General features: G+C 42.5%; 1 protein-coding gene and 1 long non-coding RNA gene across 6 annotated transcripts; one reads left to right on the top strand and one right to left on the bottom strand.

The window, feature by feature from the left end:
- The first annotated feature begins 32598 nt into the window (after window positions 1-32598).
- Window positions 32599-69972, top strand: LHX2 (LIM homeobox 2). 4 transcript variants are annotated; one of them, XM_054007034.1, is made up of 5 exons: window positions 32599-32666; window positions 47621-47826; window positions 48997-49379; window positions 58466-58671; window positions 66775-69972. In XM_054007034.1, exons 2-5 carry the CDS (start codon window positions 47627-47629, stop codon window positions 67060-67062), a joined length of 1077 nt encoding a protein of 358 aa, XP_053863009.1. In that variant the 5' UTR covers window positions 32599-32666; window positions 47621-47626; the 3' UTR covers window positions 67063-69972. The 4 variants fall into 4 exon arrangements, with proteins under 4 accessions (XP_053863009.1, XP_053863008.1, XP_053863007.1 ...); XM_054007033.1 differs by lacking the exon at window positions 32599-32666 and adding an exon at window positions 32864-32950; XM_054007032.1 differs by lacking the exon at window positions 32599-32666 and adding an exon at window positions 44281-44778 and having other exon boundaries at window positions 47624-47826.
- LOC128825029 (uncharacterized) lies at window positions 39784-43747 on the bottom strand. 2 transcript variants are annotated; one of them, XR_008442575.1, is made up of 5 exons: window positions 43606-43747; window positions 43338-43500; window positions 42156-42191; window positions 41038-41363; window positions 39784-40518 (listed from the first exon to the last, which is right to left on the bottom strand). It is a non-coding gene; the product is annotated as an uncharacterized LOC128825029 (long non-coding RNA). The 2 variants fall into 2 exon arrangements; XR_008442574.1 differs by lacking the exon at window positions 43606-43747 and having other exon boundaries at window positions 43338-43577.
- Window positions 69973-72089: the final 2117 nt, after the last annotated feature.

Raw genomic sequence — 72089 nt, 5'->3', positions numbered from 1 at the left:
TATTGTTGATTTTTCCCATTGTCTCCCATTTTTATTTCTGCTCTTTTTTTACATAATTATTTTTCATGGCAAACTTTGTTTCCTATTAAATGGTAGCATTCTCTCTTGCAGATGAAATTTGTTTAATGTTGATATTCCATTGACCACATTTTGCTATTCTCCTCAGACTGTGAACCTCACAGAAATACTTCTGGTCTCAGTTATGAAATCACTACTCATTGATACCATTTTTATAGTATTAGGTCTAGTTTTTCAGTGTGCATAGTATTCTGTGGGATGCCGTCAAATGATATCATGTGGGTGTGTAGACAACTTTTTTTATCTGGGTTGGGGGTTAGTTTCTGTCCCAAACTCAATGTTTCCTTTATTTATTAATGCAATTCCTAATTTTGGGGGGGTTGAGGCCTAAATCCTCCCCAAGATCTAATTTGTCTATGCCCATCGACATACAGCAGTGTAGTGTGGCACTACCTTGCCTCTCAGTGCACCACAAGTTTAACCAAGCATATCTGGCCACCATGAGTTAGCAAACTCCTGGGCTGTAATATTTGCTTTTTAAGTAAATTAATTTTGGGTCAGGGCCGGTGCTACCATTTAGGCAAACTAGGAGGTTGCCTAGGGCGCCAAGATTTGGGGGTGCCAAAAAGTGGTGCCCCCAATTTTTTTACAGCGTTCCTACGCCCCCTCCCCGAGCGCGTGGTCGCCGCTCCACTTCTCCCGCCTCCCAGGCTTGCAGTGCCAATCAGCTGTTTGGCGCTGCAACCCTGGGAGGGGAGGAGAATTAGAGCGGGGGCGGTGTGCTCAGGGAGGAGGCGGAGCAGAAGGGAGCTGGGGTGGGGAGCTGCCGCACGGCTCCCCGGGGGGGGGAGCCTCAGGGCAGGGGGGTGGAGCTGCCACAGGGCTGGAGGGGGGCGCAAGGTGGACGTTTCGCCTAGGGCGTGAAACTTCCTTGTACAGGCCCTGTTTTGGGTACACTACTTTGGTACAGCTCCGTCCCAGAAACCTCATTTAGAATCATTCTTGCTAGTCCGCATACCCATCCAAGCTGAATGCTACAGTGTGTAGACAGCCTGCCTGACAGGACTTTAGAATCAAGAAGTCTGGTTCCCTGGACTACATCACTAAACTCAGGTACTAGAATACATAAATCCAGACAACAGAATCTCTCTTTTCCTCTCACTCTATAGAGGAAAGTGTATTACTAAAATACTTTCAAATGGGTCTGATTCATATGTGCCTTCTTATGCACCTTATTGGTCTGGATTTAGATATTCAGTTGACTTCTGTTGGATAAATATATATAACACCTTCTACGCAGTCACTACCAATTATCAATGTGTTGCCATTTAAATGCTCCATAGACAGTTGTGGATGTTTTTGTTAAAATGTACAAGTTAAATTACATAGAAGTCTTTGAATTGGTAATAAAATACCCTATAATAATTAATGGTGAATCACCAACCAGAAAATGATCATACATGTTACTATAATTCCTAGATTAGGCCTTCCAGGAAATTAACTTGTCAAAGAAGGACCAAAATCCAGGCAATTTGCTTCTCTTGTGAACTCTCTCTCATTTCTGGTTCTGACAAAGATGGATTCATTATTTTGTATGGGCAGATATTGTATAAAGTACATACACAAAGATACAAAACCTTCCCTGTTACATTGCACATCTGAAGAGAAGGGTTACCACATTGTCAGGAGACTTCTTTTTTAAAGATGTTGTTCATTATTGCAAATCTGCTGTCTGCCGCATGCTGTTTTTAAACGACCCAATATCTGTGATTAACTTTTTATTATTATAAAAAACAAAACAAGCCCCTTTCCTCCCAATTCTGCATAGCAGTGCAGCAATATTATGCATACTTCCTGTATAGTAAATAACCTGTAAGTAAGTGGTAAAATATATTTCCTTTTGCAGTGTTTGAAGTACCATACACTGAATGACCTTTTCATGCCCCACTCACAAAGGAGTAAGAAATAACTACTTTTATTTCTAAAACCTATGATTATACCAATAGCTATAACTCAAGTTCACAAAATCCCTTCATATAAATAGCCATGCTGGAGACTCATTCCCCTAAAGAGCACAGGATGATTGACCTGAAATGAACCCTCCGCTTTATAGTGAAAGGAGATCTAAATATGGTGAACATTTCCTAGGGTTACTGTCTCTCAACAGACCACTTCTTCCCCATCTATAGAATCCTTTATTAACAATAACCAGTGGCTTATTTATATGGGGAAGCTAGGAAAATGTCTCCTTCTAAACTCTTTGTTTTCTGGCTCAAATGTACAGTAGCATTTCAGTGAGGAAATACATTTTTCTCCCCTCTTCTCTATTATTTCTGTAGTTTACATCATCATTTACTTAAAATATTATTAAAATTCCCTATTTGTCCATATCTGCAGCTTCAAGATCTTTAGGCAGCTTCTTTCATCCATGACTTAAATAAATCAACAACTGCAACTATTGTTACCTGTATTGCCAACCCTAAAAATTAAAAAAACATAAGTCAGGCCTCTCCCACCTCCCTGAAGAATCATGAGACTGGCTTAAAATACATGTTCTTTTTTTAAATATTAAATTTTGGTTTATTTTTATTTGCTTGATGGTTTTTGAGCTTTTAGGGTTCATTTTTTTTCAAGTGTTTCTCCATAATCATGAGGATTAGAAACTTACTTTTTAAAATGAAAGCTGAGATTTTTCACATAATCACATGACTCCAAGACTACCAAAAATTAGGCTTGCCAGCCCTCCAGGATTGCCCTGGAGGCTCCTGGAATTAAAAAATATGTCATGTGATGAAACCTCCAGGAATACATCCAACCAAAACTGGCAACCTTACAAAAATTGTGAGAGTTGACAACACATAATGATTTTAAGAAAAAATACACCTCAATATATACAAAAGTATTTGGTATCAGCCAAAAGAACATATTCTGGACATATGGATAGGGCCCTACCAAATTCACGGCCATGAAAAACACATCATGGACTGTGAAATCTGGTCTCCTCCCATGAAATCTGGTCTTTTGTATGCTTTTACGCTATACTATACAGATTTCATGGGGGAGACCAGCGTTTCTCAAATCTGGGGTCGTGACCCAAAAGAGAATTGCAGGGGGGTCACAAGGTTATTTTAGTGGGGGGGGGGTCATGGTATTGCCACCATTATTACTGTGCTGCCTTCAGAGCTGGGTGGCCGGAGAGCAGCTGCTGCTGACTGGGCCAAGCTTTGCAGGTAGCAGTGCAGAAGTAAGGATGGCAATACCATACCATGCCCTCCTTACTCCTGCGCTGAGCTGGCGGTGACTCTGCCGTCAAAGCTGAGTTCCTGGCGAGCAGCCCCCACTCTCTAGCTGCCCAGCTCTGAAGGCAGCACCGCCGCCAGCAGCAGCGCAGAAATAATGGTAGCAGTACTGCAATCCCCTGACAATAATCTTGCGACCCATCCCCCACAACTCCTTTATATGTCAGGACCCCTACGTTTACAACACCGTGAAATTTCAGATTTAAATAGCTGAAATCATGAACTTTACTATTTTAAAAATCCTATGACCGTGAAATTGACCAAACTGGACTGTGAATTTGGTAGGGCTCAACATATGGATGATTTATATGTTTTCCTTACTCAAAGGGCAACCATGTACTTTCAGACTAAAGTGGCTTTTATTTTAGATTAAGGAAAACACAACAATAAGAACAAAAGGAAAGTTTTCGTGAAAGAGCACAATATGTGTGTTTTGTCTGTAACAGCCTGCAATGACTCGGAGAATAAAATGGCTGCTATGTCTTCCCTCACAGACAGAATTCTTTGAAATGTAGAGGTACATGGAAAACAAAGGCAGCACAGTTTTATATCTACTTATACCACAAGGTCTATGTGGTATTGCATTTCAGTACTTTTGTGCAGCAATAAGAGAAGCATAAGGACCCTTTTTTAATAGGCTGAAGAATGAGTTGGAGAATAATTCAAGCCAGACCATAACAAATAAACAGCATTTATTGCTCTTCTGGATTACCTCCTCCTGTTCATAAACATGGGAAGCACATCCATGTTTACCCTACTGGATCTTTCTGTGGCATTTGATATTGCAGGTCACCAGATGCTCTTGTTCCACATCCAAAAGGCTGCTGGATTCACACAAACACACTGAAATGGTTTGCGGTCTTCCTTCCTGTAAACGTCCGGTGCGGGGGTCGGGCCCTCTCAGGGGCCGTCGGGGGCCAGGCCGCCTCACTACACGGCCTGGATCGGTCTCAGGGTTCCGCCCCTCTGGCAGGGACTAGGCCAAAGGTACACGGCCTCTGCAATGAGCTCCTGCTCTCCGTCAGGGTCCGGCAGTAACTCAGGCCCGGGCTCCGGTCCTCACTGCCGGAGCTGGGGATTACAAAGTCAGTCAAGCCCCCGCGCTAGCTCAGGGCGGGGCAATAAACAATAGTTCGGGCGCTCAGCTCCGTGGATCCGGAGCTGCGCCCTGACAAACTCAGGACGTCCCAGGCCCTTATTCAGGGGAGGGCAACCCTCAATAGTCCAGGGCGCTCAGAACCTTCCTTCAGGCTGAGCAGTAAAGTCAGGGGTTCAGGCCCGGCCCTCAATCAGGGCGGGGCAACAAACAATAGTCCAGGGGGCTCAGGACCTTCCTTCAGGCTGAGCAGTAAAGTCAGGGGTTCAGGCCCGGCCCTCAATCAGGGCGGGGCAGCACACAATAGTCCAGGGGGCTCAGAACCTTCCTTCAGGCTGAGCCCAGACAAAGTTAGTAGGCCCAGGCCCTCAGTCAGGGCGGGGCAACAAACGATAGTTCAGGGGTTCGGGTTCAGGTCTGGGTATCAGGAGCTGAGCACGGACAAACTCGGGACGCCCCAGACCCTCAGTCAGGGTGGGGCAACAAGCACTCGTTCAGGGCAGCAAGCAATAGCTCAGTGGCGGTGCCAGAGCGCTGGCTGGAGGGGGAGACTGCCACCCGTTAAGTGGGGTGGCAGGGGGGACACAGGCCCACCCACTCCACTGTGTCCCAGCCCGGGGCCCTAAGAGCGGCAGTCAGTCTGCCGCTGTGTTGGTGGGGTCCTGACCGCAACACACCAACATGGGTTCGCTCTCTGTTGTAGCTAGACTGGGGTCAGCTACCCCCGGGCTGATTTCCATTTCCTCCTCCATTTGTACCTGCTCCCCGCTGGGCTCGGCAACGGGGTCCCACACCATGGGTTCCTCACTTCGCAGAGGGTCGTCCGGGTCGGGTTGCTCCTCCGGTCTCCGGTCAGGGGGGCGCTCGGGCCCCCCCTCGGGGTACCGTGCTCGGGGCAAGGGTGGCCAGTCTACCTCGGGGTACCTTGCTTGGGGAAGGCTTGGCCAATCCGCGTCGGGGTACCTGGCTCTGGGGAGGTCCGGTCGGTCGGTGTCCGGGTATCTGGCTCTGGGGCAGCTCGGTCCGTCCGTGTCCGGGTACCTGGCTCTGGGAAGCCTTGGTCTCGCCGGAGCTCGCACCGGCACGTCTGGCCTCTCCGGCTGCTGGGCTCTAACTGAGGGCTGGGGCCTGGCTCTTATACTTCCTGTCCCGCCCCTTGACTTCCGGGGGGCGGGAACAGGTGGCGGTGGCTCCGCCCACTTGGGTGCCAATTCAGGCTCCTCTCCCTCAGGGGCCGTCGGGGCCCAGGCCGCCTCACTACACGACCCCCCCCCCAAGGCTGGTTCCCGTGCAGCGGGGCCAGCCCATTCCACACCCCCCAACCGGGAAAGGAAATCCGCGTTTGCGTGCTCCTTACCAGCCCGATGGCGGACCGTGAAAGCAAACGGCTGGAGCGCCAGGTACCATCGTTGCAGCCGCATGTTGTGGTCCTTCATGCGGCCTAACCACTGAAGGGCGGAGTGGTCGGTGACTAGGGTGAAGGGGACTCCCAGGATGTAATAGCGGAGAGCTTCACAAGCCCACTTCACGGCTAGGGCCTCTTTCTCGACCACCGCATAGTTCTTTTCGCGTGGGAACAGTTTCCGGCTAATGTATAGGACGGGATGTTCCTCGCCCCCTACGTCTTGGGATAAGACCGCCCCGAGTCCCACTTCCGAGGCGTCTGTCTGCAAGACAAATGGCAGGTTAAAATCGGGGCTATACAAGACCGGCTCGCTGCAGAGGCACTTCTTAAGAGTCCGAAAGGCCCTGTCGCACTCGGTAGTCCAGATCACCTGCCGTGGGCTGTCCTTTGTTAGGAGCCCCGTTAAGGGGGCTGCGATTGCCGCGAACTGGGGGATGAACCGCCGATAATATCCGGCCAAGCCTAGGAATTGCCGCACCTGGCGCTTTGTGGTTGGCGGGGGGCAGTTTGCAATTGCCTGGACCTTCCCGATCAGGGGTTTTACCTGCCCATGCCCGATAGCATACCCCAGGTACTTAGTCTCTTGCCAGCCGATGCGGCATTTTTTTGGATTGGCGGTTAAGCCGGCCTCCCGCAGGGATCTCAGGACGGCTGCGACTCTCTCCAGGTGGGTCTCCCATTGCGGACTATAGATGACAACGTCGTCTAAATACGCGGCCGCGTATTCTTGATGGGGCTGGAGGAGGCGGTCCATCAGGCGCTGAAAGGTGGCCGGGGCCCCGTGGAGGCCGAAGGGCATCCTGGTGAACTGATAGAGACCTGTGGGGGTGGCAAAGGCAGTCTTCTCACGGGAGGCGGGCTCTAGGGGGATCTGCCAGTAGCCCTTACTCAGGTCCAGGGTGGTGATGTAGCGGGCCCCTCCCAGGCGGGCCAACAGCTCATCTATCCGAGGCATGGGATAGGCATCAAATTTGGAGATGGCGTTGACGCGGCGGAAGTCAATGCAGAACCGCTGTGACCCGTCGGGTTTAGGCACCAACACCACGGGGCTACGCCACTCGCTCTGGGATGGCTCTATCACCCCTAGATCCAACATCGCCCGCACCTCCTTCTCCACGACCTGTCTCCTATGGTAGGGCAGGGGCCGGGTCGTCCCCCGTATCACCACCCCGGGTTCTGTTTGGATCCGATGGTGTACGAGGGAGGTGTGTCCCGGCTGGTCCGTGAAAGTGTGGGAGAAGGCTTGGAGGAGGCACCGAGTCTGGCGGAGCTGTTCCTCGGTTAAGTTCTCCCCGAGCTGGGGTTCCTCGGTGTCCCCGGAAAGGGGAACCTGGGGTCCCAGTTCCGGTTCGGGCGGGTAGGGGTTGATCAACAGCCCTTCTCGCTCTTTCCAGGGCTTCAGGAGGTTGACGTGGTAGCGTTGGTTCTTCTTCCTCCGGTCCGGCTGATTTATTTCATACGTGACCGGGCCCACTTTCCTGACTACCTCATAGGGCCCCTGCCACCGGGCCAGGATCTTCGACTCACTGGACGGGAGGAGGAGTAATACCCGGTCACCCGGTTGGAAGTCCCGAGTCTGTGCCCCTCGATTATACGTCTGGGCTTGTGTGTCCTGGGCGGCTTTTAAATTTTCCCGTGCCAGATCCCCCGCCTGCCTTAGACGCTCCTGTAGTTGCAGCACATACTGCAGGAGACCCTGGGCCGGGGAAGGAGCCTGTTCCCAGGTCTCCCTCATGAGATCCAGCAGGCCCCGGGGTCGTCGCCCATATAACAATTCAAAAGGGGAGAACTTAGTCGATGCCTGGGGAACCTCTCGTATTGCCAGAAGCAAGGGTGGAAGGAGCTGGTCCCACTGGCGAAGGTCTTCCGGGGGAAACCGACGCAGCATCCCTTTCAGCGTCCGGTTGAACCTTTCCACTAGTCCATCGGTCTGGGGGTGATAGATGGAGGTGCGGAGTTGCTTGACCCCTAGGATCTCACAGACTTGCTTGAGCAGCCGGGATGTAAAATTGGTCCCTTGATCCGTGAGTAGCTCCCGGGGCAGTCCGACGCGGGCGAAGATCTTGACCAGTTCCATAGCAATGGTGCGGGCCGAGATGTTCCGGAGAGGAACGGCTTCAGGGAACCTGGTGGCATAGTCCATCATTACTAAGATGTATTGGAACCCTGCGCTGCTCTTCGGGAGGGGCCCCACCAGGTCCACGGCCACGCGTTCGAAGGGGGTTTCCATAAGAGGCATCGGCACCAAGGGTGCCTTAGGGGTCTGGGCAGGGGCGGCCAACTGGCACTCTGGACATGACTTGCAATAGTCCTTTACGTCTTGATATACCCCGGGCCAGAAGAAACGCCCCAAAATCCTGGCCAGCGTTTTGTCATGCCCGAGGTGCCCCGCCGCCGGGACGTCGTGGGCCAGTTTCATGACCGCCCGGCGGTGACACCGCGGCACGAGAAGCTGTGTCCGGATGTCCCCCGTACGGGGGTCCTTCTCCACGCGGTACAGGCGTTCTTGTCGTAACTCAAAATGCGGCCACTGCGCCGCACGCTGGGGGTCAAGAATAGTCCCGTCTACGGAGGCCAGCTGTTCGTAGGCCCGTCTGAGGGTGGGGTCGGCCCGTTGGTCCCGGCAGAAATCTGTGGGCGCCGAGGAGTCCCCCCCCCGAGGAGGGTCTTCTCGCCCCCCCGGGGGATTGGCGGGGACGGGGTTGTCTATCTCGTCGTCCTCAGTCCCCGGGGACTCCCCTCCCAACGCTGGCGTGGCCTGCGGGTTACCCTCGAGCCGGCGGCGTAAAACGGCGTTAAAGGTGGGCCAGTCCCGCCCCAGGATCACCGGGTATGCCAACCGGGGCGCCAGCCCCACCGTCATCTGCCGGGTGACCCCATCGATGGTTAGTTGGGCCCGCGTGCTGGGGTAGCGTCGCACATCCCCGTGTATACACTGCAGGGGAATCTTCGCCAGGTGGTCGTCCGCTGGTGGGCCGAGGGCCTGGCAGACCAGCGTTTGGCCACAGCCTGAGTCGAGGAGGGCCATCGCTTGGCGGCCGTCAACAGCCACGGGCACGGTGATCTTGGTCCCCTGTGGACGTCGGGCACGGCCTTCTCCTGAATAGACTTGGCCAAATGCACACCCCCGTTCCGGGCACTCCCGCTGCAAATGGCCATACCTTCCGCAGGAGAAGCAGGGTCCCACCGTGGCTCGCTCTAGCTGCGGCCGAGCCCCGGGGTCATCCACGGGGGGGGTCCGACGGTATCCCCCGGCGGGGCCTGCCGGGGTCCGTGTGAGCCTCCCGGAGGGTGCGGCCACCCGAGCCCGGCCCTCCATGCTACGGGCGGGAGCACTCGGGGCTGCCCGGGAGGGCGGCCCCCTCTTTTCTGGGTTGGGGTGCTCCGTGCGAACCGGGACCGCCCGACCAGCGGCCCCCGCCGGGACCTCCGCCGCAAGGAAGTCTTCCATTAACGTGACGGCCGCAGAGACCGTCGTCGGCCGGTGGCGGAGGACCCAGGATCTTCCCCTTGGCGGGAGTACCTGCGTAAATTGCTCCAGAACCACCTGCTCCATCAGTTCCTCCGCTGTCCGGCGCTCAGGTTGTAGCCACTTTCGACAGGTCTCTCGTAGCTCCTGAGCCACCATCCGCGGGCGGGCCCCCGGGGAGTAGGCCAGGCCCCTGAACCGTCGTCGGTAGGTCTCGGGGCTTACGTCCAGGGCGTCCAGAATAGCGGCCTTCACTAGGTTGTAGTCCCTGGCCGCCTCTACCGACAGGCCTCGGTAGACCGTCTGGGCAGTCCCCGTTAGGTAGGGGGCCAGGATGGTGGCCCACTGCTCCGGGACCCAGCCGGCCACAATAGCCACCCTCTCAAAGGTCACGAGGAAAGCCTCGGGGTCATCCTCGGGTCCCATCTTCGTCAACCGTACTGGGGGGCTGGGTCGCGGGGCCCCTGGGGCGACCCCGGACAGGGGTTCCCCCGGGCGGACTAGGGCCGCGGCAAGCTGCTGGATACACTTCTGCTGGAAATCCTGCTGTTGGGTAACCAGGTCCGCGATCAGCTGCCGTTGTTGGGCCCCCAGCTGCTCTATGAGTTGCTGCTGCTGCTGCAGGTGGGCGGCCTGGTACTCCTGCTGGTATCGCACCGGGGCCGCCTGTTGTTGCTCCTGACTCTCGGTCATGCGGGTCAGGAGCTGGGGTAAATCCCCCTCCCTTGCGGGAGGTCTCTCCCCCATTGCCCCCTTCTCACCGGTGTCTAGGGCTCGTGCCCACATGCTAGGCAGGAGGCCCCACGTTGGGCGCCACGTGTAAACGTCCGGTGCGGGGGTCGGGCCCTCTCAGGGGCCGTCGGGGGCCAGGCCGCCTCACTACACGGCCTGGATCGGTCTCAGGGTTCCGCCCCTCTGGCAGGGACTAGGCCAAAGGTACACGGCCTCTGCAATGAGCTCCTGCTCTCCGTCAGGGTCCGGCAGTAACTCAGGCCCGGGCTCCGGTCCTCACTGCCGGAGCTGGGGATTACAAAGTCAGTCAAGCCCCCGCGCTAGCTCAGGGCGGGGCAATAAACAATAGTTCGGGCGCTCAGCTCCGTGGATCCGGAGCTGCGCCCTGACAAACTCAGGACGTCCCAGGCCCTTATTCAGGGGAGGGCAACCCTCAATAGTCCAGGGCGCTCAGAACCTTCCTTCAGGCTGAGCAGTAAAGTCAGGGGTTCAGGCCCGGCCCTCAATCAGGGCGGGGCAACAAACAATAGTCCAGGGGGCTCAGGACCTTCCTTCAGGCTGAGCAGTAAAGTCAGGGGTTCAGGCCCGGCCCTCAATCAGGGCGGGGCAGCACACAATAGTCCAGGGGGCTCAGAACCTTCCTTCAGGCTGAGCCCAGACAAAGTTAGTAGGCCCAGGCCCTCAGTCAGGGCGGGGCAACAAACGATAGTTCAGGGGTTCGGGTTCAGGTCTGGGTATCAGGAGCTGAGCACGGACAAACTCGGGACGCCCCAGACCCTCAGTCAGGGTGGGGCAACAAGCACTCGTTCAGGGCAGCAAGCAATAGCTCAGTGGCGGTGCCAGAGCGCTGGCTGGAGGGGGAGACTGCCACCCGTTAAGTGGGGTGGCAGGGGGGACACAGGCCCACCCACTCCACTGTGTCCCAGCCCGGGGCCCTAAGAGCGGCAGTCAGTCTGCCGCTGTGTTGGTGGGGTCCTGACCGCAACACACCAACATGGGTTCGCTCTCTGTTGTAGCTAGACTGGGGTCAGCTACCCCCGGGCTGATTTCCATTTCCTCCTCCATTTGTACCTGCTCCCCGCTGGGCTCGGCAACGGGGTCCCACACCATGGGTTCCTCACTTCGCAGAGGGTCGTCCGGGTCGGGTTGCTCCTCCGGTCTCCGGTCAGGGGGGCGCTCGGGCCCCCCCTCGGGGTACCGTGCTCGGGGCAAGGGTGGCCAGTCTACCTCGGGGTACCTTGCTTGGGGAAGGCTTGGCCAATCCGCGTCGGGGTACCTGGCTCTGGGGAGGTCCGGTCGGTCGGTGTCCGGGTATCTGGCTCTGGGGCAGCTCGGTCCGTCCGTGTCCGGGTACCTGGCTCTGGGAAGCCTTGGTCTCGCCGGAGCTCGCACCGGCACGTCTGGCCTCTCCGGCTGCTGGGCTCTAACTGAGGGCTGGGGCCTGGCTCTTATACTTCCTGTCCCGCCCCTTGACTTCCGGGGGGCGGGAACAGGTGGCGGTGGCTCCGCCCACTTGGGTGCCAATTCAGGCTCCTCTCCCTCAGGGGCCGTCGGGGCCCAGGCCGCCTCACTACACTTCCATACCAAATCTAGAAGGTGAATCTCAAACTGTTCCTCCAGTCCCAGACCCTCATCAGTGCAGTCCTACAATGCACAGTCCTCTCCCCTGTATCATTCAATAGCTAAACAATCCTGTTGGGAGAGCTGGTGAGACAATGCAGGTTGAAGTGTCTGCAGTATGCAGATCTTGCCCACTTCTACATCTTTTACATCAAACATAAACAGCAGTACCATCTCCCACTTATCACAATGCCTACCTGAAAACAGAATCTGGATGAACAACTGGCTAAAATTGAACCCAGATAAGACTGAGCTAAGCCTGGTGAGAACAGGGAAGTGGTAAGTGCTCTGAAGATCCTTCCTCTTATGTGATATCCCCTACTATCATGAAAGATCATGTGATAACTCAGTCTGCAGTCTTGGTGTCCTTTTGGACTCTTCACATTGCATTTGAATGCATAAATAGCCATGGTGGGCTCAAACTCCTGCTTCCATCTATGACTGGACAGAAAATTGCACCCCATCTTAATGGACACAGACCTGACCACAGCAATCCATGCATCTGTGATCTCCAGGCTTGGTTATTGCAATTTGTTATATCTACAAATAAAGCCACATACCCTGAAAATACTCCACCTGGTACAAAAAGCAGCAACCCATCTGTTTAGCAACACAGGTCAGTGTGAGTGCATCATGGTAGTGCTCCATCGTCTGCCCTGGCTACCCATTGAATATGGAATCCAGTTCAAGGTCTCCATTTTATTATTCAAAGCCCTCCATGGGCTTGACTCATGAGTGCCAGAGACCAGACTTTCATAGGAGCTGGACCAAGACCGTAAAACTGACTATCTGAAATTATAAGAATGACTCATTGCTTTCAGAACTAAATGCAAAACTCATCTTTTTTACTTGGTTTTCCCTGAATAATCTTCTCTCTTACACAGATAAGCACTAAAATGAATAACTGCATTAAAAATAACATAGAAAATTAATCACCCTAGTTCCCAGGCATGTAGGAAAAGAAGTGAGAGAGATTGTTATGGTTTATTACAAAACAATCATTCGTAATCCACTAAATCCCCTTTTTGTCTTATGACTACAGGGATCCTAATGGGCCACTTTACCTTCAATGGACCCTTAGAATATGATATGTACGAACTACTTATCCTAAATTTATCTCTTCAATCTTGTATTTAGCTGTGACACTCTGAGTACTTTTCCCAGATCTGAAGAAGAGCTCAGTGTAACTTCAAAGCTTGTCTCTCTCACCAACAGAAGTTGGTCCAATAAAAGATATTACTTCACTCACCTTGTCTCTCTAGAGATTGTTATCATTTCTATTTTTAAAATCCTGGATGGTGCTTAGATACTATGGCAATGGAGCCCTATAAGTATCTAGACAGAGAGACGGACAGATGAATCATCATGAAGAAGATTTTGTTTCCTCTTAGAAGAAAACTGTTGAAAAGATTGCTATTATATAGAGCAGCACTCCTTGCTATACGCGGGACACACATTCATGCACAGGATTCTCTGTTTGCTTATTGCTGTGTGCTTCCGGTTAGTATCTCTCCTGAACTCACTTTTACCCTAGCCTTTTCCAGCTCTGCATCTTTATTATTCTGCAATACTGATTCTTATTTCAGAGTGCCTTCCAGTTATAACGTCACCTAACTTTAACCAGGGCCGGCTCCAGGCACCAGGCAACCAAGCACATGCTTGGGGCGGCACCTGGTAAGGGGCGGCCAATCTTGGGGTGGCGGGGGGCAAGGCGGCGCAGCATTCCGCGGAGGGGGGGCGCTCCGGTGGCTCAGCGCTCGGCGGGGGGGGCAGCGCGGGGCGCGGCGCTCAGGGGGGAGGTTCCGGCAGCGCAGCGCTCGGCGGGGGGGGGGGTGGGCTCCAGCGGCGCTCGGCGGGCGGGGTGGGCTCGGCGGGGCGGCGCTTTTTTTTGCTGCTTGGGGCAGCAAAAAAGTTAGAGCCGGCCCTGACTTTAACCTCCTCAAATGGGCCATCCTAGAGCCCAGAACAGCAGTTTATCTTCAAGTTCCAATATTTCTTTACCAACTTCAGCATGGCATTATTTGGCAACTTCATAGATGCACCTTACATGCCTCCTAATGAGAATGTTTCCTACAGAGTACAATTATACTAGACCTTTACATGGCAATACTTTTCTGCTACAGTATTTCTCAACTGAAGGCATTTTCTTTTCCAATACTTCATTTGATGTTTCCAAAGTTAGGACCCTGCCTTTTCTAAGTGTTAAAGATCCGTCCTCCCCCCATCTCAGATTAGTTTCCTCACAGGCAATGGCTGAAAATACTTTGCTGTGCTACATTTGAGAAGTTATGTATCCGTTTGTTTGAAGACACACACATTTCTGCTGAAATAGTCCATATAGCTCCAAGCCTCAGTGTCCATCATTCTGTTTTAGGGCACTGGGAACATCCTAGAATCATTTTTCATCAAATATAGACTAAATGTCAGTATATTTTAATGCCATAAGTATAGAGATTGACAAACAGCTGACTAACTGCTCTTGAATAACTGTTGGTTCAGTAAATCCTTAGAAACCATCTAGTGAACAACTTTGGTGGCACAGTAATGGCATGTTCTACCCTGAGATATTTCAGACATGAGGTTGATAGTATGTGATCTTGCCTATGATAAATCCTGAGCATGTCAACCTTAAATTTGGCTAAAGAGTGACTTTGGTGGTCATTGGCTTATCAGGCAAGAAGCCCACCTCAAAACTGTGTGTATACATTGCAGGCAGGACTGAGTAAAAGAAACAGTCCTACACCTACTAAGCAAGACCATGAGACTACAGAATATGCAAATGTGAAGTGTCAGAAATGCTGATGTGTGGGAATTGAAATGTCCTGCTCCAGTTACTGTTCCTGGATTCTGTAATAAAGCTGAGAATTTGAAATTGATTCCTCTTTGTTCCTCTGTGTGTGCATGCATGTCTCAAACAAGTTAAAATCAGACATTAAGGCCCATCCTATTTCAATTAAGTACCTACTTAACTGATTTATATTTTGGAGGGTGCTATATTATTTTATTCTACTGAGTATTTCAGTCTACAGCATCGTGCTGAAAGTGACTTAACAGTGGTATGTGGGAGGTGAGGAGAACTCTAATAAATGAAACTGCACTTATTAAATGTTACTGTAAATATATTATTCTATTTTTTTTTAAATATAAATAAAAAAACCAACATTACTGACTCCAGAAGAAGCTGGGTGGAACTTGCACATGCACTCCTTCTGCAATTCCTTCCAGTTAGTCGCAACCCAGGGACTTTGCTCTCATTATACAGGCATCACAAGCACATGCATAGCTTCTCAGGTGGGTCGGAACCTATTCATGGCACGAATCATTGGGCCTGGGAGCAATCTGGAATCAACAGCACCACCATGTGGTGTAGGGCTAACAAGCAATGTCCTATACACCACAATATAGGAAAAACTCCATCTAAGAAGGCTGCCCCTTGGAGAGAAAATCGCCCTTGAGGTAGTCTAATCACACTAACATATCTATTTATTAATTAGATTTTTAAAATACACATATCAAATATCTCTAAGTGCATAAAATTAAAACACATTAATTATATGTGAAATGACAAAGTGACTCAACGTAAAGCAGAAGAAGCAATGCAAAACCCAATTTTAAAGGCTTCAATCAAACCTCCCATTCACTTCCCCAGATAAACACTTGATGAGAATTTGCAGCATAAACCTATTACTAAATTTTACTAGTGCTGCTTTAAAAGTAAATTTTAATCTATTTCAATATATTTTTATTAAGAACTTGTTAATATGTTTAAAATGTCTGAATGAAGAACCTAATTCACCACTCTACTACTTGAGTCTTACACCAGTGCAACTCCATTGAAATCCTGGTAACAGAGTGATGTACCAGGCCCTAAGAATTATGCACCAAAATCTAATTTATGGACTTCAGATACTCAGTGTTTTTAATTTATCAGCACAAATTGGCAGCATAGGATGTATATAATCCTGCCCTTACGCTTCATGCTGCTCAGAGAGGAATGGTATCCATTTTCTTCAAAATATCAGTCTGACATATTAGAGTAAGAGAGACCGAGACTCCTTATCTCCTCTCTCCTTGAACAAACTCAGAAATCTCTCTGAAAACACATTTGTTAGCTTATTTGGCAATGTCAGATTGCTGGGACTAGACAAACACGATGAGTAGAGTCTTCATGCCTGTACTCTAGATCACCTCAGGAGAGAGCTCAGGACTGAGAAAGTGTTTTTCTCATTGTGAAGAGGGACGGAGGCATCTAGTAATATAGTAGATGTATGTCATTAAAGTGTTAAGATGTGTTGTATCCCTGCTTCTTATTATTGCATACCACCTAACCTGCACTGTGGCCAAAAGCCATGGTGGGGCTTGTCATGCCCATCAAATCCCACTCTAAAGAATGTTTTGTCTAGACCTTCTGAAGTGCCAAATTCCTTTAGTTGCTCACTCCATCAACATCTCTTTCTTTCAGTAGCTCAGGACTGTTCTTCCCTCTGGCACTGGAGCTCAACAACTTCTGAGCTCTCTAAAAGGAAAATCCTTGCAGCAGGCCAACTGCTATCAGGTTCTCTCTCTTTCCATGTGATGCCCCTCTCATTTCAAAGAACACCTCAGACAGTTCATTTCCCCCCCTAATCTATAACACTGAAGTAGGTCCTACATCCCCTATCTTCATCCATTATGTGACCTATATAAGGAGTATATATTGCTTCTAATCAATATCCAAACCAAAGACAATATGGGGCCCTGCATCTTTTTCGTATACAACGCAAGATGAATTAAATCAGCTTGGCCTGCTCTGCTTGCAATACAGACTCAACCACAGTTGGCAGGACTTTAACATGAGACTTCATACCTGTATACAAGCTGAAGATGTCCCCTCCATATTTTCATCTCCAGATTTTCTCCTGACCAACCTTAAAATTAATAGTGGGTTAAGAATCTATACAGCATAGTATAAGATCAACCTTCCTCTGCCACTGGCCTCTCTCTCATCAAACTCAATGTGGATGTGCTTGCCACAGCTCCTCATAATGGGTCTGCCCTCATAGCCAAATTCCCTGTGTTGCCTGCTTCCTGCCCTGAAGCCATTCTGGATACTACTTCACCCACCAACACTAAAGTAATAGGCCTGAGAGGCTCTTGTCTACCCAGCTGGCACTGAAGGAGTTTAAGGGTGCTGGCTGTCTTGTACTATTAATGCTTTCCTACAAGTCAAACATCTGAAGCAAAATTGATGGTGCTGTGATTCCAACCAGACAACAAGAGGCTCAGTATGATGATGTGGGACCTCAGGAAATACCGTAGCTATTCACAGCTGTGATAGCCCTAGTAGTATGAAGAAAGAAATGAGACCATTGTTGTAGGTTCAGCTACTCCAAGAGACATAGAACAGGAGGAGGGTCAAGACAGCTGCTGCAATCCCTGTAGGGTAATGGACTGACTGTACCATACTCTACATCTGTCTCCAGCCATTATTGCAGAACCCTATTCCAGCCTAATCTGATCCCAGTGGTTAGTCTCAGATACCTTGATTAGATTAGATTAGATTAGATTAGATTAGATTAGATTAGATTAGAGATAGTTGGAAACAGGATTTCATAAAGTACACAGTATATATCGTTTGATAATGAGTATAAAATAAATATATGTTTTTATATTTTATTGCTATTTATTTAATGACAGAAATAAAAATAATACAGCCTTGGCATTAATTAATTGTTGGTCCTGTGATTTTATGATTTTTTTTCTATCTCATTGAGTTGGTGGAATCCCAGTTCTGCTGCAAGTTTTTCCATCTTGAGTTTTCAATAATAATTACTCCAACAACTTGTTTACACAACAGCAAAACATTTTTGGAGCAAGACTTAAAATGTAACAGCAACAATCACTGTAACTCAAAAGACTATGGGCAGTGAAAGTGTCTCTGTTCTTCTAAAGAGGCCTTTATTTATCTTTTCTGCCATAGCACAAGGTGACATGATCATTATTGATAGTGCACTTCTTATTAAAATGTCATCAGACAAAATGTTGTCATACATTATTATTCTGAAATGGTTATTAGGAAGATGTCAGATATCGTTTTTGAGATGTAAACTGATTGTTATGGTAATGGGAAATATCAGATGCTCATAACAAAACTGGACTATATCATGCTTTAATTCAAGAGTTTATTTGATTAACTATTTTTAACTAAAAATTACTTTAGAAATTTTAAAGACTGGAAACAGAAGTTGGTCTAATAAAAGATATGTCACCCGCCTTGTCAGTCTTGGTTCATGACATTGTATTTCTCAAATGCGGTCATCATAGCCCCATGCGACCACCAAGGGATTTTCATGTGGCCACACCCTCCTGGGGGTGATTGGGGGGGAGCGCAAAACAGTGTTAACAAACATACAAATATCACTTTTCATAGAAACAGACTTACTAGCTAGCAAGTCTAAAAAAAAAAAAAACAAGCAAAAAAGCAAAAGAAACAACAACAAAAAGATAAGAATTTGCAAACACATTAGTTGTTTCTATGCTGCTTAGGTCCAGTAAAGAATAACAACAACTGTACATTACTTTTATTACTTAATCTGCAATAAAAATCTACATAAATAAATTATAATGATTTGGACATGTATATGTGCATATTTATTTGTTTTTACTGAAGTTAATTAAGTATTAAGGAAAAATTGTCAGAGCGGCCACCAGCAAGAGTTGGTGGTCGCACTCTGAGGCCACTAAAAAATTTCTTGTGAGACCCCAATCTAGCACATATTACTGGCAACTACACCATTTTACCAGACTGAGCCGGCAACTGTGCTGAGCATACACATATGAGTGGAAGTGATGGATCACAGAAGCTTAGATGACATCAACAGAATCCTTCCTCCCCGGCCCCAGATTTGCACTCGTGTAACTGAGTTCACATCTGTTTACCCTTTGCCTTCACCTGAATGAAGATTTGTACAAGAGGTATCTCATATCCAAGTACCTGGGTAGGAATGGAATTCATGGGGTCATTTAAACCATAGTGGTGGTTGCTGGCAGGAGCGGCGCCAGGGTTTTTGCCGCCCTAGGCGGCAGCGCTCCTCCTCTGAGCATTCGGCGGTGGAGGTCCTTCCGCTCTGGGTCTTCGGTGGAAATTCGGCGGTGGGTCCTGGAGCGAGTGAAGGACCTGCCACAGAATTTCCACCGAAGACCCAGAGTGGAAGGACCCCCCGCCGCCGAATTTCCGCCCCAAATCCTGCCGCCCTAGGCGACTGCCTAGGGTCGCCTAGTGGAAGCGCCGGCCCTGGTTGCTGGTCAATCTAGGGATTGTCTGCCTGCTGCCAGTTATTAGAATTTGTTATTTGTGTATGTTTGTAAAAAAAAAATTTAACTTAACTTAAGAGGTTATATGACAGATGGCTGTCTTAAAATGAAGTGACAGATAGGAGGACAATACCATAGGGGCAATATCGTCCCAAAATTTTAGTACTGTTTAAGAAAAATAAGGGTTCTGCTTCATATCTAGATGTTCCCTTGATGATTCCTGTGACGTTACTGGCTCTATTCCATATCGGCAATAAAGAAATCAAAATCACTCATATCATCATCACTCATTTTATACTTCATAAAAAGTATATTTATTTATTTATTTATTTATTTATTTGCTGACTGACTGCAGCTGTAGCACCTCAGGCTGTGATCAGGTAATATTTAATAAACTAAGAAAAGTTGAGGCTATTCAATATTTAAATGGGAGACTTCCAGTGGAAAACTAGGGTCTTGTAGGAGGCAGTATTTGCAACTCGGCAAGTAATACCTTTTCATCTCAGTCGATGCTATACCAATGTCTCAGCATAGTACTGGATACACTGTACTGCCAAAAGTGGTGTCTTTCAGATAAGATTTGAATCTGGGGTCCTGACTAAGTGCATGTTAAAGTTATTATATAACATTTATATTGCACCTCGTTATCTCCATACTGATTTATACCTGCCTCTGGAGATTTCCATTACTTGCATCTGAAGAAGTGAGGTTCTTACCCACGAAAGCTTATGCTCCCAATACTTCTGTTAGTCTTAAAGGTGCCACAGGACCCTCTATTTATATTGCAGTAATTCTCAGGTGCACACTTACCATGGTAATGGTCATAATACCAAGACGGAAACAAGTATGGAAAAAATCAGCTTCAGGACTCTAATGTGCTAGGCATATTGCATAGTAAGACACAGTCCCCACCTGGAACTATTTATAAGCTAAGAAGAGTGAGAAAATAAAAATAGAAAATGTACTCTGTGGATGTGGGTGTTTGCAAAATGCATGTGCATGTGTGTGCTCATGCGCACTAGACTACTTTTTGTTTCATAAGATGGAGGAAGTAACCAAAGGGCCAGCCATTAGCCAAAGGGCCAGCCACCATATAGGGAGGTTTGGTTGTGAATCGCAGGCTGAAGACAATTTGGGTGAAACTTATCAAGAAATGATATATTTCATGATTCTAAGAAAAGAAAGGAGTGACAGCATCAGAATAAGGAAAATTAACATAAAAAAACCCAGACTTTAACAAACTCAGAGAATACTAACCAGAGGCCAATAAGACTCCATCAGGAGCTCCTTAATGACTGTAAAATCAAAAAGAAACCCTACAAAAAGTAGAAACATGGACAAATTGATACGGGTGAGTACAAAAGTATAGCACAAGCATGTAGGGATAAAATCAGAAAGGCTAAGGTTGAAAATGAGTTACACCTAGCAAGGGACATAAAAGGCACACTCGGAGCAAGAGAAAGGGGAAGGAAAGTGTAGGTTCTCTAACTAAGTGGGGAAAGAGAGCTAATAACAGATGACATCAAGAAGGCCAAGGTGTTTAATGACGATTTTGTTTCAGTCTTCACTAAAAAGGTTAATTGTGACCAGATACATAACATAATTATTAATTACAAGAAGGGAAAAGGAACACAAGCCAAAACAGGGAAAGAACAGGTTAAAGAATATGTAAATAAATTAGATGTATTCAAGTCAGAAGGGCTTGATGAAATTCAACCTAGGGTATTTAAGGAACTAGCTGAAGCAATTTCAGACCTGTTAGCAATTGTGTTTGAAACTCATGGAGGATGGGTGGGGCCCCAGAGGACTAAAGAAGGACAACCACAGTACCTCTCTTTTAAAAGGGGAATAAAGAGGACCCAGAGAATTGTAAACCAGTCAGCTGGCCTCAAATTCTGGAAAGATACTGGAACAAATTATTAAACTATCAATTTGTAAGCATTTATAGAATAATAGGGTTATAAGGAATAGCCAGCATGGATTTGTCAAGAACAAATTATGCCAAATCAACATAATGTCCTTCTATGACTGGGTTACTGGTCACACAGATAGGGGAGAAGTTATAGACATGATATATCTTGACTTTAGTAAGGCTTTTGACACAGTCCAACATGACCTTCTCATAAGCAAATTAGGAAAATGTGGTGTAGATGAAATTATTATAAGGTGGGTGAATAACTGGTTGAAAGACCATACTCAAAGCGTAGTTATTAATGGTTTGCTGTCAAATTGTGAGACAGTATCTAGTAAGGTCCCATAGGGGTCAATCGTGGATTCAGTAATATTCAATATATTCATTAATGACTTGGATACTGGAGTGGAGAGTATGCTTATAAAATTTGCGGATGACATCAAGCTGAGAGAGGTTTCAAGTACTTTGGAGGACAGTTTTAGAATTCAAAATTACTTTGACAGAGAATTGGTCTGAAATTAACAAGATTAAATTTAATAAAGACAAGTGCAAAGTACTGCAGTTAGGAAGGAAAAATCAAATTCACAATTACAAAATGGGGAATGACTGGCTAGATGGTAGTACAATTGAAAAGGATCTGGGAGTTATAATGGATCACAAATTAAATATGAGTCAACAATGTGATGCAGTTGCAAAAAAGGCTGATATCATTCTGGGGTGATTAATCATTCTGGCATGTTGTATGTAAAACACAGGAGGTAATTGTCCTGCTCCATTCAGCACTGGTGAGATCTCAGCTGGAGTACTGTGTCCAATTCTGGGCACCACACTTTAGGAAAGATGTGCACAAATTGAAGAAAGTCCAGAGGAGAGCAACAAAAATGGAAAAAAGATTTAGAAAACCTGACCTGTGAGAACAGGTTAAAAAAAAAACCAGAGTGTAATTTATCTTGAGAAAAGAAAACTGAGTGGGGACCTGATAACAGTCTTCAAATATACTAAGGGCTGTGATAAAGAGGACACAATCCGTTTTTCTCCATGTCTCGTGTACGACAAGAAGTAAGGCTTCATGTGCAGCAAGGGATATTTAAGTTAAATATTAGGAAAAACTTTTTAACTGTAAAGGTAGTTAAGCTCTGGAATTTCCCTATAAAAAGGGAAATAAAAACAACCCAGGAAACTACAGACCAGTTAGTTTAACTTCTGTGCCAGGGAAGATAATGGAGCAAGTAATTAAGGAAATCATCTGCAAACACTTGGAAGGTGGTAAGGTGATAGGGAATAGCCAGCATGGATTTGTAAAGAACAAATCGTGTCAAACCAATCTGATAGCTTTCTTTGATAGGATAATGAGCCTTGTGGATAAGGGAGAAGCTGTGGATGTTGTATACCTAGACTTTAGTAAGGCATTTGATACTGTCTCGCATGATATTCTTATCGATAAACTAGGCAAATACAATTTAGATGGGGCTACTATAAGGTGGGTGCATAACTGGCTGGATAACCGTACTTAGAGAGTTGTTATTAATGGTTCCCAATCCTGTTGGAAAGGCATAACAAGTGAGGTTCCGCAGGGGTCTGTTTGGGACCGGCTCTGTTCAATATCTTCATTAACGACTTAGATATTGGCATAGAAAGTACGCTTATTAAGTTTGCAGATGATACCAAACTGGGAGGGATTGCAACTGCTTTGGAGGACAGGGTCATAATTCAAAATGATCTGGACAAATTGGAGAAATGGTCTGAGGTAAACAGGATGAAGTTTAACAAAGACAAATGCAAAGTGCTCCACTTAGGAAGGAACAATCAGTTTCACACATACAGAATGGGAAGAGACTGTCTAAGAAGGAGTACGGCAGAAAGGGATCTAGGGGTTATAGTTGACCACAAGCTAAATATGAGTCAACAGTGTGATGCTGTTGCAAAAAATGCAAACATGATTCTGGGATGTATTAACAGGTGTGTTGTGAGCAAGACACGAGAAGTCATTCTTCCGCTCTACTCTGCTCTGGTTAGGCCTCAACTGGAGTATTGTGTCCAGTTCTGGGCACCGCATTTCAAGAAAGATGTACAGAAATTGGAGAGGGTCCAGAGAAAAGCAACAAGAATGATTAAAGGTCTTGAGAACATGACCTATGAAGGAAGGCTGAAAGAATTGGGTTTGTTTAGTTTGGAAAAGAGAAGACTGAGAGGGGACATGATAGCAGTTTTCAGGTATCTAAAAGGGTGTCATAAGGAGGAGGGAGAAAACTTGTTCACCTTAGCCTCTAAGGAGAAGCAATGGGCTTAAACTGCAGCAAGGGAGGTTTAGGTTGGACATTAGGGAAAAGTTACTAACTGTCAGGGTGGTTAAACACTGGAATAAACTGCCTAGGGAGGTTGTGGAATCTCCATCTCTGGAGATATTTAAGAGTAGGTTAGATAAATGTTTATCAGGGATGGTCTAGACAGTATTTGGTCCTGCCATGAGGGCAGGGGACTGGACTCAATGACCTCTCGAGGTCCCTTCCAGTCCTAGAATCTATGAATCTAAGCTTCCAAGGGAGCTTGTGGAATCCCCATCACTGGAGGTTTTTAAGAACATGTTAGACAAACACCTATCAAGGATGGTCTAGATTTACCTGGTCCTGTCTCAGTGCTAGGGGATGGACTAGATGACTTCTTCAGGTGCCTTCCAGCCTTATATATATATATAAGGCTATATATGTATATATATATATATATATACACACACACATTTGCATTTTATGAATAAAGAGTCAGTTATATCCCCAGCTGTCTCTCACCCATGCCATCATTAATTGGCTTATGTCTTATGAACTTGTGGCTAATGAAGATTAAATGGCATTTCATACATGTATTTGGGAGTTGGGGCTGGTGTTCTGGCTATAATTCACTGTGGATAAGAGTATTCATTTCCCTACATTTCCCATTTAGTTTCACTGGGACATGGTGTTTTTCCATTTTTTGTCCTGAACTGTTTGTTGGTTAAATATGCATCAGGACATTTTAAAAAAGCAATTTCTTAGCATCTTAATTGATTGGTTTTTGGAACAATTCATTCTAGTGCCCACAGAGGAGAGGCTTTTCTTGACTTGGTCCTAAATAATGCACTGAAGTTAGTTTATGAAGTAACTAAAGTTGAGCCACTAAGTAATAGTGACCACAATATAATTAAGTTAATCATCCTCGGGGGAAGGATTGTACCAAAAATGAGGAAGCTAGTTAAAAAGACCCTAAAGTCAAAAGTGAGGAAATTAAAATCCTTGGGCTCAGCATGGAGGCTACTTAAGGAACCATAACAGAGTAACAGAAGGCATGTATAACCCTAAACAAAAAAGGAAGCAGAAAGGCAAGAAATAAACAGTATGGTTCAATGGCAAGGTATAGGGGCTAGAGGAACCAAACAGATATACTTCAAAATATAGAAATCCAGCCCAAGTGAAGCCAATAAAAGGGACATAAACTACAGTAAGTAAAATGGAAATTAGGAGGATAAAGGGGGATTAGAGGAGCAAATAACCAAAGACATAAAAATAAACAAGAAATCTTTTAAGTATTAAGAAGCCAGCACAAACATCAGTAGGTCCACTGGGCTACTTGGGAACAATGACTTGCATCTGAAGAAGTGAGGTTCTTACCCACGAAAGCTTATGCTCCCAGTACTTCTGTTAGTCTCAAAGGTGCCACAGGACCCTCTGTTGCTTTTTACAGATTCAGACTAACACGGCTACCCCTCTGATACTTGGGAACAATGGGGGAAGTAAAAGAGGATAAAGAGGCACTGCAAGGAAAGTAAATCACTTCTTTGCATCAGTCTTTTATACACATAATTTTGATAAGATACCTATCCAACACCTCTTCTTCTCAGGTAATAAATATGAGGCTTTGTTAGAGTCACAGACTGGAGCATCAAAAGAGGAAGTGCTGGAACACATTTACAAATTAAATAAAAACAGCTCACCAGGACCAGAGGGTACATCCTTGAGTTTTGAAGGGACTTAAGAATGAAATGGCTGGACAACTAATAAAAATAAGTAATATCATTAAAATGAGCAACTATACCGGAGGACTGGAAGGTTTTTATATTTTAAATAGCCAGTTGGGGTAATCCTAGTAATTTCAGAATAGTGAGCATTATTTCAGTAATAAGAAATAATTTAAGCTAGAGTTACAAAACATGTAGATGAATATGACACAAGAGGAATTACTCAGCACAACCTCTGTGAAGGAATAATATCCCTCTCCAGTCTTCTAGACTATTTTGAAGGTGTCAACTAAATCATAGGTAAAGGAAAACTGATTGACATAACTTATGTGGATTTTCAAAAACCAATTTACAAATCCTTTGAAAGAGGCTATTAAAGAACCTGAGTAATTATGGATTGAGAGATAAAGTACTCTCATGGAGCAGAAATAAATCTGATCAAAATTTTTCAAAATTGAAAATTTCAACAACATTTTGAATTTCAAAATTTCAAAATTAAAGAAATAACCAGGATATTTTGACACCATTTTCCTTATTTCCCCAATTTTTGACCAAATATAGAGCTGGGTTTTTTTATTTAATTTAATTTCTAGTAAAAAATAGAAAATAAATAGTAGGAATAAATGGTAAATTTTCAACATGGCAATATTTTAATAGCAGAGTACCTCAAGATGCACTACCAGCACTTATGTTGTTTAATAAATTTATTAATGATCAGGAAAAGAGGATAAACACTAACATGACAAAATCCACACTACAGATGACAAAATTATTCGGGATAATCAAGACTAGAGAAGATGTAAAGAACTTCAGAGAGAACTAACAAAACTAGATGAATGAGCAGCAAATTGGCAGTTAACATTCAGTATTGACAAATACAAAGTAATATACATAGACGGGATAATTTGAACTGCTCATACACATTTGTGGGCCTCTAAATTCTCTACAGAAACTCAGAAAAAACATCCATGGGTCGCTCAATGAACATCTCTGCTCAGTGTGCAGTAGTGGTAAAAGAAGCATAACTAATGGTAGTATGTATAAACATAAGGTTGAAAATAATACTGAAAATATGATAATGGTATTTTATAAGATGATGGTATGCCCTCCTCTTGAATATTGTATTCAGTTCTGGTCACCACATCCAAAAAAAACAAAACATATAGCAGATATAGATATTCTATCAGATATTCCAGAGACAAGCATTTAAAATTGTTAGAGACATGGAAAGAATTCCATATGAGAGCGACTGAAAAGATTATAACTAATTTAAAGAGAAGACACATAAAAATGGACACCATAGAGGTATGTAAACTAATAATGATACAGCTAAGATTAATCAGTCACTCCTCATACTGCAAGAAAATTGGACATCCAATATAAATGAAAGGCAACACATTTAAATTTGTTAAAAAGAAATACTTTTTTACACAATTTATAAATAATCCAAGGAATTTACTGCCATAAAATAAATTGAATCCAAGAGTTTAGCAAGATTCAAGAAAGACTGGACATTTATATGCATAGTAAGAACATCTCCAGTTATATTAATTTGGATTAAAGATATAAGGGATATACATTCTTCAGTGCATAAGCTAATCACTAACTGACAGGGGCTAGGAAGAAACTTCCTCTATGGGTAGGTTATTCCATAATTGTCCATCCTGAGAATTCTTGTACCTTCCTCAGAAGCAGCTGTTGCTCATCCCCTTTTTAAGAAAAGATACTGAACTAGCTTAAACACTGGTCTGATCTAGTTTGCCTCTCACACCAGGTGGTTCCCCCTGCCTAACTTTCTTTGACAAGGACATGCAGACTGTATTCCCATCAATTCAAGACCAGGATCTGGGTAGAAGTTTCCAAGGTCAGAATGCCTGTCTGGTGGGGGTCCCAACAGGTGCAGGCAGAGGAAGAACTAGAAGTTGTGTTGCTGACATGCCATTTTCCTCATCTTCCTTGCAGAGTGACTGCAAGTTAAGAGGAAAAAAAACAAAATTACTTCCCTGTCTTTCTCCACTGGCAAACTCAGCTGGATAACTCCCTTAGTCTCTCAGATACCTTTGTCTCACCACCCACGTCATAAGCTACATGTCTCCACTTTCAAGGCCCTTCACCGCCTATCCCCACCCTACCTATCATCTCTTATTCACTATCAAGATATCAATTCCCACCTCCAATTGGCCAGTGATGCCAGCCTCCATTGCCTACTTGTTACATTTTCAAAAAATCATCTTTGTGCTTTCTCCTGTACTGCCTCTCATGCTTTGGAGGAGCGCCCCATAAACATCCGCAAAGCTTGTACTCCCCAATATATCTGTCTGTATCCATCTATTGCCTCCTGTTTTATACTTAGATGATAAGCTCTTTAGGATAAGGACCGTCTTTTTGTTTTATGTGGAACACAGCCCAATGTGGAGGAGGTCCTGAACCATGACTGGGGCTCCTAAGTGCTACAATGGTAATAATAATAATAATAGTATTTATTTATTTATTTATTTGTTTATTTTCAGGCCTCCAGTAGGATAATTTTACTTTCTTGAGCTCCTCTTTACTTATTTTTTCAGAATGCATTTTGTTTCAATAACCTTTACATTTTAGTATTTTTTTAAACAGGAAACAAAATATTGGGTAAAATATAGAGCAAGTAAAAGCTGTTGTATTGACAAGCCTGAATATTGAAGTCTTCTATCTACTGAAGAGGTAAAGCAAAGGTAGCAGCAATGTAACCTTCCTCCACACTATCTGTTGTGCTTCAGCCCTGACCTGAACGGACCATATCTACAGAGGAAAGGAAGTTCAGTTTAGGCCCAGTCAATCCTGAGCCTCTCTGCTAAGGCTCCCAGCAAGGGGTCCAATTATTGCCACTTGTGTTGGTGGCTTTTTTGTGCTGTTGACACTTATTCAAAAGAACTGAAATGAGATCCTAAATTAAATTTACACAGGCCACTGTACAACTATCAGGCCCTGTTTACAGTCCTTATTCAGGCTAGAGTCCTAATAAAGTCAACAGGAGTTTTTGACTAAGTAAGGACAGCATGAACAGGTCTCTCATATGGTTAAAAACTTCTGATCATCACCAGAATTCTGTTTCTAGCTTTGACATTGGCCTGGTGGGTGACCTTGGGCAAGTCACTTCCCCTCGTTGTGTCTCTGTTTCCCCCATCTGTGAAATGGAGATAATGATACAGACCTCCTTTGTTCTGTAAAGTGCTTTGAGTTCTACAGATGAAAAGTATGATATAACAGCTAGGTGTTATTAATTATTATTATTATTACCAACCTGGCTTGGTTTTGAACTAGGGTGAATAGTGCTATACCAGTGCTTTGAACAATCTAGTAGCCACAGTCAGATGCTGTAAGCCTGCTAGAATAACCCAACAGAAACTAAACACCTGTGCCATCAGGAAGAGATTTTCCCCAAGGGAGGTTAATCAGAAATCAAATCAAGTTAACATAAGCAAAAGAGAATAACAGGAAACTTGCCCACAATTCTGGCCAGCTCCCAGTCCTGTGACCCCTGGATGTGGAGACCCAGAGACATTCTCACTTCTGTGTCACTCAGCCAATTTTCAGACCTTCCCCTAAGCACCTATATAAGGAAAGGAGAAAGATGAGTTGAAGTTAACCACTTGTCCACAGGTAATTATGTCAACTTCTTCTACCTAGATAACAGAAAATACACTGGAAAAGATGCTTAATTCTCTAATTTACCTAAGACGCAGCTTCACTGCTGTTAAATGATTGCTGTGTCCTTTGGACTGAATGCTCTTTAAAATTCAGTAGGAAGCACTAGCATCTTAAAATATTGACTCGTTCTTGTATGACTTCAGGTCTAAGGCAGGCATCCCTGGGCTAATTAGAACTTTAGACTGAATTATATAGCTCAGAAAATCATCAGAGGCAAATAATGACATTTGTGAATAAGTGAAATCATTGGCATAAGGGAGAAAGGGATCATATAAAAATAAAAGCAGATTACCTGGAGTTTAGGAGTTGTCAATTCTATTTATTTTAAAAGAATAATAATGCAGTGGGCCCCGTCTGGTTCTTGTCTCATCTCAGGTGAGGGGATAGCTCTAAAACCTTTATAGAAAAAAAGGCTCCTAGCCCACGCAAATTCATATTCTGCTCATGCTCACCAGTGAAATATTCATGTTAGGAAAGATTGAAGTAAAAGAGGAAATTATTTAGAAGCTGAGGTGGAAAGTGACAAATACCTCAGTGCAGCTCGCCATGCTGCTGAGTGGGAGAGATCTCCACCTTGCAGGTGTTCTCAGAAATACTTAGAGTTGCCATCTCAACCCTCCTGGTGGTCCCTCCAGGTCAGAGTTGATGCATGTTAGTGAGTTTGTGGGAGGCTTACATTATGCTGCCTTTGCTGGACCTGTTCTGTGGATAAGCAAAGGACTCCAAGTAGTATCTTTTACTAGCACCATATACAATTTAACAAACAAAACCAAAACCCACTCTGCAATTAAATGTTTATTTTTCTAAAATTTCCAAGGAATTAATAAGCAACGTTCATCATGTCTCTGTCCTCCTTTTACCTTTCTTCTTGGTCTCTTTTTCTTTTTCTAATCTTTACCTGGCCAGTTCCTGAATAAAACACTGTGACTCTCACTGCGTCCTCTGTTGCAGGGAAACACAGGGCATACTCTATACCTATGATATTTGCATCTCCACTAAGCCAACTTGCAGTATATATCTGTATTTTAATTCTGGAAATGGTATGTAATTTCCTTGTCCTCCTGTCTCCCCACTCCCTCTCCTAATAGCAGAAAGGCACTGGAGGGTCGCATGGGGCTGTGTGTTACAGGCTGCCTGCAGGACCCTGGCGGACGAGGCTGTATTTAATGAGCACATCTTCACTGACAGATTCATTATTTGTGTTCGGTCGCTTCAAGTCAAAACTGATTAGTTACACTTACTGCAGCAAAGATTTAATGATTTTATTGTTTATCTTCAATTTATTTTGATTAACATCTCCGTTCTTTTCACTGCAAGTGCAATTAGGTGTAATATAACAGCGACTACTTTAATTTTGTTGAAATTAAGATGAATAAGTGACGGATTATGGCACTTTGTTTAACAAATAAATCATAGTTAAGAGGATTGTATTAGTAATAAATGAAAAAAGAGACAGTCTAATTAAAATGCATGGATCTGTTAGCTTCAAGTGTACCAAAAAACCCAGTGAATTTTCATTTTAAAAATCAACTAAATTTAGGGATATAACCTGTTCAGTGACAATAAGAAAACTGAAAAGTGATGTATGTTTTTAAAATGATCTGCATTTCTTGTTGTGTGGTATGAGGTGGGAGGAAGTGGAGGCAGTGAAGTGAAGACTTAAATTATAACCTTTAAGAGTTAGGATTATTGTGTCAGGAAACACCGCAATTAAAGCCTGGCTGAAATAAACAGGCTGAGAGACCAAAAGAAAAAAAATGTCTCATTAGCTCAATTCTCACACGTTCAAACTTCAGCATTTTCTGCAGATGAACATTCTCCAAGCCCCAGCCACAATTTTTCTTTAACTTCACAAGGTGCAATTTGCTGCCATGGCAGAAGTCTCAAGACACATAAAATGGGAGAGAGAGACAGAGCGAGGGGAATTGAACCAACAGTGAGTAAAACAAGATTTCTGTGCACAAGCATCCCCAAATCATAGGGTAGGTATCAGGGCAGCAGTCCTGGAGCCAGCTTAATGTGGGGGTCACATGGACTTTGGCTTCCACTAGAGAAAAACCAAGTGGAAAACGAACTCTTTGGAATCAGAAACTTTATCCCTCTGATGTTAAAAAGACCTTGTATTTGACAGGACAGCTTTGAAGATAAGACAGAAGCACTCTCCAGCTACAGGCTGTTCAGCACCCTGCACTGCTATCTGCAATGCACTTCAGTTCAGTTTCACAGAGTATTAAAAGCAAGAGAAGGGTAGGGGGGGTTGTTTTTTGTATATTGAATAGTTACTGTATTTTGAAAAATGCTGCTGTCTCTTGCCCTATGAGAGTTCAGTCCCATCGGGCTCATCTTCATCATCCTTCCTTCTCTTTGCACTATCAAACTGGCCAATGGCTCTCTGCTAGCCAACATGTAAATAGATTTTAAAAAATTTACATTCCCTTGACTACACATATGAGAGGTCTATAAACTAGAGTGTCTTGGCACTAAATCAGGGAAGAGTTGAGGAGGGACTTTTCCCCTATGCCAGAGATGAGGGAAAAAAATTCAGATTCTAACAGAAGATTTAGGGTTAGGGAGGATGAGGAAAACTGAATGCAAGTTCTATGTGCACCTTTACTTTAACTCCCCGTATGTGTTTAAGGGTCAGAAGGAAAGAAACAGAGTTAGAGAGTAACCCATAATACCGCAAGACCTATAGGAGAGTCCTCGGCTCTTCCTTGTCCATGCCTCTTAAATTTTCTCTATGTGAGTATTTATCATTTTAACTGTTTTATAAAGTATTTTCAGATCCTCAGATGGAAGCCACTAATCAAAGAGCACATTATTAATTAATTATTATTAATAATCTGACACTAATTTAATTGTTTGTCTCTGTAAAGAAATTTTATCTTGGTAAAAAATTGGGATACAGTTTGTCTGGCAAACTATAACCATCTGATCATTCAGGACATTTTGGGTCTCTGTGGTTTATTTTGTTTACACTGTACATTCCTTGGAGAAGGGATTTCATCTTCCTTTTTTCATTAAAATATCTAGAAACATAGGAACTTAGTGGAGCTAAGCCAGTTTACACCAGCTGAGGATGTCCCCCATAAATGGAAATAGGCTCAAAAATTCCTCTTAGCAAATACCTACAAAAAATGATTGAGAGTGGAATCAGGACCATTATCTCTTACTTATACTGGTGCAAATCAGAAATAACTGAAGGCAGTGGACTTGTATCAGTGTAAACTGATGTAAGTGGTTGATAAACTTCTGAGGCTTCTGGTCTTTGCTTCTGATTACAATACTCTGATTCACTAATATATTGAAAAAAGTGAGTTTTCTAAAGTCTATAAAAATCTAACAAATCTGGATGCTTTTCATTCTGCAGTACTTAAATGTATTTACAAGTATTTCTCTGTGTGTTACAGACACTCTTCTGGTATCAGCTTCCAGTATTTTGGTAAATAAAATAGACGAAAGGTTTAGTCAGAGAGAAAGGGAGACAGAGAGAGTAGAAGATGATGCTAATGACCAAATCAACCTGTAAAAAGCAGCCTTGCTCTGACTGGAGCCCCAGTCATCAGCTGAGTGTCATGCAGGAAAGCTAGGAAGAGCTGGGGGAGGTTGTGGAGAGGTTGGCGAGCTGGAGACTGGCAGCATCATTGGTTTGAACAGGCCGTGATTGATTTGTCACCAGAGGCCCATTTGACTGGGCGAAAAGCCCTTCTGATCTTAATCTCTCTCTGCCTCCCTACCTCCTCTGTCCCTCTTTCTCTCTCCACACTTTGGAGCTGGCACTTGCGGGCTGGGCAAGGGGGCTCAGGTTGAGGCTGACACAGAACTGAAGGGTCGGAGGTCACTGCTGCTGAAGCCCTATAACGAGACGAGGGAGATCCTGGCTCTTCGTACCTTTCACTTTCTCAGTGTCGCCTTTCAGAACCTTAGAGGGTTTACAACCCCCCAAAACACACACACACACAGAGATACAGAAACACCCCCCCCCCTCCACCACCACCACAGGCACAAAACTGCATCGCCCCTCTCTCTCTGTTTCTCACACACACACACACACATTCTCTCCACACACCCCCCTCCACCTTCCCATTATCTCTGGCTGAGAGAAACCTCTAGATCTACAAATATTAATTGCAAAAGACAACGAAAGGTAAGAAGGCGTCAATTATCCAAAGGTCTCGTGATGTTATTTCAAGTCAATTGCAAATGTGTGAGAGGGGAAGATTTCGCCCCAGTGATTCCTGTCTGCTTGGCTGATAGGGACCGGAGCCGATTCCCTCCCAGAACTGCTGCAGCTATGCCTCAAACCACACACTTTCCTGAAGGAGCCACCAGCATGGGCCTTTCCGAAATCTCTCTTTATTTCATTCATTAAGGGCATTAGGCAAGTTGGAATTTGTATGAGGAGGATCCTATGGGAATACAGTCTCCAGGGTAGGTATTTTCATGACTTTCGACATCCTGAGGCTCTCTCTCTGTATCTCTTTCTTTCTCTCTTCCCGGTTAGATGGGGTTTTGGAGGGGACTGCCCTCAGCTTCCAGCTAATCCTGGGGAAATGAATTATTTGGCGCTGCAAATGTTGAGTGAGAAAATTTATTTCAGAGAAGTGGCAATTACCCGCTAAGGAATTAACAGATCTCTCTGGCTACTTTTGTTAATGGGCATTATTATTATTACTATTATTATTATTCCTACCTGGTTTAAGGTTCTTTCCCACACGAGTGTTTTTAATGGCAATTGCATTCGTTATCCAGGAAAAAAGAGGTAGCAAACTGGGCAAGAGCAAAATAATATTAACCAAACAAAAGCATACTTATTAAGTGGGCTGTTGTATTCGTATAAAAGCAGGACAATCACAATACTCCAGCTCATTTCACTTGGCAAAGGGACATGGCACCAATTTTTTAACTTTAAAATAGTTTAATGAACATGAATGGAGAAATAATTTTTCTGTGTGTTTAGCAGTCTATAAAGAAGAGAGAACGCTTTAACTTTGATCGCCACAATTAGTTCCCTGGGTATCTAGAGGGGAACAGGGCAACCCTGGGAGCCTCAGTTCTTTAGATACAAAAGCATTTAGATCGCTTTAGAGCAGTTAATCCTGAGACTGGCTAGGGTCCCTTTTGTTTTCTAACTCCATTGTGGGTTTTGTTCAGTTTTTTCTGTTCGCATGATTGACTGCCCAATGGATGCTAATTATCCAAATGTCGCTTCTGTCCTTTGAGTGACTTTCTATGTATTATGGGCAACTGTCATGCATTCTGTCATTCTATATCATATTACATGTATTATCATATGAAAATGGTACTCTGCATAAAGGAAGGTGTCTGAACCAGCAGATGCTGCAGATATTTAGAGGACTTCCTTAATTTGTATGGATTTCTTTAGAAAATCGGTCAGAAAGCATTTAGGGGAAATTCAAAAATGGAAAGTTTATCAGGTAATTATTTTTGTCCTTTTGCTGTTTACATGATCATGTGTAAAACATTTACTATCTCCACTTTCTGAAATCTGCAACCACCTTCATGCTATTGAACCAGGCAACCCATCTGTATTTATTAGAGTATGACAGCTTAAGCTAATTAAACTGATATCTGTCTAAAATAATAAGCCCAGAAAGTTAGAATAAATATTATGATTATAAGTAAAAAAGGCAGCTATGTAGCACAAATGTTATTTTTTTAATGATAATCTGAAATTTCTGTATGAAAAATACTGGATGTTGAATTACAAACAGTGAATATTAGAATTGCACAGAAAAGATAAATTTTCACAGAAAATATTTTTCTATAGAATTTTATCTCTACATGACAATTAAACAGGATCCAGGATAACACAGTCTTGAGCTTGCATATTCATTTATTTTATATGTATGTGAACATATATATTTTAAAAGATAGCAAGGGAAAGGATTTTATGACAATATTTCCACTAAAATAAACACACCTCTGTGTAACGTGCATGCCAACACTTAACAGGAATGCAAGATTTATAACGATAGGGCTTTTTAGACTTACACTCTAGGGTCCATTGAATCCATAGACACATCCACACTTTCCCCTCCTAAAATGTTAGGACAGTATTATATATTTGCTATTGATAAGAAATGTTATGGATGCATATATAGTACTGTAATTAATTATCTTGTGCATCATCAAATACATGAGCAATAAGTTTTCATCAATGATATAGCTAAATTATGGTGCATATATTCTTTAAGAAACAAAAAAGATACTACAGAAGGGCTTGCTCTGCTGTACCAAGATGCTTTGAATTTTTCCAATGATCAAATATACATGATCAAGCTGTGCTTGTTAGGGTATGAGGACCTCAAAACGGTCAATGGTTATTGATCAGACTGTTAAGTATTTGTGCACGATTCTTTATATCCCAAAAGATTCAGGGAAATGAACAGTAAGAAATTGCATTAGAGTCTACCTTTGTTTGACACAGATGTATCAAAATAGTGGATTCATTGCCAAACCGATTGGAAAATGTGTGCTGTATATTATCACACAAGAACTCCAAATATTGAGGTTACAATTTCATCTTTTCTGCTGTCATTGGTAAATTATAAACAGCAATTTCAAAATTTAGGACATCGTTTTTTTATAACATAAATATTGAATAATTGATAAGAGCAGATTTATACAGGAAAAACAGAGATGGAATCATAGCTTATCTGTTGGCCCACACACCTTTCCTTGCATTTTGAATTATGCCACAATATATTTCTTTAACTGCACTTGCAATAATATTGATGTAATAGAATAGATGATAACAGGAAGTTCTTTATTTCTGTCACTCCTATAGAATATCAAACCATAGACAAATCCAGCTGTTTTCATTTGTTTTGGTAAAAAAAAAAAAAGTTTAGGTTTTTTTATAAATGGTTTTAATTAGACACTTTTTGTTAGTAGATCTGTATATTTGGCAAGTAAACCAGAATATTTAAAGCTGTCCTTTTGTGTTTCTTAATATTTATATTATGTCCAATAGATAGCTAAAATGTCTTCAAAAATGTATAATTTTGTATCTTTTTGTTTTTGAATTTACTGTAGTTAAAAAATTTGTTTTGCAAGCCAAATTATTTAACATGGTAAGAGAGAACCTAATGTGTAATTCTTGTGAAATCATATAAGAGGTCTACTTTGAGTTTTATTATGCTGTAAATTAAGTGAATTGACAATACCTATCCTGCATATAGAAATCTCGTAAGATAATCTTATTATATATAAAGAAAACAAATTAACCTAAAAATAATGTTCAAAAATATTAGCTTTGAATAAGTCTCAGTATTTGTGTGTGTGTATAAACATGCACCTTTGTATAAATAACACAGAGATATGATATGTATATGCACACATAAACACAAATCTATAGATACAGATTTATATATACAGAAATTGCAGTTTATGGAAGTATTAACAGGGTACACCTTGAATATATCCCGCATATTTTCAATCATTTTCATATTTGGTATCTCTAAACATATCTTAATATTTTTCCAAATTCAAATTACACACAAAGTAATCAGCCCCACTTGTACTTATATGAAAACTTCAGATAGCATAAACTTGGCAAAATGTCACTGATTGGTTGGAAATGGCCTTTCACCTTATTGTGTCTGAACTGCCACTTAATTAATCTGTTCTTGTTTGAGAGCTGACAATATTCAAGATAAGCAGTATATTGAAGAAAGCACATAGAACTTTAAAGGATGCACTATATTCATTTTTTTAGTGACAGAACTTGAATGAATAATTTATTTTTACTTAAATATGTCTATAAGATGATCTCATCTTTTCAATTTTCTCCTTAGTTCTCCATTATAATTTATTGCTATTGCAAATATTTACTTACATAGGATATCTGTATCTGCCTTTACATTTGTACTTTTGTCTGCTCTAATAGCCCACGTTAGTTCTGTAAAGTTTGCATCTGGTTTCCCTACCTGCTTGCTGTATTTTGAAAGTGTTTTTCCAAGACATATGGTGGGCATTTGGTTAGTCCAGATAAAGGTTTTTAGTGACAAAATATTGACTGGATTTGGTGTTCACTTATGAAGAATGACATTATTTCCACAGACATCTCAGCCATATACATGGAATAGTTAATTAATTAAAGGACCTGCTAATTGCTACTTGAGTCACAGTGCAGAGCTGATGAAGAGCGCTTGGTACAAGGTTAGGTTCTCTGTTTTAAAGAACATTTTAATTTAAAAGATTTCTTTAAAGTACATCTGAACATTTTTTACATTTTTCTTCTGGTTCCTATATCTGGTTCACACTCAAGTGTTCAATTGATCTTCAATTAATGATAATATATAGTCAGGGTTCTTCAGCTGGGATAAATTGATGGGAAGCTTTGTTTCATTTGGTGCAGGTGGCACTGTTTAATAAGCACAAGAAAGGGTGAATAATGTAGTGTTTGCAAAGAGAAATAAATGCAAAATAGAGAGTTGCAATTAGAGCAGTTCAGAGAAATAGAGAATAAATATGAAATGGCCAGATATCTTGCAAATTTCAAATGAAATAGTAATCAGTATCTGATTGCAAACTGCCATATTAATTTATGAATGTTTAAACGTACTGCTTTAAAGTAAATTTGGTGAGCAAGTGTGCTTGCATGAAGCCCACACATTTCATATATGACATGCACCATAGTTCTCATTTTAAAACACATTGTATGATTTTTTTTCTCTGATACTGAAATAAAAATTAAGTTCTAAAATCTCAAGTATAACATCAACACATACTCTAATAATTAGCTTCTGAATTATATTGTAAAGCATTTCAAGCTTTGTTTTTATTTAGTCAGGTTAATTATGTATGAGAAAAATTATACTACAGAAAATCAAAGTGTGAAAACTTGCATACCATTATTCATAATTTAATGGCAAGGGGCTTGCTAATGATTTTCACACATGCAAAAATAAAGTAAAATAAAGTTGCGGAATTTAGGTGTTTTTTTAAATTAATATGGTAACAAAAATCTGGCCAGGTAGAATCCTTGAAAATGAAAAGCTTGTAAGGACAGATATTGCACATCAAAAAAAAAAAAAAAAAACCAAAAAAACAAGTAGATGTCATTGGAGTTGATAAATGACAGAGAAAAGAGAAATGATGTTTGATTTTTAAAAACAGACAAACTTGATTTCCAATGTGTGTCTGCCAGGTAAGAGGATACTGTTATGAACTGATTAACAAAAGAATGTGACTGTATTAGGCATTTCAGCAACACTTCTGCATCTAAAAATTTCAACTGTAGACAGATTTTCCATAGACAATTCCCCCCCTACTGCTAACCTCTTAAATATACCTATAAAATACAAAATGTTCCCAATCACAACCAATGAAGGAGACTTCCTTACATTAAATGAGTCTAATATTGTGTTAGGAATCTGAAGTACTTTCTGATGTGGTTAAATTTGGTTGTAGAACTGAAAGGAATATACTCAGCACATCTCTCTAAATATTTGTAGCTGGATACAAGGTTTAGTTAGCGATTAAGTAAAATATGGACTGAGTCATATTCTTAGTCTCTGATTATTCAGAAGAGGCAGTGCTAGTGGAGTCTTTCACTACAAACCCTATTTTTGTTATGTAGCAGTGTTTACCAAATCCACAATATACCCAATCAGGGCAGCCCCCAAAACATCTAGGATTGGTTGATATGGAACTTGTAAAATGTTTATGAGTGAGTGTTTGCCTGGCAATGCAGTTCTTGGTGCCCTGCTGTCAGAGTGGAATTACTGATACTATTACATAGTGAAAAAGGGCAGTGGGGGAGGACAGGAACTTTCCCATCTAAACTCTTTATGTGCATTTAGACACAATAGTTTTCAGTGAGACAAAATACCTTCACCACTTTGTTAAAACAAAATCTGTTTATGCTAAGCAAGAAGTGTATTCCTATGAAGAATTTTACTGTGGTTATTGTACTTAACTGTACAGTCTTATAAAGTAACCAGATTAGCAAAATGGCAATTAAAGAACTCAGAAGTATTCTGGACAAGATTTTAAATAGATTAACATTAAGGAGCAGTTGCAGCAGAGACATCTTGTTGCAATATTTACTTTTGTAACATACATGTACTCTTATACCCTCTGCATGAAATTTAACTTGTATGATCTAAGTACTATGTATTTTGTTAAAATCATACTTCAAGTATTATTTAATGACAGATGCATGATGATTCAGGATTGAAGATTTAAAGGCATCAACAAAAAGCTATATTCCCTAAAATAATAATCCATTATTTATCTAAAATACATAACCATTGACCTACCCATTTGTATTTCCTTTACTGATTCACTGTAATAAAAATGAAGATTTTGTCACCACTTTGGGAAACTGTGCCAAACACCTTAAAACACCTGTCACATGCCAACTTCACTTCATTCCTCTCCTCAGGGAGCAGATACATCTGGAATCATAATCACAGATAAAACCTTGACAAAATTGCCTATGAGCCCAGCCCCTCTCCCCAACATCTACCTTTTCATCACATTTAATACAATATTAATATCGGTTACTAAAAAGGCTTACAACCTTTACATTTCTGACATATCATGTTCAAACCTATATTTCACACTTCTTGTTTCTGTTTTACGTCCAGTACACTTAACAGGACTCTGGAGAGAAGATCATGTGGCTGAAGATTCCCCTCCCTCTCTGACACACATAAAGGCGTTTTCAGAACTGTTCAAATACCTACTGTCCTATAAACTAAAAAATCTAAGATTATGTATATCTTATTTAGGTCTGAGATATGTATATGTACACACACACACACACTTACAGGGTTGTATTTATTTCTGAAGCCAATTGCCTGTATCAATGACAAAGCAATTTTTATACAACATCTGGGTAAATCATCCTCAATATTTTCCTTAGAAACATTTTTTATTCTTCTTGCAAATCAGGCAAATACAATTAGATAATTTTATAGAGTAATACTATCTGATCTTATTTATCAATGATTGACAGATTTTCAAATCAGAATAAAACACATTCTTTGCTGATCATCTTCTGGAAAGTGGGCTGCTTGCATTGTCTTAAACTAGGTATATTGCTGAGATACAGCAGGGGAGCTCATTCAGATTGGAGCAAATGGTGAGATTATAGATCCAAGAGATGCTACCCTGCCCCAAAGATTCTGGGTTTAGATCATATTTAGTTGCTGAGTCCCTGGAATGGTATTTTTTGCCACGTGCTAGTATAAAACATTCATCAACTGGGGTTACAAACAAATGCAATTGGAGAGGGTTGTCGAATTTTCATTTATTACTGTGCTTGTAATTAATACCATGCTGAAATATCTCAGGCAGTTCACTCTATTGCTTTGTTCATGTTAGACTGGTGACAGCAATACATTTCGATACATAATTAACAGTTTAGAAAGGCAATAAAAATTTAAAAAATCCCCAACAAATATAATAGACATCTCTTGAGCAAAGGACATTTAAATAGGTTGCCAGTTATTCTCTCAACATCTTTATGTGAGTGAAAAAAAATATACACTATGAAATATTCCTGAGACAAACCACTTTAATAAGCAAGAAATATAATTTCCTATGACTCATACACCCGGCTGCACTAGCTGGATAAGTATAGTGATGGTGTAGCAAAGAAACAGCAACATAAAATGTACTTCACTCTGGAAAGTTAAAACACCTTTACAAATACATTCATTTACAGTTTAGGGTGATGTTAATATCTGTCCTATTGTAAATAGTCTGATGTCTTTAATAGGATTATACCACTATTCTCCTTTACTTTAAAATGACCCACAGTGTCTCACTTGTTACACAATAAGTATAAAATGGGATAGATGAATGGAGTAATCATTTCATTGAATCGTTTCAAGTCCTTCTGGAAAGCAACTGAATCTGAAGCATGTTAGTCTTTCTCCAGTGACTGAGGAAGATGCAGAGCTGGGCTCCACTTGCTGTCAAGAAGAAAACTGTATCACATTTTAGGAGAACAGCATCATTGCCTATAAAAATGAAGAAGAGACAAAATAAATAAAACCAGTTAATGTTGTAGTTAACTTGCAAATCAAGTAAATCTGTTGATACAGTATTTTAGAAATAAACGATAACAACATCACACCAAACACACATTTCTGAACATATAAGACTTTTCATTTTGATTTAATGGTATATAAGCGTCAACTATTGCTTTCTTTGCTGGTACACACTTCCTGATGCCTACTGTGAAGGGTGCCCATATTTACAACTGAGTAAGATGATTAATTACACCTTGTCAATCACGGTGCATGAAGACATAACACCACAGCAGACAATGAAGAAGATGCCTGAAGCTGCAATTACGTTTTAATTCATAGTTTATTGTATGTCCCGTATATTGCAGTCTAATAACCGTATGGGGCATCAAAAACATATGAGATATCAATCACTCTGCCCCCTGCTCTCTCATGTTTATATTATTCCACACCCTTTAATTTGCCATAACTAGTTACTTGTTTTCTGAGCTTTCTTCTATTTTTTCTTACCTTTGGTTTCCATTTATCTTTTATTCGCATTATCTTTATCCAACAGCTATAAAGTATGGATGCAAGTTTGCAGCTCACTTAAAATCTGTAACAGACAACCTGAAACCCAGCAATTAGCAAAGACAGCTTAGACTTGTGTCCCTTTGTTGAAGGAGGCGTTGAATTCTTTTGTTCTGATTTAGTCACGGTAGCTGGGTGGAAGCTGGTACCTCATTATGTGGTTGGTCTGTTTAGCTGGTAGGTAGCAGATGGTACTGGAGATGACGTTACCAGAGAGAGGCAGGGTAGAGAAACTCAAGACCTGTGATTTGTTCACCTGTCACCTACTACAAAATACAGGTTAAGAGACTTTATTATTAGCTTCACTTTTTTAAAATGAATAATTTCCCATTTCAAAAGAGACCCTATTTGATTTTAAAAGATGATTTGTATTACAGTGGTTTTTCCTCTGTTCATTATTCGAGAATATCCTGCTTTTTATTCTGAACAATGTAAATGTCATTCATGTGTCAGTATGTACACTAGCAGCTTTGTGTTTACAATCTATTACTTTCCTTGTTGTATTCTAGTAGCAAGGGTTGGATGCCTTCTTGTGTTTGTATATCACTTAAGAAGATAATCAGAGATAGTAGCCTAAGAACTGGATGTCACTGCCATACCTTTTCAATCATATCACTTCTGTTATTGTTTCCAGCCACTTATTCAATATAATTATATGAAATATAATCTAATCTTTTAGAGATAATTAGCAATGTCTGAGGCCTGACATTAAGTAGAAGAGGCTATGACCTGTTTCAGCTATAAATATATTTAGAACATGTGCAGTAAGTTCTGTATTATAGAATTAAACTTGTCTGAAGAGATCTAAGGAAAATACAGTATATAGATACAGAACACATACAGCAAGATACCTAAGTAAAAGTAATGCAATTGTGTTCCGTGACAAGACATGGCATTAGGCAAACAGTACTGTGTGTAACTTTTTACCTGATTTTTTTACCCCGGTACACTATTAAATGGAGGCAAACCACCCATCATAGAGAATACTAGTGAGGTCTTGCATGTTGATTAGTTGGAAAGGGGTAAATAAAGTGTAGAAAAGAGCAAAAGCCACATACCTGTTACTATCAACATGTATGGTGATTCATCTGTCCCTGTACATTATAATAAAAATAATTTATATATATATATATATAATGGAGTGAAAGAAACAATGAGAATATGAAAACACAAAATAAACTACAGATTGTCAAGAGAAATACTGTACAAATCTGATCATTCTGTTTCATTTTCTAATCAGAATTAAAATACCAGTTTCCTTTGTTTCCAAGCACTGATAACTTTGGCACATTCTCTGTATATATCCCACAGATGCCAGATTAGCCTGCGTTCTGCACGACTCCTCGAGGGCTCTTGAGGTTTTTTTATATAAATCTCTGTGAGACATAATATGCTGACAACACCTTGTTCCTCACTCTGAGGTGAAAATGTATTTAATCATTTGAAACTATTCAAAGGGAAAGGTAGCAGTGAGTATAGTTTATTATAAAAATGTCAAGAAATACATAAAACCAAGAAAGGAATAAAAGGAATAATTCCAACTGTAGCTAAATGTAGCCTTCTTCACTTTATTACACCTGTAAGAGGCAGACCACTACTACTGCTAACAATAATGAAATAATAAACAATAGTAATAATTTTACTCCATTTGTAAGATGCCAACCACTACTGCTAATAATAAAAACATGTAATAATTTTTATTCACAGGTCCCAGGTAAATTCTGGGATCTCATAAGTAAATTAAGACTTACTTTCCAACCTAATCCCTTTGCTACCATAATTAAAACACTGATATTTGACCTCAGAGCACTAAACCTTCCATGCCATCCATCTTGGAGAATATTTATAACTCTTGAGAGGTTTCCTTCGTTTTTTACTGGGGGATTCCTTGATGTCTTTGCCTTAAATTGGGAAGAGGCTTCTCTGGCCTAGTTTTCTTAAAGTTAACTTGGAAAGAAGAGAAGTGAGAAGGATCAGTTTGTGAGAGACTCCATGCAGTTTAATGGCACCAATGACAATATTCTAGTTATGACTATGTTTCAGAAGGAGGGTGAATGATGTTGGTTGCATTCAATGAATTGTATATGTTTCAGATCAGATGATCTCTGAGTGTAAACCATTCCTTGACCTCCTGAGTCTCCTGCCGGGAGTCAGTTCACTCTGATATATCCTGCTTGCAGCGGCCACTGTAACATCTAAATCATTTAGTGTTGCCAGTTAGTTAATGCGAATCTTCTTACCGATGCTGGTCTGAGTTTGAGTGGCTGCTGTTCATCTGCTCCAAGCACTCTCTCTTCTGGGTGCACGAGGCAAGGCGGCGCTGGATTTGCTGCAGAGAACAGGATCCCTGCCGGGTTTCTGGGCCCCCACGTGCTCAGATGTTAGTTACCTAGAGTGATGGGTCTGAAGAGGATGGGAAGCATTCTTTTTCTTTTTTTTTTTTGCAAAAGTGGGAAAATAGCAGCAAAGCCTCAACAGCATGAAAACTCCAGCTCCCCCCCAGCCTACCCCTAGTCATGCCTCTCCCGTCTCCACTCAGTGCCTCCATCCCAAGCACATGCTGCCTGGGCCAGGAGCTGTTGCAGCCAATGAGGGCTGGCCAGGACATGATGTCAGAGAGGCTGTAGAAAAGGCGCGGAGGCTTGCGCTGCGCTGGGACTGCAGAAGCTTCTCTCGCACTTTAAGGGATTGCGCCGAGCGGCAGCAGCTCCCCCCCCCCCCCCCCGCGCCCCATTACTCACGCGGCGCCGCCACAAACTTATGTTCCTGGGGACAGCGGGGCGCACGGCAGCTCCTGGGGTGCATGGTCCAGGGGGCTGTGGGGAGCAGGGGCTGCAGAGTGCCCATCCCCATTGGTGGCCGTCCCACTCTTCACCCCCCCCCCTGGGTTTTCCCTTTCCCAATGAGAACCGGGAGGTTGGGGGAGGAGCGGGGACAGGAGCAAACTTTGGCCCCGGGCTGCTCCTGCCGCTAGCCCTCTGGACTGAGTGCCCAGCGCTGGCATCTGCCCCAGCTCCCCTCCCGCCGCTGCCCCCCTGCCCTGCTCCCGGCTTTCTCCTCGGCGGCTTCGCACGGGGCCATGTAGGGGGCTGCCGTTGTTTTCCAGTTTATTTTGCACAGAAGATGGCTTAATTTTTGTCTATTAACCCTCCCCCCCCCCAGCCTGCCCAGCCTCCTGCCAGCTGGGCCGGGGCGGAGTGCCTGGGACTGCTCCGAGGGCGATGAGCCCTGCTCTGAAGAAGCCTCCTAGAGGGACGTGACGGGGCCACGCAACTGACTAGATCCAAGCCCTGAAGCCTGCGACACCAACAGCCCTGCTGCCCCCTCCCCGCAACCTCCCCTGCCCCCTCGCCCCACTGAAACCCGCGGATCGGAGCCTGAGCTGAGCTCCGGAGAGCTTCGCTGCCTGGCGCGTCCGGAGCCCGGCGAGAGACGGGGCGGCCGGGCTAGATGCATGGGGGAGGGCTCCGGTTAATGCAAGTGCTGGGCTCCTGCAGGGACCCCGACAGCTGTCAGCTGCAGCCGCAACTCGGGGCCTCCTCCTCCTCCGCTTCCTCCGCGATGCTTTTCCACAGCCTGGCCGGCTCTGAGATGCACGGGGTCATCGATGAGATGGACCGGAGAGCCAAGAGCGACGCGCCAGCCATCAGCTCGGCTATAGACAGGGGAGAGACCGAAACGGTAGGAGGCGAGAGAGCGGGCGACATACCCCCTCGACCCCCTAAAAATAGCGAACCCATAACGGTAACAACGCTTTCCCTTAACAAGAATAAACAGGGGGAAACGTAGGCAAAAATCATAACTAAGACGCCTAATAGGAACAAAAAAAATAAGCATAAACGCACCTAAAATCTGCGAAATAAAATCTAGGGGCTATGCATGTACCTGATAATAATGAGTAATAATAACAATAATAGGAACGGACGGATGAACTGAAAGGCACGGCCCTTGCGAGAACAGGGATAAAGCAGCAGCAGCCTTTTGGAAGAGCCCAGGAATTCCTCCTCCTCCCCTGCCCACAGCCTGGCTGGCCTTCTCCTAAAGTTTTTTGGGAAGAGGGCGACATGCTCTTTTATATAGTTAACGTTTTGGTGTAGCCAGATTTAGGGAGAAGGGACAGCATCCTGTCTGCAAAATGAAAAACACAAACACCAAAGGATTTCTGTTTTTTTTTCCAGATGGGATGAATACACTGAGGCAGTCACTACTGCGCGTCTAGTTGCAATGTTATAATCCATTCTTATTATTACTACCACTACTACTAATAATAACAAATAGAATCTGTTCTCGCTACAATGCGACAAAAAGAGAAGACGAATTTCAAAGGTTACGAACGAAGACACAATTTTTTCCTTTTAAAATATTTTGCTAGGGCTCATTTTGTATCTGGTGATTTATAATATTTATGTATTACGTTTATGGAGTTGAATAGATACTTCTGAATAAAATAATGTATTCCTTCTAAATGTCTTAAGCTAACTTAAAATCAAGCGAAGAGATTTTCAATTCCTTCAACATTTGTGTATCTCCTACTTTTTTTATTAAATAGGAATGATAACTCTTGCTAGGCAAAAAGATCCGTATTTAGGTCAAATATGCCTCTTCCTATAGAGCTGATATGGCCATGTGCACGAAAAAACCTTCCGAATTTGTTTTTAAGTTTTTCCATGTTGTATTATTTTTGTCAGCATTGTGTAGAAAATAACTGCCAATTAGTCTGTTTAAGGCTGAAATGACGGCTATAAAAGAGAGCCTTCGTACCTGGTTTATGCTCTAAATATTTTTAGTTTTCTTTTGAAAAGTTTGATTTCTTTTTTCCCCGCAGGTAAACAGTGTTTGAATTAGACAACTGATCTCTCTTGGCATAATTGTTATGACATTTATATATGTAAGCCACTGTGTGTGTGTGTAAGTAAAATATTATAAACAGGGGCTTAGACTATTAACTTCTTAAGCACCGTTCTTGGGTCCCCAAATATTCATGTCACTGGAAGAACAAAGCAGAAAAACAGTGTTTTATTTAAACTGTATTTACAGGAAGCTGCTTTTGCTTATAAAACGATCACTAATCAGGGTTCGGTTAACTCTTTAAAGACATAAACAGTGGAGCTGTGTGGACAGCATACCATACATTGCTATACTTTCATTTAAATCTAAATTCTGAGAGTGGATTCATTGAAATATAGGCATTTGGGCTATTCGCAAAGGATTTATGTGGCTTGTACAAGTGTAGTTGGGCTACTGGATAGTTCTAGTATATTTTAAAACATTCCCTTCATTATCCCTCTATTCTCTTGTTCCTCTTTTAGCTGTCTTCTTTATTTTTGCATTGCGCACCAGTTTAAGGTGCTGGATGGGTAAAAAAATTGTATCCGTCAGATCTATTTTTTTCCCACAATAAGTAAATATATAGGGAGTTTTAGGTGCCATGTTAAAAGCAAACGAAGAGGGAAATGTACAAAAGCCAGCTGCAAGGTCTGCCATAAATAATGCTTCGCATTTTATCTTTCCACGTGAATATTATTTTAAGATCCAGGATAAAACAAATGAGGATGTTTTCCTTTTGGTTTAAATGGTTTCCACCATTATTTTCTCACTAGTTAGTTGAAGTTGATTAGATTTTTTTTAAAGGAACTTTCGATTGGGTTGTGATCTGACACTAAACTATTAAATTATATAGGGGTTACATTTAGTTTATTGCTTCCAACTTTATCCCGGCATAACCTAAAATGCTCTGCTGCGGATTTTCCCCGTTTTCTTGATTGCACATTTCAGACTATGTAGTATTCTTGACAAAGCATTCTACGCTTTGAATTTAGTAATGTTCATCTCCTCCGCAGTTTTATTGACTCATCTGTTTAGTGCTTTGGGCTGGAATACATTTTGTTTGGAATCAATTTACAGAGAGCTCTTTCTATAACTCTATAACTGCCAGGATCTGTAATTTACCCGGATTTTAATATATATATATATACACACACACAAACATAGCCTTTCCTATACAGTCACTCTCCGTGTCTCCACTATATAGATATTCAGATATAGATATCTCAAATTAACTGTCTGCGATATGCCTGTTGTATGATTATTATGACTTGTTTGTTTGCAGAGCAGCATGGTTTTTGTTTGCTCTGGGACTGGCCGATCCAGTTCATATATACCATTTATTAGATTTAACCCGGATGGCCTTCCCCCTCACCCTGTAATATGTCCTTCTCGCATCCTATCCCCTCTGCCAACAACAACGTCCCTTCGCTTAGGATAGGGGCAGATATTTTAAGCCTTGGAAATCTTAAGGAAACTTCCCTTCCCCAGGGCAGGAGAAGCAGGTCAGGATGGCAGAGGCTGGAGTCCTCGGAGCTCCCTTTTCTCTGGTCTCTCAGTTAAGCCCCCTGGAGTGGAAGAGGAGAAGCCCAGCCCTGATGGTAACTGGGCTTGGGGGAGGAAGGGGAAGGGGGGTTGGTTAGTGGTGCAGGAGGGTTTCTCCCTCTGTCACTAACTGTCTGTAATTGTTTTCCCCCAGCAGACCATGCCTTCCATCAGCAGTGACCGGGCTGCCCTGTGCGCCGGCTGCGGGGGAAAGATCTCCGACCGTTATTACCTCCTGGCAGTGGATAAACAGTGGCACATGCGCTGCCTGAAGTGCTGTGAATGTAAACTCAACCTGGAGTCCGAGCTCACCTGCTTCAGCAAGGACGGGAGCATCTACTGCAAGGAGGATTATTACAGGTACGGACTGCCCCTCCCCCAGTGCAGGGAGCGGGGGAGGGCTCTGAGACCCACCCACCCACAGAACAAATCCAACCCCACTGCACACTGCATAAGGGGGGTACTGGGCAGACCCTCCCTGCGGGGCAGGGTATGGGCTCCCTAAGCGTCTCCATCCAGAGGGGGGATAATGAGGTAGGCAGGACAGGCTGCAGTCTTTGGAGGGAATGGGCCAATATCGGGGCACGAACCCCACCCAGGCTTAGAACACGTCCCCCCCCCGTTTCCTGCACTCTTTGAAGTAAAACGAACCAACTAAGGAGAAATACAACTTCGCTTTCTTCTCAGCCCTTGGCAAATAGTATTAAAAAAATAGTAATAATGATAGTTAATTAACGCGCCTCCAGTATTACTTTAAATACACACAGGCACACACACACACACACACGGTAAACTGTGTATGGATTGGCGCCCCAGATGCAGGGAGTCAGCCTGGATGGATGGAGTGGCAGGCTCTGGGGATAACTCACAGAAGGGCGAGAAATGTTATTCGTTAGGATATTTCTCCATTCAGTACGCTGGGTTTCAATGAAAAGGCTGTGATGGTGCCGGGCGATTTGAGCTGGAAAATGCCGAATTTCTCCCCTGGCACCCAAGCTGAAGGTCATACCCAGTCCCTTCCTGCTGTCTCGGATCTCCCGAGCAAGCACAGCAGACAAGTTTCGCTGCTGTCCCATGGCCCTGAGGGAGGATTTCGCTGCATTGGAGTTGCAGAAGTGAGGCGGGGTGGCAGGTTGAGTGTAAAATAATGTTGTTGCTAGATGGGAAGCAGAACTGGATGCCCTGCAAACCTCATGAGCCAGGGACCCTGGCAGGGGTATCTCCCCTCGGACTGGTCTGGCAGGACCATAGCTGGTTTTACGGCTTTCCACGGCTTGAATCTCTTTAGAGTTTAGAGCACTGGAAGACAAAGGCCACTTTGCAAACTTTACTGCCTTGTTCCCCGGTCCTTGCTCATCCAGGGATCGCGGTCTGGAGCCCAGCCTGCTCTGAATAAAGCCTTCTGGCCGGAGAAGAGAAACATCTTTAAGCTTTTACCGGCGAATTGCAGAAGGGGGATGGGGAGGAGATGCGCGATAAAAAGGGGAAATGCTGTTCTCATTTGTTTCCTGTCGCGGTTCTGTTCTGCAGGAGGTTTTCGGTGCAGAGATGTGCGAGGTGTCACTTGGGGATCTCCGCTTCCGAAATGGTCATGAGGGCCAGGGATTTGGTATATCACTTAAACTGCTTTACTTGCACCACTTGCAACAAGATGCTGACCACCGGCGACCACTTTGGCATGAAGGACAATCTGGTGTACTGCCGCCTCCACTTCGAGACTCTCATCCAGGGGGAGTACCAGGTGCATTTCAATCACTCGGATGTAGCCGCTGGGAAGGGCCCAGCACTGGGAGCGGGCTCTGCCAATACTTTGGGACTGCCTTATTACAACGGCGTGGGGACTGTCCAGAAGGGGAGACCCAGGAAAAGGAAGAGCCCAGGGCCTGGGGCAGATTTGGCAGCTTACAATGCAGGTAAGAGACCCCTCCCCGCCAAGAATAATGCTGATGGTTTGTTTCTGTTCCCCTGGGGGGGGGGGGGGGGGAGGTTCTCTTTATTTTAGCTTAAACTCTTAATCATAGTTTAGCTGCAGCATAATTATTGAGATCAAGTGCTGTCAAACTGCAATTACGGAAGCTGATATGTTAGCATTTTTCACTTCAGTTGGAAATAAAATGTTTTGAAGCAAGGTCATCTGGTTGGGGGCGGGGGAAAAGGGGACGGGTGTAGCTTGAAATAAAATCTGGAAACCAGAGATTGTAAATTAGCACTTCAGAGAGCTGTGAATTTCCTTTAGTAGTTAGTTCTTAAAGGCTGCTGGTGGGTGAATTATTCTGCCACTTTTGAGCTTTTGCACCAAAGACTTTGGTAAAGAGGAGAGTAAAAAACCAAACCAAACCCAACAACGTGGTGATTTCACCGGGAACTGAACTGGAAGGGAGATGGGGCTGTGCTGGAACTCTGGCGTGGGGGTACAGCGTTTTTATGTTTGGGCACATGCATAGCGCAGTCTGGTGGTCTGCGGAATTGTCTTTAGAAAGCAGGTATTTGCAGGCAAGCCCTGGACTGTTTGCCCGATGACCAGTTTGACTGGAGTTTTGTTCATCAACTGTGAATTATAAAAGTCTCAAAAAACTAAAAAAAAATCACTATTCTAACCATGCACTAGCCTCAAGTTACAACCCCCCTACTCCAAATTTGAGATCAGCAGTAAGGACAAGGGGTCGCAGGAACAGACCTGGGTCCCGGGACAAGCTTGTGTCTTTGCAAAAACCCATGGCTCTCCAGTTCTTTAAATTTCAAGAGCTAATATCCCAGATTGTTTCCCTTCACCTCAGTGTTGTAATTTTGCAGGCACAGGAATTCCAATTGGCTGCCCATCCTATCAAAGAAAATTATTTCTTTCCTTTACTCTTCTTCTAATGTATCATGTGTAGCCTGTATATAACAGAAATGTTAGAATTATTTTTATCTTCCTGTTTGTGTGGATCCAAGAAGAGATAGAAAGTGTTTGTGCAGAGGAAAAGATTTAGATCTCCGTTCTATTAGAAGTGTTTCCAGCAGATGTGTTGGGAACAAGGTTTTCTCTAGACACAAATCTCTGTAAACTCTTAGATCAAGAGTCCAGCAAATGTTTGTAAAATAGGGGGAGACCCTGAAGAAGAGTCAGCATTTGCCGGTTTTTTTCAGTAGTGCTGCCCCTTTTTCACAGCTCCTTAGTCCTTCAGCCCTCCTTGGCAGAGTGTAATTCTGTCTGGTATGACGTTCGTACATGACCTGGGGGTGGGGGTGTGGTGCAGTTTTGCCTTGAACTTTTTGGGGGGATGGGGCCCTCAGGCAAACGTACAGTTTGCTGCTGTTTGGTGCAAACTCCCTCTCTCGTAAATCTCTGGAATATGCTGCTCAGGGCAGCGCTTTACTTTCTACTACTCAATATTAGAAAAAATAGAAAAAATAATCAAGAAAAACTGCAGCGCAGTGTATGGCTTTGTGAAAATCTCCTCATCTGCTAGTGATCTCCCAGCCCTGTAGACTGAGCGCTCTTTGAAAGTCGGGGGCAGGAGGAACGGAGGATGCGGCTAAGGCTGCGCCTCTTTTGCGCGCAACTTGGATGGGAACAATGGGGATGGATGCGCAAAAATTACTTGTTTGGCCTAAAAATAACGAGGAGGAAAGGCGCAACTTTAACTAACTGGAAAACAGGTTTCAGGAACCGTTTGCCACCTGGAATTCGATTGCTGTCTAATTTGGAAAATGTACGCAAGTCAATGGGAGTGCCATTGGAGAGATTTGGGAAGGAAAAGTTCTTCTATGCTTTGAAAGGTGTATATGACGTTTTCCTCAGATTCACTCCGAGCTTTAAAATATATAGAAAACACGAGTTTCACGTTTAAAATTGTATCCTTTTAGGAGGATTGTCCTTCCCCTGTCTCCCTATGCAGGGCAGATGTTCAGATTCAAAGGACCAGTAAACCGAACCATCAGCATCTGTCCTGGATAGGTGCGCAGCCTGAAAAAACATTATAGCTCCTTGGCTTCTTAAACTCAGCACGTTTATTTGCAATTATTTTTTATTCCTTTTCAAAATAATTACTCTCCTTTTTTTTTATTTCTGCTTTGACTGTGAAACTGCAGATTAAACAACCTTCCCTGGGAAGGTTTTATCTTCTTTTGCTAAACCTTTTTATGATTAAAACAAAATCTCTTAACTGAAGTGATTATAAAGGAAGTTCTGGAAATCTACTCATTTTGTCCTTTGATTTAAAATAAAACAGTAACGGATTGCAAAGTGTACACTTAGTAAGTTTTAAAAGAAAACATGTTTTAATGTGTGTGTGTGACTGCTTCCCACTTTGAGAGATGCACTAGAAATAAACAATATTTGCCATCCCCTCTTTCTTTTTGTTGTCAATTGGGGTTTGTGTATAATACATCGTATTCTTCTAAAAATTAAAACCACACACATGAATTTGGGGAGGGGAGGGGAGGGACACCTAAAACCTGACCGTAGTTTAGAAATAAATTATTTACTAAACGGCAGTTTTTTCATCTGTAGCATAAATTGGATTGACTCTTTTTTTCCACTCAAACAAGACCCAGTTTGCAGTGGGGTGGAATGGTTGAGGGATTTTAGATGTGGATAGAGCCTGACAAGTGGAAAATAGCTTAGAAGGAAGCCGGAACTTCAAAAAGATTTCCCCCCCTTTCTTCTTCTTCTTCTTTTTGTGTAAGAGTTGCTCCTATGATCATACTTTTTTTTCTTTCACTTGTTGGAATGGAGTTTGAGAGGGTTTTTGGGTCAGTAAATCAATGGCTGAAAGCCTGCTGAACACAGGAGCACCTGTAAAGAATTCTGAATAAAATACTCCCTTTGTGAATTGGACCCCGAACCTCCCACAGCCTGGAATATTTTATTCATTCATATCTAGTCTCCCTTTAACGCGAAGACACTAAAATATCCCTAGAAATGATAGATGTACCGTGCATACCGAGGGCCCCACAGACTGATAAAATGCACAATCTTTGCGAAGAGCAAAGACCCACATTAAGAACTATTTTCTTCCTTTACTAGCTGGACTCTGGAGGATATAAAGTCTGTCAATCGGATGGTGGTTAAATATACAGCGCAGACATAACTCTCGGGTTGGGGAAACAATGGGAGAGGACAGCTAGTCCCGAGAAAGGTGTGCACTTGTGAAAAAGTTTTTTTTTCTTTTCTGTTTGTTTTGTTAGTAATGTAGAACGGAAGAGGCTTTTGGGCTAGGTTAAAGCAGTAACTGTTATCCCTAGATTCGCTTTGGTTGGACTTCTGCAGCGCTCGAGTTCGTTTATTTCCTTTCACTATCGAACAAGCGTTGAAAGAATAAATCTAAAGCTTGCGAGGGGGTCTGGTGAATCCAGGCAGCAACGAAAGAGTCTTTTGCTCCTACCTCCCTGCCCCCTGTCCCCCCCCCCATCCCCACAAGGTTCGGGGGAGTCAGGAGTGTCTCTGGCGCAGGCTCGCTCTCTGGTATCAGCCAAAAGTTTCACAGGAAAGACAAATAAACCACCAAACAAATACAATAAAAAGCAGGTAAAGTTTTTGAATAATTTGTTCGATCTCTTTTATTCTAATTTCTCCCATCGCTTTTCTTGCCTCTGCACAAAAATCAAACAACAAATGACAAATCAAAGAAGGATTTCTCCTTGCCACTGAAATTACAAAGCCAGACAAAATGGAGATTCTCAAGCGCGAATGTTTTCCAGGAGGTTAGTGAGAAAAATCACACTCTCCTCCCCGGCCGATGGGCTTCGTACTTTCAGGCGTGGCTTGGGTTTTTTTTTTTTTTTTTTTTTTTTTTTTTTTTTTTTAAGTATTTAGTACGAAAAAACTCTGTCAAATACGTAACTGCCGGTACAACTTTGGGGAGCCTGCTTTGCTGGGGCGAGCACCTGGGACACGATCCCTGAAGCGGGCCCCTCCAACGGGAGATTACAGCTACGGATGAGGACTCTCCCCCGGGACCCCAAAGGGACTGGGAGCCTGGGGGCTGGGGACCTGCTGCGCGCCCCCTGGAGAGCAAGGGCGCGGCTTGCGCGCCCGGCTCCCGCTGAACTGCGCCTATTTCCCAGGGAGGCCTCTTGGGAGTGAACGGGACCAAACCAAATGTGGCCCCAGCGAAGAGCGAACCAGCCCCTGCGCTGCTACCAGGGGCCTGGGGCAGGCTGGGCGGACGGGGCTGCATGTGCGCGGGCCGGGGCCGGGTCTGGGTCTGGGTCTGGGTGGGAGGGGACAGATGGGGACAGAGGGAGGTCAGCGCTGGAAGGGGAGGGGAGACGCTGCAGGGACTCTGCTTTGCCTCCAGCCCATGACCCCGGCTCTGGCAGCCCCAGCCTGGCCCTGGACTTGGGGAGAGGCTGGCGGGGTTAATCACCAGCGCAGGGACTTACTGAGCGCTCGCACCAGCAATCTAGCTTCATTCAATTGGCTTAATTGAGAGGAAAAAACCTTCCCGAGCCAGCCTCTCCAGGAGGCTGGCCCGGACACCCCCGCCGCAGCCCCCAGAGGGGGCTCAGATCCCCCCTTCCTCCCCGCTGGGGCACCCCGGGCACACACGTACCGGGGACCCTGATCTACCCCTCACCCCCTCTTCTTGCAGGCCTGGCCCCTCTCAACTCCCCATAGAAACCTTCCCCCCGTAGTCCTGGCCCTTCTGCGCCCTCCTCAGGACCCCTTTGTTCTCTCCTCTCCCCCCATTTTAGGCCTGTCCCCTCCGCTCCTCCCTCTCTTTCCCCCGACATACAGCCAGTCCGGCAGCTACTCCGATCTTGAGCCTCTTTCTCCCCCTAGAGGAGTCACACAGGTTGCAAGTCACTGGGGTTTGCACCGAGACCGCACGAGGTGCCCTTTGGTTCTGGTAGGAGGAGGGATAAGATCCCGTCCCTGCCCTTGCCTCTGCCACAGTCTTGTTCACAGTTCTGCTCCTGAGGTCTAGGGAGGGATCCTGGGATTGTTTCGCCAAGCGAGACTGTGAGGGCATGTGACCCAGACAGAGCCCTGAGCTTTCTTTCTAGCTGGAAGGTTGCGGTAGGGATAAAAAGGGAGCTCCACTCTCTGTCATCTCCCCCGCCCCCAGGACATCCCCTGTCTCCTGTATTCCCCAAAGCGCTGCTTGAGATGTCAAGGCTGAGGAGGAAGTTCCTGGGTCCCCGACTCTGAAACCTCACAGGTGTGGTCTCCTCCTCCTCCCTGCACACAGACCTGGGGAGGGGGACACACTCCCTGTTCCAGGTGCCCCAGATTCCTCCTCCCGAGCACAGAATCCCCCTTTTTGTACCAAAATCCCCCTTTTTGTTCCACTTGCTATTAAGGACCCAAGAGTCGTCCCCCCCCCTTGTTCAGAGGGAGATCCAACCCACTCTATATCCCAGGTGATATGAGTCAGTGAAGGATTCTCATCTTTTTACCCCCCACAAGGATACAAAACCCTTTCACAGACCTACCTCAAACAACAAACAGTGCTGCTCTCCCTTCCTGTTCTTCCAGGTGGGAAAAGGTGCCGGTCACTGAGCCACTGGGAGTGGAGAGCTGATGTCTCCACCATATGTCTCTTATCGCATCATTCTCTTGACATCAAGATTTGGTTTGCTTTTTCCTTTTGGTGATTTAACATGTCAAACATAAAATAAAGATAAAATTTCCCCAAAGGAAGTGTTTCTGCCCCTTGCATCCAGCAGCACATTGAACATTAGTGCAAGGTTTGTTTTGAACCCCAGCTGGTAGGATCCAAGGACCAGGTTGGCATAAGAAAGATCTTTCTGTGTTTTCTTCTCAAACATAGTTTATAATAACAATACCTTATTTCTTTGTTCCCTGTCATCCTTTCACCAGGCACTTTGCTGCATTAATATGTGGAGTACATTCTGTTCCTTAGCACCAAATTCCAATGTTTTTGGCATAGATTGTCAGGCTCAAATTGCTGGTGATACTGCCTGAGCTGATTTTTGTACAGTGTTTTTAATGGGGGGAGTGTAGGACTAGTCATTACTCAGAGTGGCCAGCCAGAGATCCATAGGGAGGGGGATATGATGGCCAGCATGAATGTGGTTCGGTGGCTGGTGGAGACTCTGGGAGGGAGGGCACAGTGGATAGCTTGGACTCAGTGTGCTAAAACGGGACTCAGTGCCCATCTGGGTTTCTTTGATCCCCGAAGTGGGAACCAAGCACTAGTCTCATTCATTTAAGCTTTCCCATTTGACTGGCATTTCACTGAATTCCATTTCGGAACTTGTCTCATGGCAGGAAGCCCTCAGCCTGCAGTTGAGAGGAAACCTGGAATTTGGATTGTCTAACAGATCCTCTGTGAGATACACAGGGATGGCACACAAAGAACAGGAGCAAAAGTGTCTGAAAAGGAGAGGGGGTACATAGAGAGCATCTACAGGATTATTTCTTTGCACTGAGGTATTCTATAGTAGACCCCCTGCTCTCCCTATCCCCATGAAAATTCCCTTCTGCCCACTGAGTATCTTTTGACCCACACCCTGGGAGGGAATCCAGATTCTGGGAGAGTCACGTATAATAATACAATCCTAAGTACCACACCCCAATGTGAATGGCTACTGGCACTAATCAGAAATCTTTATCTCAGGCTAAGCTTGAGAGGGGTATCCATCCAGCTGGCATAACAAGAGTGCGCAGCAACCACCCCCATGCACTTAGAAATTCTGTTGTGGCAGTTCCTTTTTTAAGAGGAGACAATAGTTCTGCAGGCCTCAAATGGGACATTTTTGTTTTTATTTTATTTGAGGACTGGATGAGTAGGGAGAAGAGGTAGGGAAGTAAATTATAAGAAACAAGTTATATATATTTGCAATGAAAGGAAAGCAGGTTTTGGTTCTTCAGAAAATAATTTGATGTTTTTCATCATCAATCACTGACTTGTCACCTCTGGGAGGATTAGAAAAGATTTAGGATGATGCTCATGGGTCTTTTCCATCTCTAATTTCTATGAGTGAATTTCTACAATTCTGAGTGAATATCTTTAAACAACAATAATAAATAATGTATTATCTTACCTCTTTTTCATAGCACCAGTTTCCCTGAGCAATATAGTTTTAGATAATCTTCTTCCCAGCATTATTTGAGGAGGAGAATGTAACTATGAGGGAGACTGAAGTACATAGGGTGACTACATGTTTGGCAACCAGACTTCAGTAACCAACCAAGCCAGAAGAAGATTCTGAAGTTTTCCATTCAGCTTAATAAATGCAGCATTCTGCTGTCCCCTTTTGTGTCTCCTTTTCCCCCTCAAATTCAGGTGCTGTCAGTTTTTCCATGAGAAAACCAAGTTTAAAACTCAGCAGAAAAAATGCCCCTCATTGTTGAAACTTGGCATGAGGCTAGCCTGGAAAGGATTTATATATATAGATATAGATCTATGGCTAGTTATTTAAATTATAGGAGTCTAAAAAACGGTGAGAGAAGTTTTGCGGTTTCGGATGCTTTTTACATGTTTGTGAGACTTACATGCCTTTGTTTTTCAAATTGAAATGTTTCAGGCCTTACTCCATAATGTGTCCTGGCCTTTAAAAAGTCTCTGAAATGCTGAAGTTTGCAAAGCAACCACTATATATGCTGACTAATTGCTTTCTATAATGTTTGAATATATTTATTATTATTGGTATAAAAGACACACATGCATATTATGAACATTTTGTTAAATTCATTTCCACACCTGATTTTTAAAGTTCATATTTATTCTATGGAGCTGAACAGCTCCAATTGGATAAATAATCTGTATTTGAAATAAGGCCATACCTATCTGTTACATTACATTGTATTGGATCAGTAATGATGGACTATTTTAAAAACCTGTGTGTAGATGTTTGGACAGCTGGATCAATAATTCACATTTTACAGCTCCCAAGATACATATTTATCCGTTTGTTTTTTTTTTTTTTTTTTTTAGCCCTTTTGGTAGAGTGGATGAATAATTATCAAGGGAGAGTGTAAAATGAAGATTACAGGGATTTTTCCCCTTTTTAACATAAAACTTTTTAAAAAAACTGAAAAGGGGGGTTGCGGATACCTGAGCACAGAGGGCTAAATTAATGACAAAATGTCAGAACAGATTTCTAGATGTATCACTGAATTTTCTCGTGGGTTTAGTCTTGATCCTTAATGTTATTTTAAGAGGATTTTTTGTGGTTTACTGTATGCATGTATAAAATCAAAATAATACCTTTGGCTTATGAGAATATTTCGCTTGGCGTGCAACTTTTAGTACTATTTGGTAATTATTGTAATGTTCCTTTACTCCTAAACATTCTTTGCAAGACTTGTTACTGATTTTTTCAGATCTATCGGGCAGTCTTGTTAAATTATCTCAAATGGATACATGGAAAATTGATCTTTGAACCACTATTTTTAAAGAGAATTTGTTTTTAATGAAATATAAATATACAGAGAATAGTTTTTAAAATGTATATTTTTGATTTGGCACACTACTGACATATTTTAATAGGCTTATTTCTTTAACCAGTCAAATTATAGTTGTAATTTTCTGTCTGGTACACAAACTTTACTCCTTTAATAGTGTTTTATTTAATAGGTCTCTCTTGTATTCTACAGGGTTTAGTTTGATGGAGGAAATAATTATAATTTTAACTAGTCTGTTCCATCAAGATTTAAGTGGACTCTATTTAGGAGCTTTCTGTGTACAGTACAATGCAATTTATGGTGATACAAAGTGCATTAAAACACTTTACAGAGTTGAGGACAGCTACTGTCCTACAGACAGAAAGTCATGGAATGGATGTGTGGAGATGGAGAAAAGACAAAAGGAAAGAGACCTGACATTTTAAAAGCAGTAAAGATGCAGGTGAGGATTCTTGCAGACTAGTTATTGTAAGGGAAGAATAGAAAGATGCAGGAATGGAGGGGAAGGCAAGTAGGGTTTCTATCATTACAATACATGCCATAGTATGTTCTTTTAATTGCTGCACTCAGATGATTTGCAAACAATGTTGGTCACAGAGTAATGGATTTACACAACCGTTTCCTTCTTGTTGTCTTTAGCTTTAAGTTGCAATGAAAACGATGGTGACCACCTGGATAGAGACCAGCAATACCCCAGTAATCAAAAAACAAAGCGCATGAGGACATCATTCAAACACCACCAGCTGCGGACAATGAAGTCTTATTTTGCTATTAACCACAATCCTGATGCCAAGGACTTGAAACAGCTAGCTCAGAAAACTGGCCTAACCAAAAGAGTTCTTCAGGTAAGAAGAGCAAAGACTTCTGTCTCTAGCAGTAAATAAAATATCGATCTCATGTTTGACAAGCCTCAGTTGAAACACTGTGGATAATACCTCCACATATTGCTAATGTCCAAATTTTTCTTATTTGTTGGTACCCCCTGTGACACGTAAAGTAATCCCAGAGAGTACGAGAAAAGCCATTTCTTTACAGCCTAGCAGAGGAATATATCTTGGGTTCTAATTTTTAGAGCACAGTTGTATAAATTAGGTGTCTTGCTTATTTTTATCAAACAGTTAGTTACATCTGCCAGGCATTTTTCCTGCAGTATGCTTTTAAGGAGAGGTGAATGATTTTAGCTGTCATATTCCTTTTCTAGGTAAATAACAGTATAGAAGTTTAGAAGTCACTCTGAATGAATAATTGCATAAGAAATTAAACAGAAATATTGATCTATTTTGTCAGTCAGGACAGATCGGACATCTTGGCTTTGTAGCTGAAGTGAATAATAGATAGATTTTTCAAAGATTAAACCACACGTTAATTTCTCATTCATAGTTTTGTAATTTAGAACCAAGGGTGAAGGCATTTTTAAAGACATTTTTCCATTACATGCTGGATTTTTCTTGGCCCAAAGGCACTTGTTCCCTCTGAATTTTTATGGGAAGCAAAAGATGGGAATGTTGGATCCTTCAGCTCCATCTAAATCTATACTCTGTGCTACACCAAATTGGATTTGCTGGGCTCTTATCCAAAATGACTTTTTAGCCAGAGGTAAATTTGGGAATTCAGGTGTGCGAGACCCTCCTATTGAAATAGTGTAAACAAGAGCCTGAGTGGGGTTTTTGGGAAATGGGTTGGAGACTTTCTAGGAACCAAATGGGGTACAGTGACAAAATCTGACAGGGAACTATGGGGAAACACTAGCACCGTGGCAAGTTCACAGTGAAATGGGGGATGGGTGGAGAAAGCAATGCTAAGAGAAAAGATAAGTTTGCTGGAGTAAACCTAGATCTTGTGGTGATAGATGGATAGAGAGAAAAAGGAGCGGAGGTTGGGGTTCCTCTGGAAAAAACTGTAATAACAAAATTCCTGTGACTCCTTCTCTTGCACATCTTTCCTGCTGTTTGACATTGTTTGTTTTTATGGCCCTACCTCAGCGCAGTGGGACAGATACCTACCCTGCTAGTCCCTACACTTATTAATGCCTGAATCGGTGCCTCTTGCAGCAGCTGCTCCCATATGTGCCTGACAAGAGCTATTGCTTGTGCAAGAAAGGATTTTCTGCATGTTTCCATGTTCCTTCTGCCACTTCCTCTCTTCCGTTTTCTTCCTGTTTCTCCGGCTTCTCTTTTCCTTTTCTCTCTTCTTCTTTTTCCCCACACTTTGATTCACTTTAATCATCTCCTCTCTATTCCTTGAACTTCACCTACCACAGAGCTCTCTGAGTGCCTTCCTATAGTGCATCAAGCAACATGAGTCACATATGCCATTACTGTCTCTCTCTCTCTTACCATCTTTCTGTTCTCTTGTCCCATCCCAGCTGCATCAGTCTTAGCATTCATCCCTCTCCTTTATTTTCTCTACTCATACTCTGCCCTTCATTCCCCCACCCCACTTTATTCTTCCCATTCCTTCCTTCCCTCTTATACCCTAGTTCTCCCTCTCCAACCCTCTTACTCTGTGACTGCCCCCACTTCAACATCCCTCTATCATTGGTTGTTTGCTCTTGCTCTATTCCTTCTACCCCTGTCTTACACACTTAAACACTGAAATTTCTGGGTGCTGAATGTTTTCCCTTCTTTTCATCCTGTCCAGCCCCCTGCAGTTCCATTCAGCTTCTTTATGAGCTTGCTAAAGTTATTGGAGAATCAGTCATCTTGCTCCCACAGTGGTATATCTGGTTTGCTTTGCCTGCAGCACTGTGGGAGGTGCACAATAAGGAGGAGAGGATTGGACCTGTAGGACCACGGGAAATAATAGAGTACTGTTTCCAAAAAGTGATTCAGAGTGACACTTTGCCTACTACAGCCATGCTTATGGCCTCTTCTGCCTATGGTGGAATTGCCCTAATCCACCCTTCCAAGTTATACGTTGGAAATTAATGTGGGCCATGAAAACACTTTCTTTTTGGCTTGCATAGATCAGGGTTTTAGAGCCTCTGTGTCCAATGTGCACTTTAACTGATCAGTGAGAGGAAGCAAGCTAGATTTCTGTGGCCATGGAGATGATTTTCAAACTTGAAAGTTCACTTACAGTAATTGCAAGGTGGCTCCTTGCTGGGGAAGTCTCGTCATGCTTGTTGGCTCCTGGCACAGTGCTGTCCATGAATTCTTTTAAATTGAAAAGTTTGATATCCAGTCCGTGTCATTTATTGAACTCAAAGCCATTCACTAATACTACTGAGCTAAGCCATGCAACATTAGATTTCATCTATCTTTTGTACTGAAGACACATGGACTCTCAGCCATACATGGACGTGTTCCAGTAGTATTAAATTCCAAACATTGCTTGTGTTATTGCCAGGCATGTCTGTAAACTTACCTTCTTTTCTGCAAGAGTAGGTCTGTGCTGATTTGGCCAAGGACAATGTTTTTGCCTTCAACATCTTTCTCTTTCTTTATACATAATTTTTAATAGAAACTCTATATAAGCTTGCCTACAGTTGATGAACAGAGAAACAGCTGTCTCTAAGCCTTGTGACACTTGTAATGAAACTGGTGAGCGTCCTAAGCATACATAGTGTAGTTTCCAGTGTACCAGGAGTTGGCCATAATCCTTTTACTGTATGGACATCAGTCCCATGAATACATATTAGGGGTGGGTATGCTGATCGACGAGTGGAATATTTGGCCAGATTCTTCAGCATCTATGATGTCACACTTGGAAGACCTGACTTTGAGCTTGGCTAAGTCTGTAGTGAGTCATCAGTCATCCATGGCCAGCAGTAGTGGGCAGGGGAACGTGTATATACTACTCTCTAAATGATTGTTCCTGATGCAGTTTGCAATGCACAGACTATTTCCCAGAAGTATCTAAATCAGAATTATGTTCAACTTTTTTCCCATAAATTTCTGCTATTTCTGTTTGTTTTTATTTATTTTTTAACCTTTTGATCTACAAGTTCATTCACATACCTAATGCATGTCAGCCAGTGAGAGCATGTGAACGAGTTGATTGAAATTCAACAACTTTCCTTTAGGTTCATTCCCCAGCAAAGAAAAAGAGGGAGAAAAACCCCACAGCTCTTTGCATCTAACACCTTCTGCAGGTGATATGAGGAAAGGGGGCTCTCGGGAGGAAATTCTGATAAATGGCACAAAATGTTCCTTTTTAGGGCCTAGATTCTGCCCTTTGTTGCATAGTGCAGAAGGGGTAGGGGAGAAGATAGAAAAGGATTCTTTCCTCCCTGCAAGTAGCAGGGTAAGATCCTTCATAGAGACAAAAGAGTGCTAGAGGAGGACTGGCAAATGAGCTGGCCCATTCCATCTATAGTCTCAAGGAGATGTAATCTGCTTGGTAGAGGTCTGTCCAGCTACCTCCTCTCTTCCCAATAGCTTAGAATGCATGCTATTCCGAGGAGCAGCAAGTAACCCTGTTCTATGCTGCTCCCCCAGGCAAGAACAGGATTTTGCCCGTAATATTCAGGATCTCTTTAACACACTGTCAAGATTATATGACAAAGAAAGTGATATGGAAATGTACACAGAGAGGCTAAGTGACTTGTTCAAGGAAGTCTGTGGAAAGCAGCAACTTAAACGTAGGTCTCCTTAGCCCTAGCCTAGTGCCCCAACCACTGGACAATCCTGCCTAGCTGTCCATCCATAGCTATTCAATACCATTAACTCAAATCTAGTATTATTAGTCATTGACTTACAGCTGATTCTGTTTTTCAGTGGTAGTTTTGGTTTATGTAGTTCAGACCTTTAATGATGCATTTGAACAAAAAGACATTAAATATTTCCCACACTGTTGTGATTTTATTTATTTATTTATTCCTAAATACTGAAGACCAGATTCCTAATTATCTAACTGATGTGAGATGAGCCCTTCTGGAACTATTATGTACAGTTGTGTTATTGTTTCCTTGTGTTAATGTAGCACTATTATTGGTACAGGGCCTGAACCTGCAAAGTGGGCTTAAAACAGTACCACCGCTGTCCTGAGTGGAGAATTCTGATTTTGTAGCCTTTTACATCCTATCTGCAGAGATATAAATGATGACATATACTGCAAGGCAGGCCCATATTACCAACAGCTCACACAAACAATAGTTTTGCTTCTCTCAATTCCCTTGAGTAAAAACGTTGGCTGAAAATATTTCACATCGTAAGTCTACACTGCAGACTCGTATACAATATGTTGGGGGTAGCTGTTTTAGGCTATTCTTTTCTGACACAAGGCTAAATATTTTTCAGAATCTCAGTACAGTCAATATCTAGAAGCTTTTTAAGTAGCAATATTAATACTCGTCATTGTGCATCCCTAAAGCACATTACAAGCATTAACCAGTTAACCCTGCAACACCCTGGAGCGGGAGGGAGTTAGGAATTATCCCTGTTTTTAGACAACACCTATAAGATGTTGGGGTATATTTTACCCATAATGCTAATAGGAATGAGTCATATTAAAAGGAAAATGCACCCTGTCAAAATCTTTCCATGTGTGTGCAGCTCCCATTGGTAGCATTCACAGATAGCTGCATGGGCAGCTGAAGGTAGGATTTGGTTACGAGTGTTTAATGACTTTGGAAGATGGAGGGAAATACATACAAACTAAGAGGCTTGACCCGCTCTCTCTTCCAAATCACTAACTTATATACAAAATTAGACATTTAGAGACACCATAGTGGGGTTTTTTAGCAGCATCGCAGTTAAGGATCCATTGGGCTTTAGGAGTAGCGTGGGAGATCAAAGTTGTTCTTATGTCTTTGGAAATTTTATAATTTGTTTTAACCAGCAAATTGCTTCATGTTTAGAAACTGAAATTTTGCTAGCATGTGGGGCTTGCCCCTCTTCCCTATGTGCAAGTATGTTTCTTGCAAATATCAGGATGAAGTCAGGGGGGGATGTGCACATGATTGGAACTAGTGAAATGGTGACTTTGGCTGTTTTATTTTATTTTCATTAATAAATGATTGAGTTATTCAGCCTTGACAACAATGGGCAATTCTTTAAACTTTTTATTACCCTTTTTTCCTGCTGTTAAAGGGACATTGTCAGATTATATATATTTGAAAATAAAAATTCCCATACTTGTACTACAAATAATTTATATTATTTAAAATGAAAAAAAAAAACTGATTTAAAAATTCCCAATGTACTTTTCATCATTTCTGATGGCTGTTTTTTACATACTCTCAGCTTGAATAATCAAAATAGATTAATCTGTTTCACCTTCATTCTTTGCACACATGGTTCCTGGTTCTTCAGCTGGAACCACGCAGACAGACCCTTGCATTCTTTACAGAGCCTCACAGCTCTGCCTACATGGATCTGATTGCAGAATCAGGGCCCAGGAATGGCAGACATTGCAGGGGAAGGTTTAAGCCAAAACCCACTTTCCATTGTTAATACATCTGACATCTTTAAAGAACCCTAAAAAAGTTAGTGCTAATATTAATTTTTGGGATAGTTTTTTTTTCTGATTGTAATATAACAAACCTATGCATGGAGCCTAAACTACTTGACAGTGTCCCTTTAAACAAGGGGAATGCCAACATAAACTATTAAAAACACTAAGCTGCACAAGCAAGGACACAAATGGACATATACTCAGGGCTGCCCGGGGGGGGCGGAGGGGGGCAAGTGGGGCAATTTTCCCCAGGCCCCGGGCCACGCAGGGGCCCCCACGAGAATATAGTATTCTATAGTATTTCAACTTTTTTTTATGGACGGGGCCCCCAAAATTGCTTTGCCCCAGGCCCCCTGAATCCTCTGGGAGGCCCTGCATATATTACCCTTGGTCTATGTGTACCACTCTAGAAGACATTAGTAGGAGTTGCACATGAGGATAAAGGGAATTTTTTATGTTCAAGCTGCCCATCTGTCCTTAACTCCACTCCTTGGAGTGCATACCTAAACCCTTCTTCACATGGATTTCCCCATCTTTCCCCAAAGAAAGGAGGGTCTGCAACAGCATCCCCTCTTTCCCTGGGCCCCACAGAGGGTGTTTGGTTCTGGGGATCCATAAGTGGGAAATAGACTGGCCAGGGGAGAGAGTGGGAAGACTGGGGCACATGCATCGTTCCAGGACTGTGTTATCTTTACACCTCACTCTCCTCCTCTGTGTGGTGGGGATCCCACTCAAAGGGAATTCCCAGGGCTGCCCAAGTTGCAGCAGGACCATACTGTTAGGAAGTTGGGGGGACACACAAGATTTCTGTGTGGATGGCTCTGTCTTCCTTCTGGTCCCTTGGGCTCTGCACACCCCCTCTTCCACAACAGACCATCTGGCAGAAAGTTGTGATAGGAGACCCGCACCGATATCTCCTCTCTCTTAGCCCCCTTCTGTGGGACTTCCTGTAGAAAGAACGATAAGGCCTTCGGCACCTAGACTGACAGGGACTGATGCTGCTCACACTGAAATAAGTCAGCATGAGCTCAGTGAGAGCAGGACTGGGTCAGTTAAAGGTGATACAACACAATGACTTGAGACCCAATGATACGTAAATAGTCGGGCTTCTCTTTGTAAGATCAGAGACAGGGGATATATTATCCCTGTAATGTCTGAGTGTCTGGTATTAAAAGGTCGGTATCTGCCTGCATCAGCGTGAGCACAGGACTTTTAATGCCATTTTGAAATTTAATAGAGATATGTCTCTGTATCTGGATTTGATAGAAATATTCTTGGGGTTTAATATATTTTTACTGATATTTAATTTGAGATAAACTAGCAGAGTATTTTATTTTAAAACTAGCCCTATAGGCATGGGACAGGCACCATTACCTTCGGAGAGAAGCCTTGGCAATTTAGCCTTAGGAGATTAACTTTGCCGCTTTTGTCTCTCAGTCATAGACAGCGAGATAATAGCTAGACAATACAGGAGATAAATATAGTTCTAGTTACATACAGATAAATATACTTTTTGCACACTGATTTTGTTACTTCTAAAATTATGTTTTAGTACAATACAAATTGTTTTGTATACCTTCATAACAAGTATGAGAAGGCATTCTACAGAGAGGCTGGGGTGGGGAGTGAAGCCAAAACACTTTTGGGGTGAGGGTGGGAAGGAGAGAGGAAGGCTTAATAATAATATATGGAAATACACCTATCTCATAGAACTGGAAGGGAACCCAAAAGGTCACTGAGCCCTTTATGTAGCTATAGCTCAGTGGTTTGAGCATTGGCCTGCTAAACCCAGGGTTGTGAGTTCAATCCTTGAGGGGGCCCCTTAGGGATCTGGGGCAAAATCAGTACTTGGTCCTGCTAGTGAAGGCAGGGGGCTGGACTCCATGACCTTCTGAGGTCCCTTCCAGTTCTATGAAATAGGTATATCTCTTATATTATTTTATTATTATTATTTAAGGCTTTCTGGAGAAAGAGTGTCAAATCTTTTAGAGAGCGGGGAAAGTTCTGCTACCTCTGGAGCTGTAGAGGAGCTGTTTAGGGAGAGGGGAAGAGCAGGATGCCATGCATAGGATCTATATCCTTTGCAGTGCATGATGGGAGGAGGGATGGACCAAAAAATGGCTGGGGCTGGTGGATCTAAGATTATACACATGGTCTCGTCAGTTCCGCCCCCATCCTGACAAATACTTCTCAGGAGCTGGGGGTAGTTGCATGAACCACAGCGGCTACTGAAGCCCTAAGACTGTTTTCTTCATTGCCTGGAGAGCAAGATTCCTCTCCTTCATCCCCACTTCTCTTCATATCCCAGTGCACACTCTGTTTACTTAGAGAAATGTGGGAAAGGCAGACAGAAATGCTTTACATGCTAAGCAGAGAACACTTCACACAACTGGACACAACCTGTGGAGTTACTGTAGCAAAGTGAGCTGTTCCACCTACATGCAGTCAATACAAGAATACACCCAATTGAGGCTGTATTGAATTTGTGTCTTTTGCTTTTCTAAAAAAATGCTGTTTTTTAAATGCTACCCTATTATATTAAAATATTTCAGGTTTGGTTTCAAAACGCCCGAGCCAAATTCAGACGGAACCTCTTACGTCAAGAAAACACAGGGGTGGATAAGACTTCAGATTCCACACTCCAAGCAGGAACCCCGTCAGGACCTGCCTCAGAAATATCCAATGCCTCCATGAGTCCATCCAGCACTCCCACTACCTTAACAGACTTGACTAATCCTACCATGCCTACTGTGACATCTGTCTTGACGTCAGTACCCGGAAGTCTTGAGGTTCATGAATCTCGAAGTCCTTCACAGACAACTCTCACAAATCTTTTCTGATGACTCTTTCTCAATAATTTCTTTAAAAAAGAAATTATTCTTAGTTGAATTCCAAGAGTATTTTAATAGAGGCTTTGAGCAACTGACTAACCACACTTAGGATCTCTCCTGAAAACAGAAGGAAATGTATTGTTCTGATATTACAGATTATGGATTGAGGAATAACTTGGAAGATCTATCTGCAACACAACATTTGTGTAACTGTACAGTTTTGTGGACTGAGTAAGGGAAACAGCAATTAATTTAAGTTGGCTAAAGCTTCTGTAATTTTCAAAGACTGCCATGTGCCTTATATACTGTTTTATCTACGTACTTTGGATTACATGTCCATTTTTCTCTTTTTCTCTCTGTATATTTATAACAAGGGCAAAAATGTTACAAGAGTTTGTTACTTTGAATAGTCCTATGCCCTTTATTGGTTGCTTTGTTGTTTTAGAATTTTAAGGTGAAAGTCTGTTTGAATATCAGAATTTGTAAAATCTAACCAGTAATAAAACCACTTGTGGAAACTACTTGGTAACAGCTGCAGTTACATTTAGCATTAATTTCACAGTGCAGGTAGGCTGACTGTATTTAAATTGAATAGAAAATTGCACATCAAATACAGTATCTGCTTAGAGTAAACTCTAAATACGATACACATCTGCCTCCTGATTCCTAAATATATGGGTGAAAAATCCAATTTGTATAACAGGGTCTAGATATTTTCGTTATAGAGAAATAAATAATTCTTAGTTGAAACTAAAAATTGTTATTGAACATTAAAATTTACACAAACATACTGCTTAATTTTGTTGCTGAAACTCAATTTAACTTCAGTTAACATTGAAAAGGAAAGAAATATTGCTTTTATGCAACCAAAGGTGTCTGTCCTATTTTGTGGAGAGGGCAAGCCAGGCATTTGAAAGCAGTGTGGCCATGATCAACCTATTTCTGAGACAGACACTGGGTAATGTTGTCCCCTAGAAACAAAGAAAAAGTATTTGTTAGATTAATTTAAAACATTGGCAGATAACATTGAGACAAAACTATGTTTCACAAACATATATGGCCTTTTTTAATGGTTTGAAGGTATAAAAACGCAGGTAAGAATATATTGTTATGGATACTGACAAAAATGGCCATTCCTTAAACCATAATGGATCTGTTCAATTTAATTTAATTCCTTCTCCAGTTGTGAGATCTGAGTATCATTTGTGCTGTGAGCTCTTTCTCCCTTTTTTTGAAAGCTAGTCTTTCATTCTTTAAGGAAAAAATAAGTATACCTCCGCAAGGTTTACATTTGAGTTAGAATGCTGTATGCTATTTTCCCAATGGTTTATTTAATGCAGACTTTGAGCTGTATGTACCATATATAAGGTTGTTTCTTTTCAATCTTGTTGCAAGGTTTTTCAGTCAGATGTGTTAGGTTGTATGTGGCTGACTTAGTAAAAACTGCTCTGTTGCTCCCATAGGATTGAAATCAGCAAAAGATTATTCCGAACTAGCAGCAAGATAGGTGCTAAGATTCGTGTTCTTTGCTCCTCTCAGTGTACTGAAGATGATTCATTAGGCCAGGCTCTGTGCAAACAGTGTTTTGGTTTTTAAAATGCTATATTTATAAAGCTTTCTCAGCTGAAAGCTTGCAGATCTTGTGCATGCCAAATTCCCATTGAGGTCAGTGAGAGATCTGGGTGCACAAGGACTGTGAGCCTGGGACCCTGACGTATTTAAGATATTTATTAACCTTTCTTGCTCTTCAGTTCTGGTAAATAAAGATGAATAATCTGAGAAACAAGAATGTCCCCATAGGAAATCATGATTGGATAAGATTTGTGAAGGGGGTTGTATTCCCATCCCTAAAAAACAAACAGTTTAACATATTCATTACATTTGTACACAGTTACAAATACATGTTTTAAAAAAAACCCTGCAGGTTGAGTTAGCAAACTTTACTAGATACCCCATAGCAACGATGTCTAAAAAGGAAATAATATTGGTTAGTGGATTGTTAAAGAGTATGCTTCTACCTTTTGAAAAGGGTGTTCATACACAGATATTCTGCTGTATGTGGTGTTTTGTTTATTGTCAATTACCTTGGGAATTTTATTTTTGTTAAATGGTTTAGTTGGATCTTTTCTTGATTTAAAAGGCAATGTTGGTCCAATATGAAATGGATACAGGCCATAAATAAAAACCTGTGTATTCCTATGTAAACAAAATGGTTTTCAAAAACTTACTATTAAATTCAATAGTAACGCAGCAAAACGTAGCTGTTGACAATTTGAAGAGAGGTGCTGGTTGTTGTTGGTATTTTCTTGTTTTGATCTTTTGTTTTAACTACCTGAATCCACATCTTCGAAATCAGTTCTCAATATTGCCTTTTCAATAACTGAGATTTATGGAGGGGAATAATCTCGTGTTTCTGTTATCTAAAACCTAAAACAGGCAATTAAATCAATTGTCTGGTTTAATCAAATCAGGGATTTTGCATATAAGTAAGATACAATATTCTATATAGGGCCTTTATGTAGGGACATTCGGATTCACTCACTGTCTCCAATGACCTATGTTGTCCCCATGATTGTTTCAATCCTGTGGTATTGTTCAGTTGTTTAGAGCTTGTTGGTTTTGAATGCTGTACATTTTTTTACTACTGCAATCCTAATGTTTCTTCACATACTTGTACAGTTCCACATTTGATGTACTAGTCTGAAATTCTGTTAAAAACATGAACAAAAATGGAAATGATATTTCTTTGGAAGTGTATTTTTACTGTATATCTAATTTGAACTAGTTGAACATACTTCTTTACATCTTGCATGATAGGTGTGTAGTTCATTTTTTAAATATGAAAGAGACTTGAGAGTAACAGATCAAAAATATAATGAAAACTATACAAATATGGAAAATACATACATTGATTTGCTACTTTTTGACTCAAGATACTTTTTGAAATACATTTCTCTAGATTATTTAAGGTAATGCAGGTATTTTGTCTTTTGATTTATACCTAATACAAAACAGTAAAATGGATTACACATCAGAGAATTTTTGAAGCCAGCATGCAATTCATTGAAACACTTGATTGCTCCCTCAGTCAAATAGAGGGAAAGAATATTTGATCTTAAGAATGATGACCAAATCTATCTGTATTTAAGGTAAAGTTCCCTAGCGATTGTTCTTATGAAATATTATCACAATTTAAAATATGTTGATACAGTTAACTTTTACATTTCAGAAACTTCATTCTCTACTCAAAGATTACGTATTGTATGATTAGGGGGATACATTGTATTCTTCATATATAATGAAGAGTTTGAATCCCTGCTTTAAGAGCAAAAGTCAGTGCAACCTTAAATGTTATGGGTGCAACCAGTGCCTCCATAATAAAACATACTGTTTTGGAAGCCAGGCCTGTAGGTATTTGAAAAGTGCATATTTAAGTATACTTTCCTACAAATAGGTTTGGTATTTTTGGTGCCTTGCAAGATAAATATGTCATATGTTTAAACAAGAAAATAGAAAACAGAATCAGGCATGTGTAGCAACCACCTCCCTTAAAAAAATAAAGGGAGAGAAATAAGAAAGAAAAATAAAAGTGAGTCTTAGGGTACAGGGAATGCTGCTGATAGAGGACTTGGAACCAGTTCCAGCTACAGATACTTCAGTGTAACATCCAGTGCCTAGACCCTACAGTAACAGGGTCTTTAGTAATGCTTAGAGAGAGAGATTTTTAATGAATGCACGTGAATTGAGTTAGTTAATTTGTTACTTTATGACGCTGTATAAAACTAGCATTAACTCCATATGATCATTACTATTTTCCAAATGCAGTTGGTTTAAAGTTACTCTGTATGAAAATCCAGTATGTACAGAAGGAAGGGCCAGAAAGTCAACATTCAGTACATTGTGAAGAGACTAGCATTGGCATAAGGATATTTTCTCCTGTTCCCATCCACCTTTATCTTAACCTCAATCCTGGGTACTGTCTTCTACAGTAAGACCTATGGAGAATTGCAGGTAATGGACCTAGTTTACTATTTCATAGGGCAGGAAGACCCTTGTGTTTCAGTGACTGATACCCCATTTCTCTGTTTAGCCTCCCGCTCCTGGGCCTCCTGCACATTCAGACTTGTAAACACTCTTCTCTTTGCGTAGATTATTTTGGCTATCTCCACAGCTCTTGGAGTTATTCACTAGGAGTTGAGCCCATTGACTAGCTTTGGAATGTTTCAGATTGTCAGTCCATCTGACTTGGGAATGTCCATCGTTGGTGAAAGCAAAGTTCAAACTACTATATAGGTTTAGATAAAAGAACTAAGAGATCTGGTTCCATTGGTTCCAGCATCTTATATGGAGTCTTCAGCAATAACAACCAATTGGTCAAAAGTTTTCCTTTACCTTGTATGAGGAGATGTGTATTGCAGCAGCAAATGGGATAAGGAATGTCCTCACCATTTATCCAGACAAGACATTGAATGGATGATATAGAACAAAGAAGGCCAGTTACTAGTTCTTAAGAGTGTTGCATTTCCAAGATAGTTCAGCCCAACAGTTTAAGGAGCAGCTTGACTGGGGAATGTAAGGGGTTTTGCTCATACACAAGTATAATCAATTTCAGACAACATTATTTACTTTTTAATGTGCAAAAAATTCCCTTTGGGGGTCATGTTCTACTCACAGTTACACTGGGGTGCATGCATGAGTAGAACTAAGCAGACATTAGCCTTTTATCTTCTAACATATACTTGTCTAGGAGAGTGTAGGTATAGTCGGTGTCTGAACTGAAGAAAGGGTATTGATTGTGTGTGAGAGAGAGTTGGGGGGAGGGGGAGGGATTTCCCTGTCTCTGGAGCAGTTTATTCCTCTCTGGATATAGCTAAACCATTTCTGCTAGAGATGATTTTTATCCTTAGCTAATAAAGATACTTGTGAACAAAGAAACCTTCTCCCCACCCCCCTCTTCTTCTAAAATGCACCAAGTGGCCTCTGTATTTTGGAAGCATTCAGGCCCAGATTTTTAAAGGCTACGTGTAGAAGTATGT

Source organism: Malaclemys terrapin, chromosome 17, assembly GCF_027887155.1.
Source record: "Malaclemys terrapin pileata isolate rMalTer1 chromosome 17, rMalTer1.hap1, whole genome shotgun sequence".
Classification (NCBI taxonomy): Eukaryota; Metazoa; Chordata; order Testudines; family Emydidae; genus Malaclemys; species Malaclemys terrapin.
The sequence above is the reverse complement of the archived record's forward strand: the minus strand, read 5'-3'. Positions and strand labels throughout refer to the sequence as shown.

What these genes read in the sequence shown, in the direction of transcription:
- LHX2 (XM_054007031.1), top strand. Translation starts at nt 44,548, where the DNA reads ATGCATGGGGGAGGGCTCCGGTTAATGCAAGTGCTGGGCTCCTGCAGG. An exon ending in ACAGGGGAGAGACCGAAACG is followed by an intron (nt 44,779 to 47,620) that starts GTAGGAGGCGAG and finishes GTTTTCCCCCAG; the next exon opens with CAGACCATGCCTTCCATCAG. An exon ending in TTTGGCAGCTTACAATGCAG is followed by an intron (nt 49,380 to 58,465) that starts GTAAGAGACCCC and finishes TGTTGTCTTTAG; the next exon opens with CTTTAAGTTGCAATGAAAAC.